Raw genomic sequence first — 72089 nt, 5'->3', positions numbered from 1 at the left:
ATGTTGGGCTAGTGCTACTGAAATATTGATGAACTGTCGGTCCACTTCCCATTTCCCACTTAAACATGCAGTAACCCTCTCACCTAAAGGCTCATGTTGAGTTGTGCCCTTGACTAAGAATGATACTCCATCAATAGATATGAACTCATGATCTCTTTCCAATCTAATGCATAGACATCAGTGTAAGGAACAAGTTCACTATGATGATGTTGGTCCACGCTCAACACATGTTGCTCTGTCTCATCAATCGACACTGTCCACCGAGAAAACCCTGCCTCTTTCCCTACTGTCTAGGTACTCCTGGAGAGGGCTTCTCTGAAACTCCCAAGTGTACTCCTCTTGCTACGTCACTAGGACCCTCAGTCGTCCCTCAACATTAGACAGCTTGCCTACTGACTTGGCACACACCCTTATAAGATCCTCAATTTTACTGCTCTGTTGCAAGATGGTGCCTCAGACTATTTGGATCTTCTGCTTCAACGCCATAAGATTTGTCCTGAAATGCTCAATCTTCTCTTGGCGACTACTAACTGAAAGTGTAGAAATTATGTTGGTTTCTTGTGCATATGTATGCTCCTCATAAATGGATGGTCCAAAAGATGGTTGCTTATCCTCCTCTATCATGGGCTTAACATGAAACTCCAATTCGCTTTTCACAAAAGGCTCATCATGCATATTATGTATAACATCCTCCTCAGTTGACCCATGCTTCTCTATGTTCTCTCCATGTTGAATCATCACTGATGATTCATCACCCTAATTGTCTCCCATAGGATCAACTGACATCTCATCATACACATTAGAATATAAATTTTGTATGTTGTCAACAACACCACATGATTGCTCATGCTCCCCATAGGCATCCTCTTATGACCCCATGGCCCCATCCAAAGAAGAATCCTCATCCTAAAAGTCGGAAGGAATCTCCTCCTACTCTACCCAAGTCATCTCCTCGATGTCACTCAAGCATGAGTGGTCAGGTCCCCAAGGTTCCTTGCAAATGAAGCAAAGACCCTTCCTCCTCATCTCATTATTGCTATATGGTTAGTCACCACCAATGCTCTACAACTCTTTCTAGGTCAATCGTCTCCTAAATAAATCAATGTTTTGCTTAACCAACCTTTCGACTAGTTCATAAGCATCAGATGAGACCAATTGTTCTATCCTCCAAATGGCCAAAAATATAGACTGTAACTTCTTGCAAATGACATCATGGCCTGCCATACATGAGGACAAAATGGATTGCATGTGTGTTATGACCGTGTCAGGATAATGTTTCCTAATGCTGAAGAAGAATTGGAACATTTGCAAGATCAAATCGTCACACTCCAACTCAAACATGAGGTCATAAGATCTAACCAAGCCCATGACTCCTAGAATCTCTAGCCTCTTCCCAAAGGTAGGGACCTCACTATTATCCAAATTTTGAAAGGTCTCCACTATCGGTCTGAAGACTCGCCTCATAATGCCATCATTGTAAGGAGGTATATGTGTGGTTAGCATCACGATACTACTCAGATAAGAGGCAATTGGAAGTTTGACGCCTACACAAGGATGCTCCAAAAGTTTGTTTTGTATGAGAGCAAGCATGGCTGGTTTTAGAGCCCAAATCAAGCTCTTCCCATTTGATTGATGCACTTTAGAGAGGAGTGAAGAAAGTTATTTTAGTTTTAGAAGGAATTTTGTTGTAACCCCCATGAATCTCAAATATGTCCCAAGTGCAATAATTTTGGGCCCCAACTCATGTTCATCCTATGGTTGTTCTTGTTGTAGCATATAAAGTATTCCCTTGGACAAAGTTCTATTGATTGTTGTTGCTAATTTATAGAGTGAATTTATGAAGTTTTGATCCATGTTTTAGCTAAATAATGACAAGTACATCAAGAAGTATGCAATAGTGACAAGCTGACTCAATAGATAGACCTCTCACATAAAGACATACTCATCCCTCACAAGTCACTCAACAATTACATAGAGGTACAAATATTATATGAACACTTCATGTAGACTCACACTACTCTCTCACTAACTCAACAAATATTGAAAATTTTCATTAAGAAAATTTAACAAATAGTTAGTAGACAATACTTTTGTCAAACACTTCATAGATAAATTGGAAACACTTGCAACATAAATAAGCATGAGAGGCAAATGCTTGAAAGAATTAGAATGCTCAAATGAATTTGATACCACACTGCATGCATGCAAAAACCAGGTGAAATGAAGTAAACCCAAGTGTTGGAAATGACCAAAATAGGTAGCATGTGCTGCCCAGAAAATGCTACAGTTGCTGCTGAAGAATAACTGAATTTTCTCCCCTCAAGACTACTCAGAAAATTTTAGAAATTTAACCCAGAGCTCCTCACACCAAACCCATAAAAACCCAGAAATGGTTTGGCTTAAATCCAAGCCAAGATCAAGCTCACCAAGTGGTGTGAATTACCCAGTTTACTAATAAAATGCACTACTGAAGGAATGTTTATTTCCAGCTCGAATATTGCTTCAAAAATTTCGAAATTTTAACCACGAACTCCTCTCACAAAACCTAGAAAAATCTTAGGCATATTCCAGCTAATCTAGAAAGCCCCAATTTAGTGTGGGTTTCCCAGTCTGCCTAGCGCTACACATTGCTCCAAATAAGATAAATGTGTACATCCAGAAAGCCCCAATTTAGTGTGGGTTTCCCAATCTGCCTAATGCTACACATTGCTCCAAATAAGACAAATTTGTACCACAATGCTTCAACTCTTCAATCCTACAAATCCACTGCAAAGCCACCCACTCAAATGAGAGAAATCTCTTGCAAAATCTCTGGTAAATAAACTGGATACGATAGATAAATTGGGCCTAAAAAATAAACTTAGCCCCAATAGATAACTCTGGCTCTGGTAAATAAACTATGCTCGGGAAAATAAATTGGGATCCAGTAAATAAACTCAGCCCAACAAATAATTTTGATCCATCAAGAGAAATTACCCACACTATAATAAGTTTGGCCATGCAAGATAAATTTGGCCCAGCAAAATAATCTTAGTCCAGAAATATAAATTCGGTCTAACATAATAACTTCAACCCTGCGATTCAATTTCTTTTTTCGACACGCTTGCAACAATTATCCTCCGGAAAATAGATTAAAAGTTTTAATCCACAAACTTGGCTCCCTTATTTTTCAGGAACAATATGACAATACAACAACTTTGATTTTACCCCACAGCGAGCCAAAACCATGCTTTGATACCACTGTAACATCCCTTTCAAAATATTTGGCTAAACTAATGGTGATTTCGTTAAATCAAAATTGTCCCAGAAGGTACATGAGGAAAACACCATAAATTTACAATAATTTTTGCCAGCAATATTTTTAATCGATGATAAGTGTAAAAAAATTCCTCTTTAACAGAGAGTTGTTGCACGCGCGCCAGCTGACCTGAGCGTCCCTGATCGACCTTCTCCTTGCACCGCGGCGGCCTAGGCCTTGGCCCTCGCCATGGCCCTCCCTGATTCTCCTCGGGAGAACCCCGATCCTCAGAAAGCATTTGCAGATCTTGTGAAATATCTTCCTCCTCAGCGCCCCTAACCCGCGATTACGAAATTTGTAAAGAAGTTAGACGTTTTTTAGGAAGTTCAGCTACCCCCAACCTTGCCTCGCATGGCAGCACTATCTCTTGCTGAAAAAGGTCTCATAGGACAATTCACATGCCTTTGGCCATCTCCAAGAACAGTCCAAAGATGGGTTGAACGAAACTGGTTAGATAAAATCCAATGGAAAATATCAATTAGGTTTTGCGGAAAAGGATACTATACATTCCATTTCGAATCCAAAGAGGACAAGGAACTGATCTTCAGGAAAGGGCTGTACTTCATGGACTCCAGAGGCCTTTACCTCAATAAATGGACCCCAGATTTTGACCCAGAACTGGACATCCCCAGTGTTGTTCCGGTCTGGGTCCGTCTTCCTCACCTCCCTCTCCATTGCTGGGGGGATGAGTCTGTTCGGGCCATAGGGAATGCTGTTGGCAAATATATCGACCGTAGCGAGCCGAAGGACAACATGCAAGCCTGCGCAAGGATCTGTGTCGAAGTGGATCTAGGCAGAGGATTGCCCGAAGCAATAAAGCTGAAAGTGGACGATTGGAGCCATGTCCAGCAACTGGACTACGAGTAGATACCATTTAAATGTAAGGTATATCATGAATACGGACACTTTGCTAATAGATGTACTAAACTTGTTAATGCAGAGAGCGACGAGCAGGAAGGTCACTGGGAAACAGTGAAACAGAAGAAATCAGCTCCTCCTTCCAAGCCTCCCCTAGAGTCTGATAACCCTGGAACTTCAACTCTTCGCCCTCTCTCTTCCTCCCCCTCTCCTTCTGTTCCTCTTCCGCCTGATCCGCCTCTTCCCTCCTCCTCCAACCCCTTTCTTGTCCTCTCCTCACTTGAATCCCCCCTTGAAGATCCTCCTTCTGAGCCATCTGACCCCCATCCATCCTAGATCACCTCATCTCAGCCCCCCATCGATCCTCCTCACTCAAGGATTACTAGAAGCTCTTCGAAAGAACATGGAGCAACCAGCGACACTTATAAAAAACAGGGACCGGGCAGAAAATCAGCTAAACAACACAGGGATGAGAATGCCCAGAAAGACATAGCCATGGGCACTCAAACCCCAACTGAATCCTTCATTCTGGGGCATCAAGAGAAAGAGATAAGCCACAAAGATCAAGAGAGGCGAGCACCTCTTCGCATGCCCAATATATAATGATGAAAATCCTATCTTGGAATAGCAGGGGCTTAGGGCACCCCTCTAAAGTTACTGCCCTCAGAGACCTAATTCACAGTGAAAAACCAGAAATTATGTTGATCCAGGAGACAAAACAAGATCAGCAGGAAATGAAAAAAAAAATTAGAACAGCAGAAACAGTATTTAGGAAGCATTAGTGACTCAAGAGGAGCCTCCCGAGGAATTGTCACCCTCTGGGACAACAATAAATGGAACTGCACCTCAACTAATCTCCACCAGAATTGGATCAGAACCGCTCTTGACAGCAAAACAGGCAGCCATCCAGTAATCATATACAATGTTTATGTCCCCAACCATTACAGCGATAAGGAAGTTTGCTAGAACGATCTGAAGACAAGCATCGGTGAGGAGACAAATACAAACATAATAGTAGCAGGTGACTTCAACCTGGTCTTGCACGCCAATGAGAAAAGGGGAGGATCCTTCACTCCAGATCCCTTCACAGGCCGTCTGGAGGCCATCGCTCAGGAACATGAGCTAGTTGATGTCATGCCCAAAAATCACAGGTATACATGGAGTAACCGAAGGGTTGGCACCGGTAACATAATGGAAAGGCTTGATAGATTATTAGTCAACATTGAGTACCTCTCATCCTTCACTGTAGGATACGCCAACATCCTTAATACCTCAGCTTCTGATCATTATCCCATTACTCTCACTCTAGAAACCCACTGCCCCCTTGGGCCAATCCCTTTTAAATACAGTCCCCTTTGGAATTGGATTCCAGCAGTTAGAGACATCGTCCAAAAAACTTGGAACCATCATGTAGAAGGCTCGCCAGGCTTCATCTGGGAAACCAAACTAAAAAGAGTCAAACAGGTTATAAAGGAATGGGTTAAGGAAAATTACCAAGAGCCAAAGAAGGTCAAAAATAAAATCAAGAGTGACTTAGAGAGTGTGCAAGTAAGGATCAAAAAACATGGCCTATCGCAGCAAACCAAGGAGCAAGAACATGTATTATACACACAGCTGAGTCACATTAATAGAGAGGAAGAAATCAAGTGGCGCTTAAAATCCAGACAATTATGGCTCCAAGAAGGAGACAAGAATACAGCCTACTTTCACAAACAAGCCACTGCTCGAAAGCTCAGGAATAATGTCAGCACAATCTTGGATAATGAAGGAAATCTGCACAGCACCCAAGAAACCATAAGGAAAGCTGCCTCCAAGCATTATAGAGACCTCTTAACTGAAACCAAAGGGGAAGAAGACTACTCTGATTTTCTCCAGCATTTACCCAAAGGAATCACAAAGGAAATGAATGACAATCTCAACAAGGAAATTGAAGAAGAGGAAATCAAAAGAGCAATTTGGAATCTGCATCCTGATAAGGCGCCAGGACCTGACGAATTCCCCATTTGCTTCTATAGGATGTTCTGGAATCTTATAAAAAAAGACCTGGTCAAGATGATTTGATGGGCTCAAAGAAAAGGGAAAGTTGGAGGGTACACCAACGCCACCTTCCTTGCCCTCATCCCCAAAGAAAACCGACCCTCTTCTCTCTCCAGATTCAGACCCATCTCCCTCTGCAACTCCTCCTACAAAATTATGTCCAAGATTCTAGCCACTAGACTTAAACCCCTCCTTCCCTCCTTGATCTCTGAAAATCAAGGAGGCTTCTTGCCTAACAGGCAAATCACTGACTCCGTCCTCCTTGTGCAAGAAGCCATTCATTCGAGCCTCTCCAGGAAGGAAAAACGATTGTCCTCAAGCTTGACCTGGAAAATGCCTTCGACAGAGTTACGCACTCTTTCCTTATTGTTGTCTTAAAAAAGATGGGATTTGAGATACCCTTCATTAACATTATCGTTGCTTGCATCTCTGGACCCTGGATTTCCCCCCTGATCAACGACAGACCTGGTGAAGCATTCCAGTCTTCCCGGGGTCTGAGACAGGGTTGTCCCCTCTCCCCCTATCTTTTCATTCTCATGGCAGAATCTTTCAGTCTAGCTCTAGACCACAATCGGAGAGTGGGCCTTATAACTGGTATCAAATTCGGGAGTGGAGCCAAGAACATCAATCATTCACAATTTGCTGATGATACCCTGTTAATTGGAGGCGCCTCCACCACAATAGCAAGGAAATTCAAGAAACTTCTGGATCAATTTATGGGGTACTCTGGAGGATTGGTCAACCAACTCAAAAGCTGTATATATAGATGGAACTCTTCAAATTAGGTTATCCACAGCATTGCAAATATATTTGGTGTCACATGCAATCTGGATTAGACCCACTTCTCCTATCCGGGTATGCCAGTGAGTCTAGGTCCTTTGAAGGCTGGAACCTGGAATGAAATCATTGACAAGGTAAAGAGGAAGGTGCAGCAATGGGGTTCACTGTGGCTCAACCCAGTAGGCCGCCTTATTCTCCTCAAGTCAGGTATCACCTCTCTACCCCTATATCGTTTCTCCCTTTATCATGCTCCTGCCATTTTCCATCACAAATTGGAAGTTGTTTTACGCCACTTCCTTTGGCAAGGAGGGAAAAACGACAAAAGCAAGTTTAATTTAGTCAGCTGGAAACATGTCATCCAAACTCAAGAAAGAGGAGACCTAGGTATTAGATCGCCAAAGTTCTTGAATCTAGCCTTTGGTGCGAAAATTGTATGGAGATTTGTAACAGGACCTTCATCGTGGTGGAAAAGGGTGCTGGAGACTAAATACCTCAACTTCCCCAGGCAGCAACTCTTCGAATCCAATATACCTAACAGGGACTCCTCTAAAATCTGGCGGTTATGCAAAAAATCCCTCCCGCTTATGATCCAAAATATTTCTAAAGTTTCAGGGGGGGAGATAGCATCAACATTGGAACAGATAGAATCCTGGGACAACAGCCCATAAACATGCATAAGGAAGCCAATCCCATCATTAAGTTCCTTAACAACAGGGGTATCCATCACCTGGCTCAAATTTCCAGCTGGGATCCCTTCTCCCATATTTTGACAGGATGGACCTTCCCGGAAATTCCTAGCGAATTAAAGCCCAATCTAAGCTATCTTCAGACCCTCCTGCACAATAAAGCTCCCATCAAGAAAAATGAGAGGGATGGATTCCGTTGGGACTCAACTGGAACAAGCTACACAGTCAAAGCAGGCCACCAATTTTTATGCAACAGCACCTTCCCCATGAATTTATGGAACCACTGGAAAATAGTCTGGAGATCAGAAGCGCTTCCAAAAATAAAAAAAATTATATGGCTTCTGCTAAAAGGCAAAATCTTAACAACGGAGAACCTTAAAAAAAGAGGCATCAACGGCCCTTCCAGATGCCCCAACTGCTGCAACGCCGAAGAAACTATGCACCACCTATTCATAGAATGTCCCTTTGCAATTGATTGCTGGAAAAGGCTGTCTACCACAAGTAATTTACCTTGGAACCCTCAGCAATCCATAGCTGAGGCAATCTACAATTGGAGAAAATGCTGCCCCTGGAAAGAAAAAAGGAGTAATCTGGTGAGGAGAGTATGGAACACTCTCCCTTACACCTTGCTATGGCGAATCTGGCTAGCAAGGAATCAAAAAAAATTCAAGACAAGAGCTCAGCAACAAGAATTATCTGCAACAAGGCTAAAAGTCTCGCCCTGGAAACTATCTCAATCAAGACTACAAGGAATATAGATGCAACAAAGTACAATGTGGAAGAACGAGATTTCATAAGTTACATACTGGGGAAAAACTACAAAGCGCAAAAAGGCAACATGAAGGAGGCACAGAGTAGGGTAGAAATCAGCTCATGGAAAATCAGATTAAAAGAGGAGGAGTTCGCTAACTGGATCCAAAATTGCAACTGCTTTTATCTTTTTTTCGATGGGGCATCCAAGTCAAATCCCGGCATAGATGGAGCAAGGGGACTGATCATCAACGCCAATGGGGAACACATCCTCCATTATGAGTGGGGTCTAGGGAAGGCTTCGAACAATAGAGTTGAAGCGTTAGCCCTATATCAGGGGCTAACTCAGTTAAACAAAATGGGGATAAGATCGGCAAAGATCTTTGGGGATTCTTCCGTTGTCATCTGCCTCATGGTCCACCAGAAGGATTCGCCCAATATTCTTCTTCAGCAGATCAACAAGCACAATCAATTGTTGCATCAGACAATGGAGGATATACAATACTACCATATCCTCCGGAATCTCAACAAGCAGGCCGACGGCTATGCAAACAGAGCATGTGAAAGGTCACCTGGCAACTTGCGCTGCAACATCGAGGAAACCCACCAGCCCTTGCCATGAACCAGATTATTCAACTCAGTACCAAATTGGTCAGCACTGTCAGACAGGATCGGAATCAGGTCTCTCAGGTTTTCCACAAAATCACAATCTTCAGAAGGATGTGGCAAAGATTTGGTCTGCCTTGTAATCTTGTCACTCTGATCAGTCCCACTGGCACCTATCCTCTCAGTCCTGCCCCACGGGCTTCCCAAGATTGGTCTCTGATCTCCTCGTGCCTCCCTCAAGATTTTCTCATTTCATCCGTGACTGGCTTTCCCTCCCTCTGCTTTCGCTCTCTTCAGCCTTCCTTTATATGTCCCCTCCCCCCTCCTTTCTTCATCGCCTCATTCTGTTTTTTTCTTCATCGTTCATATCCGTGCCTTTGTTGTCAAGAGGATCCGAGCCCTTTGGAATTTTTCTGGGCATTCTCCTCCTCGTTCCACTGTCGCCCTCTCCCGGGTTGGCCTCTGTTGATAGTATTTCTGAGCAGCTATCCTTCTATCGCTCTCGCCCCTGTCAGAGCATCACTCTGTCTCTACCCTCATCGCTCCTTCCCTCGACTCTGTCTCCCTGTGGGCTCTGGCCTCTCAGAATATCTCTGTGTGTTGTCGCTCTCCGACTCTCTTCAGTTGCTTTTGGCTCCGAAAAACTCAGTATCTCGCGTTGTGAACTCCTCATCTGGACGGCCATTATCTATACGCCTCTGTCTTCTATTCTCTCCCGCTACAGCAAAAGTTATGGCGCGCAACGAAGACTGCTTACATTGTGCGGACCTTCAAGTCGAATTGGAAGAAGTTAGGGCTCAGCAGCGTGTTCTAGAGAACCAGCAGAGGATTCTGGAAAATAGAATCGAAGATCAGAATCGCATTCTCAATGACAAATATCGTGCAGAAATAGACCTCTTCCTGCACAGATTTGCTTCACTCCATGAACAGTTTAGCCATTTATCAAATAGATGCAACCACGCGGAAGAGTCAATCTCAATCTTGAAATATATGATGGACAAACGCAACAATGCAGCCCCAAGCACATCAAGTGCCAAGCAGGTAGCAGGGGAGGAAAAGCCGAAGGAATCTACTGCAAGGCAAATCATTCATATAGAAATAGATTAAAATGTTTTGCAAATGTCTAATTTTTTTGTTCCAATATGTAAGAATCTACAGTAGTCTAGATAGCTTTAGAAACAGAACAAGAAGGAGCAGGATCAAGGAGAGATATATGTTTTGTAACTCCATTGATCCAGGCTGCCTTCAGCACCTAATGTATCTCAGGAGCTCTGACTCCCATCTTTTTTTCAGCCACTAATACAAGCAACCGACTTTGTTAAAAATATATATATTTTTAATCGATGATATAGCCCAGAAAATACACAATACTAATACGACAGCAAATTTATGAACATTATACAACATGGTAAATAACCAAAAATGCCGCAAGAAAAAACAAACACAGGAAAATGCAGCAAGTCTCAACTTTATTATATTAACCAAAAATAGGAGTACATGGAAATATGAAATAGCTGGAAATAGCTGAGAATCTTGAACAATTGTTGCAAACTAGATTCAGCCTCAAAATGTGTCTACTGCAGCACTAGACATGGCCTCTAAAAATGAAAGTGCAACCAATAAGAGCTCCCATCAATTCTGAATGAATTCACCAATGGGAGAGAAGGGTTCTCGCGCACTCTCACTACATCACCCGAGGGTTTCCATCTTGGGGCTACAACTAAAGCTGGGAACTCTTGGTTCTCCAAACTTTTCCACAAGAAACAAATACTCAACTCCAAGATGTCTCCAAATGGTTTCCTCCTCCTCTTTTATAGATCTCCATAAATAGATCCCCAAGCCTCTAGTAACATCTCATTTTATTATTTTATTATTATTCTAGAAGCTCCTCCATTGACTTTATCTTAAGTGACCTTTTAATTTTATTTTACTCCACTTAAGTCACTTTTGGCCATTTTCCTCCAATCAATTATTTTTCCTTAATTAAATGACTAATTAAAACCATTTTTAATCAAGGAAAATAGTAAATCTCCCACCATACTCTCTATAACCATTGGAAGTCACTTCTCATCACCACATCTTGTAGATCTTCTCATTTTGGTTCCAACAAGCTATTACACTAAGGTATTCCATCAAATATTTCTCCCGAAATGCCACCTCAAGCTAAATTAATTAAGTTAGACCCAATAATAACCCTGTTTTCTGAAAGTTGTCGGAAAACAACGGAACGAAAGGCAAGTTGTACGGATGATATAATATGTCAAGCGAATGCCATTAGACCCCATAAAAACTCCTCAAAACTCCCCTGAAACCTATGATGACATAAACCTGCTCCCATGACCTGGTCATCCCATGCCCTGGAAATCCACTATGGTTGTACTATAGAGGAAAATAAAAATGGGGACATGACACATGCATTATTTCAACAAGTATGGTGTTTGTCATCAATGGGATCCCGACTAATTTCTTTAATATCACCAAGGGTCTTTGGTAGGGTTGTGCATTATCACCGCTACTATTCATATTAGTGATTAAGGGATTGATTAGAGGAATTTGAGATGCTAAATCTCAGGGGTCGATCACTAGTTTTTGGGTCACGAGAAATATCTACATCTTGCACCTCATGTTTGTTGACAACCTACTCTTTGTCGGGAAAATAAATTGTAATGAGTGGCATATATTTCACTACATCCTATCTAGATTTGGGGTTGCGTCCGGGCTCATTGTAAATGCGGATAAATCCAAATTAATTAACAACAATTTGGACACAAAGGCTATTAGGGAGATTGCCAGTTTTTTTTAGATAAAAGTAGCTTCACTAGCTGGAGGTTTTAGGCACCTAGGATTTATATTGAAGCCAAGTAAGTATGAATGCTAGGATTTGGAGTGGCTTATAAAGAAGTTTGAGAAAAAACTAAACGTCTGGGCTCACAGGTGGCTGACTATGGGGGGAAGACTGGTTATGATTAAAGCAATCATGTAGGGCATTATTGTTTAATGGATGCAGCTTTTCAAAATTCCTAAAGCAATGATCAAAATAATAGATTCAATGTTATGTAACCAACGCACAAATAGATAGATCAATGACTTAAAAATAATCATCTTCGAGGGCAAAACCTCCTTTACATTACATAAGTAAATAATTCTTGGATGATTCAAATAAAAAAACCTCCTTTCTAAATGTAGGAGTCTAAGGGGTCATAATATAAATAGAGCTGACATAACTATAATAATGTAAGGGCACAACAATAACAATAGTGAGCTTCTATGGGGCACAATAATAATATGGGGACTAAATGGGCACAACAATAACAATAAGGGGGCTACACTCACAATAACTGTGAGGGAATACACTAGTATTATAGGAACCTAACATGCCCCTCTCTTTCAAATAAGTGTTGTCCTCAACGCTTGCGTAGTTCTGGATGCTTATGTATAAAATTCTCATCCCCTCATTTGGAATATTAAGCGGGTAAGTCCTTCCACATAATGAGATACTCTGAAATTGATCGATTTCGTAGCTGTCAAGTTCTTGTTTCTGTGACTGCTTCAGGATCCAATATGATTTTTCCTTCCTCTTCAAGTTCTGGCAATATTGTTTGAACTCAGAGTTTGCCACTTATAGCCTTCTTTAAGTATGAAACATGGAAAACGAGGTGCACTCAGGAAGATGTAGGAAGCTCCGATTTGTATGCCATAGTACCAATCTTTTACAACACCTTGTAAGGACCATAATACTTTGGTGATAATTTATTATCCTTCTTAGCTTGCTTGAGGGACATTTGTTTGTATGGTTGTAGCCGTAAAAATACTCAGTCACCTACATCAAAACTTCTTTCGTTACGATGTTGATCTGCTTGTTGTTTCATTCTATTTTGCGCCAAAGTGAGGTTATCCTTTGAGAGTTGGATAACTTGTTGTTGATGCTCGATGTGATATTCCACTACTTGAACCTTAGAATGATTGTCCAAGTCTTTTTGGAGATCTGGAGAAATAGATGATTTCGATGTTTGAACCTCTAGTGAACATAATTGTGCAATTACGCCCTATTGTTCTTTCTTTAGAAGCTTTTTCATGTCATTAGAGCTGATTATGTTTCCTGGTTTCCCTACGATACCCCTTAATTCAACTTCCTTTCCTTCCCAAAAAAATTCAAGAAAAGTTCTTGAAAATTAAAATCTATCATACCCAAATATTGTAACCATTGGACTCCTAGTACAACATCAACAACACCCATTGGAATGGAAAGCATTGGACTATTCAATACATATTCTCCCATGGATATCTTGATATTGGCACTTTCCAGAGCAATTTTTGGTTCCTCCATTTGCAACCATCACTTGAAACTCTTGTGCTGGATATAAGAAGCAATTCAATTCCTTTGCTATCTTATAATGAATAAATTATGGTTCCTCCCTGAATCAACCAACACTATTACCTTTTTCTTCTTGATATATCCTTCTATCATGAGAGTTTGAAGAGTGGTAATTCCTATCAATGCATTATAAGATATGGTTAGATTCATTTCTTCTTTCTCTGGGGTTGTTTCCTGGTGTATATCCTCTTCTTTTGACATGTCTTGTTCATTTTCTTCCTCCTCTTCCCAATCTATGTAAATTAATTTCTTCTTAGCACACTTATGACCTTTAGTGTATTTTCTATCACAACTATAACACAACCCTTTCACTCTTTTTTCTTCCAATTATTGTGGTGTCAACCTTATAAGTTGTGGAAGGCTAGGAGCAACAACACTTCCATATTTATAGTTGTGATTGGTAGGCTTCCTTGTTGCCATAATTTTTCTTTCAATTTTTCTTTCCAACTTGAATGCCTTCTCTAATGAATCAGGTTCCCAAAGGAGAACCTCATGTTGGATGTTATCCTTTAAATTCCCTATGAATACATCAATCCTATGCTCCTCTGGAATACCATCTACCCTCATATTCAATTTTTGGAAGTCCTCAATGTTCTCTACCATTGAACCCTTTTGTTTGATATTTATCAATTGGCTAAACAAGGTGTTGCTCTTTGTATCCTCATAATGTGCTATCATTCCTTCGTAAAAATTGACCAAGTGACAAGTGGTTTACGAGAACAAAGCCATCGATACCATACAAATTGATTGGGTTCTAAATATAAAATTGCAATGTGCACCTTTTGTGTGGGTTTCACGTTATGAAGATCAAAATATTGTTCCATTTGTAGCATCCATGTTACCAGATCCTTGCCATCAAAATTTCTCATATCAATCTTTGGAATATGGTGGGTCTTAAATCCAATGTTAGAGTTTATGAAATCATGATTAACATTTATTTTGTTCTCGTCAAGAGTTTCATCTAATACATTTTCTCCATTAGGAGGCATTTCTCATAGCAACTTTGTTAAACCTTCCTTCAAACCTTCCATGTCTGCTTTTAAATCATTCTTCAAATCTTCCATGTTGCCTTTCATTTTTGCTTCTATACCATCCATATTAGCTTTCATGCCATCCATATTAGCTTTCATGCCATCCTTCAAACCTTCCATGTATGATTTTAAGCTATTATTCAAACCATCCATCTTAGATTCCATTTCATTTTTGGTTACTCTTTGTGAGAGCGAAATTTGTTGCACTTGGTCTTGCAATTTTGATATATCATGTTCCATTTCTTCTTCTTCTTCATGCGTCATAGTAGAGATTTCTAGTTGCTTACTAGGTGTTTCCATTTTCTTGCTTCGAGGAATTTTGAAATCAAACAATGATATCTATGCTTCACCATGCCCTTTGAATCACTTCAAACTGATTTTTCAAACAAAAGTTATGCAATTAAAAAAAAAAAAAAAACAAACATTTTTTTTCTTGCTTTTAGGAGTTCGATCTTGAAACGATTGTAACTCTATAATTGCGGATCTCCAAGTTCTGAAATTTCTTCCTGTGGTATCTCTCTGAGTCCTCTTTCCAACCCCGCAAATCTAATCGAGATTGGATTCTTCAAGAACGTGTTTTTTCCAAATATCCCACGATGACCTAATTATGGACTAGTTCTGTAGTGCAAAGTTGTAAGGGATGCCACGTGTCACAATTTCAACCTTCATCCCTAAAATTTCTACATGAAAAACTACAGTATGTGCACTTTTAGCCCTTTTTTACAGAATTCAAATCTGATGCCTGAAACGAAAGTTATGATCATTGTCCATCGGTCACCTATTTGAGACAGAATTCTAGAGCTCGCAAAAACCCTAACTTCCTCAAAGCATGTCTCTGAAAATATAACGAACTAAGATCTAAAAATTTTACATGAAATTTTGTACGATTTCAACTCCACGTGGTAAAAAAATTACTTTCTGAAGCCTCATAGAAACAATGTTATGACGATTTTCCCTAGATCACCTGTTTGAGACAGAATTCTAGAGTCTGAAAAAACCCTAACTTCCTTAGAGCATATCTCCGAAAATATAGCAAACCAAGATCTGAAATTTGTACAAAAAGTTATCTGAGATTTCGGCTCCACGTGATAAAACTTTCAGCGTCTGAAGCCTCGTAGAAAAGAAATTATATCGAAAATGCCAAGATGACATGTTAAAGAAGTGAAACCCTAGAATCCAAAGTTCTTATACCAAATGTTATGCAACTAGCTCACAAATAGATAGATCAACGGCTTAAAAATAATCCTCTTCGAGGGGGAAACCTCCTTTAAATTACATAAATGAACAATTCTTGGATGATTCAAATGACAAAACCTCCTTTCTATATATAGGAGTCTAACGGGTCACAATATAATCAAAGCTGACATAACAATACTAATCAAGTTCCACAAAGTTGTAACCCTTTGGTTATCCAATTTGCTTATTTTGGATAATCTTAACAAAAACAACAACCTGCTCCAGATAGAATCAATTAATTTCAGCATTAGAAAAATTAGTCTATTAACGAATTAATGGAATTTTCAACTTGACCAATTTGCAGTTTTTCAAAGACCCACGACTTAAGAATTTTGTTAAGAACCTTTGTCACATCATGTCCAAGAATAAGATAGTATACAACAAAGCTACGAACACCTGCATGCTCCCATATCCATGGTTTATGGCAAAAATATTGTGAAACAATAATGAAAATACAAGAAACATTCATTCATCTTCATGTCATATAATGAAAATACAAGAAACATGAATTCATCTTCATGACATATAGTAGTAGATATACTAGTTTGAAATTATATATAGTTTCCAATCTATGGAGATAAAATGGATACCAGAATTCTTGATCAAAACATGCATTCATCTTTGTGTCATATATTAGTAGATACTAGCTTGAAATTATAGAGTTTCAAATCTATGGAAATAATAGTGATATCAAGATTCATGATCTCTGGAACCATTACATCTTGAAAGTTGACATGGTAAATTCATTCAACTAGCTCTCGAAATATTTACTCAGCTATAAAGGTCAATGGTTGGGAATAACTTCATATATAGTCAATTAATGCATAGATCATATGTGCCTCCTCACATAAGATCTTTATGATTAGAGCATGAAGCTTGGTTGGACACCATTTTTAAGGGAACAAACCAATATCTTATCTTGGCAAGTTTTTAATTGAAACACTATAATATGAAACTAACAACTTGTGCAAGTTGTGCTCTAAATAGGGACGAAGTGTTTAGCTACACTCATTCAACTATTAAGGGTTGTTGAGACCCATTAACAATTTCCCTCGGTGCTAGGGTAGTTTTGGTGTGTGGTGTTGTGGCCTTGGGGGTATTTTTTTTATTCCAAAGACATCAAATTGGTTGTTGTTGTGCCAACAACCAATTTTTAAATATTCTTTTTCTACTAAATTTTTTTTAATTTCAAATAAGGATTACACATAATCCAAAAAATTATATTAAAAATAAAAATAAAAATAAAAATAAATAAATAAATAAATTATTATATATATAAAAAATAAAAAATGATGCAAAATATGTATGATACTGGAAGCGATGGAAGCTGCAGGAATGAGTGTGAATATGCAGAAAGTTTAAATCTAAAACATATCAATTGAAAGAAAGATCTAACTAGAAGAAAAAGATAGATAGGTTAATTTTGACTAATATAAATTGTGTCCTAAGATTACGTCCATAGACGTCATGTTTATAAAACCTATAGCATGGTGTCCAAATTGATTCCATCCATGGTTGAGAGAGCTTCCTGTAGGCAATCTATTGATCCAAAAACCGAACTCTATCCAATACAGGTTTGGAAAAGCAAATAGAAGGAAAATATGTGAGTAGATGTAAAGCTTCAACAAGTACAAATCCGTGAAATGTTGGAAAAAATTTACACGACAAGAGAACAACCAAAGAAACTTGACTTGGGGTTTTCCAGAAACCCTATTCTGCAATCTTCACAATAGTGTTTTTTTTAAAACTAGGAAGCATTGTGCAAAGGAATGAAACTGTCTTTGAGAATGAACAATCAAGGCCTCCATGTTTATACGATGTGTTTGCTTGCATTCTGTTTTTTTCTTGGATTATCAAATAAGGGTTTCGCCTTCCTACCTCACCGTTACTAGTAAAACAAGAAAGCAAGTAATTTTCGTCCATCCAGTATTGTAAATCACCGACCCAATGCATCTTAATCTCATCGCCTGAATGCTATTGACCATGGAATGGTTGTTGATGCATCTACATGGGTTCTTGTTGTTGTTGTTGCATCGCCATCCATTGTTGTTGATGTTTTTGTTGTGTAGGTTTTGTGTGTTGCATCCCCATCCTTTTTTGTTGGTGCTATTGTTGTGTAGGTTCATGTAGAAATATCATTTTGTTTAGATAATTTAGATGCCAGAAGAGTTTCTCTGCAAAGCGAAGAAACAACAAAACCTGGCTTTAATTAGAAAAATCGTTTCAAAATTCAAAATTTAAAAGCATGTTATTATCAAAAACTATTTCATTTTCACAAATCACTAATGTCAACAAACCAAAATGCTATGGAAACTAAGATATTTGACTGGTAAAATGCTAAAATCGTAATTAAGATAAGAATAATAATAAATAAAATGATACGCACATGGACCTCATGCAAGGGCCTCTCTTGCATGAGGCCCATCTGGCATCTTCACTGAATGCTCATACCTAACGAACTGGTTATATTCCAACCGTTCGTGTTCTTCACCAATTAAGCAATATCCAAAATGAATCTTGTCAATACCAGTATGCTCTTTATTTTGTTCATCACATGTACCACTCCATTCAACATGCCCAACCGTCAAAGCAGAGTAGTATGGTATTAATATCGTGCCCGTATTCTATGGTTCTACTAACTCCCAAGATGAGAATGGAAATGCCAAGCATGCACTCTCCAAAGTCTTGGTTTCAGGAAGGTTAAGACGATCAAGTGACTTGTAAAACAAGAGAAATGGCAGGTTAGAGGTCGTCTGCAATGACGAAGTGGTCGGAGAAGGGAACCTCTTTCTTGAAGCTTCCACAAATTTAACCATCAATGAATTCCACTGCGTCCAGAAGCCTTCCAAGACTTGGAAGAAGTTGTTGTATAAGGTTGATGTCAATAATTTATTAGGCATTCGATTGTTGATAGTTTAGGTAACTTTGTCCCCTATTCAAGAAGCATCGGGCGTACCGATGTATGTGAATGATCTGCAACATTCGTTTGTCAGTGTAGGTTACCTAGCTAAGATGTGGAGGATTTGTTTTCTGTGTGGGATTTAGCGACCGCTTGTGTGATGTGCTGAAAAGTTCGCAGTTTTTGCATGCATAGGCGGAGATGGCTAGAGGGGGAACCATGGTTTCAATTCGTCCAACCAGTGGCAGAGGAAAAGTGAGTAGCAGATGTTATTTGGGGAATTGCGAGAAGAAGGAACTGACTCCTTGGCCCTTTTGCACGCTGCATAGACAAAACTCTCGATGTGAGACACTGCAAGGTGCAAGCCATGATGATTTGGAGCACGAGAACCCTAAACGTGACACATTGCAAGCTATCAGTCATGGTGAACTGGAGCATAAGAAAGCTTTGCATGACATCATCCAAATCTCTACAATGAGGACGATTTTCTCTACAATGAGGACGAAAAATCTCTAAAATGTCACTAAGAAAAACCCCACAATAAAGTGCTTATCGGCACAATTATACCTAAAAGGCCTCCAACAATAATCCATGAACAATAACATGTTCAAGATACAGGACAAAGATTTTCCTATGAAATTTTGGGTTAGGAGGGTTATGAGATTAAAATATTTACTCTACGTGACGTTTAGATTTGCTTCAAACTTTTTATTTAATTAAATCTACCATTAAATTAATTTTAAATAATAAACAAAAAGAAACCTAAAGCAATTACAACACTGTGCAGGGAATAAAATGAAATCTAAATAATGAGCTACAACACTATTCCTAGTAGAGTGATCAAGAGAATGCTCTCTTCCATTTAGCAGGCAACCCCTAGGGAAACTTTTGATATCTGCACAGTAATCGTAAATCATTAAAATCATCAAGCCGAAGAGAATGCTCTCTTCCATTTAGCAGGCAACCCCTATGGAAACTTTTGATATCTGCACAGTAATCGTAAATCATTAAGCCGAAGGCTTTTTTATGTTGAGTTTTTACCTCACATCACTCTTCAGATTCGTCAGGCACCGACAGAATCTGAAATGTCATTTCATAAATCCCCAGAAGGAAGGAAGGACTTTCCAGCGCCCTCCGTCTAAATAGTGGAAGCCAGTTATATTATCTTTATTAAGAGGTTCCAAGATCGATCATCATCCATCGTTGTTGATGAATGAATCCAAGGAAACCGTGACGAAGCGCCCTCTGGAATCATCATTACCTTGGATTAGAAATAGAGAGGAGGCAGAGGTCGAGGCTGATTACCTCAATCTGTAAGATTTTTGAGATACACAGATCTAGATCTGCAAAACAATAAACAAGCTTGCAAGAGAAGGAAGGAAGCGAGCAAGAATTGAGAAAAGAATGAAAATTGATTCTACAACATTAGTTTTAGAATAAATACATAAAAGCAACTAAGTTAAGCTTAGTTGTACATGCAATAACTAAAGCTAAGTGTGCTTTATCTTATGTTAATGTGTACATGTGCTACATGCAAGCAATAAGTTAACTGGAACTAATCTAGGTGCATGTACACCAACACAGCTAGTCTAAGTGCATGTACACCAACACCCCCCCTTAAGCATATCTTAGGTGAGTGTGATGCAAAATGAATGAGTCCCGGCAACACGGCCATTTTAGGTACCCATATACAATGCATAAAAAGGAGGAAAGAGGGAAAACCCAGTGGAAAGAAAACCCCCCCTCAAAATATAATGCAAAAGTAGAGAAAAGACAACTGCTAGGCAGTCGTGTCCTTCAAAACGCCTTCGTACACAGATCCGAATCCACCCGTCCCGAGCTTTCTGCTGAAGTTATCAGTGGCCTCCTTCAGCTCGTGATACGTGAACCTTGGCGGGAGCCCCGGGAGCGTCTTCAAGAAGGCTTCCTCCTCCATTTCCTCAGGATCTATCTCTTCTTCATCTGTCACCGACTCTCTTATTCGGCTCCTTCGCACGAATAAGATCGTTATCAAGCAGAGGAACAGAGCAGCGGCCGCCGAACTCAACGTGATCCCGGCAACGCTGCCAATGCTCAGGGAATTTCTAGACGCTAAGGTCACGTTACGAGGCAACTTATTGAGGACCTTAATATACGCTTTGTATGTCTGGTTCGCGGCCAATTTCAGGCTCGACAGCGGGCCATATGCAAGGTAACAGGACGAGGAACTGCTGCGGAAGAAGGCGGCTGTGCAGGAGCAACTGGAATTGCACAGGTTCCTGCATTTTTCGACGGTGGAGACGTTTGCTTCAGGCTTCAGGTAGTCGTTCGCATAGTAATCCACGCCGTCAAGGCTCATGAAATGTTGAGCTGCAGATGGCTGGCTGCACGTCGGCTCGCCCTGGCTGCTATAACATCCCTGCGTCACATCTAAGTTCTGGATTTGATTGAATTCGTCAACTGTTCCGGAGCCCGGGCAGCTGCACTGGCCATTGTCACAGATGTCGTAAGGTCCGCAGGCTGTAGGCAGTATGCAATTCTTATTAGATGGGTCCAGTTCGAAGTCGGTGCTCCAGTCTTTGACATCATCCTGTCCAGGCTTCCGAGAGAGCCGGTAGACGCGAAGGCTGCCATCGCGATCAAGTCTCAGAAACCTGTACTCGTTTTCATCATGGAAACTAGGAGCCATTGACAGCGATTGATTCCCATTAACGCAGGAAGAAGTAGACGACGATTTGCCGATAGGTCCACTGAGCGAAACCGTCAAATTCTGGCCCGTATAGACAGCTTCGGAGGTAAGAGACGAGGAATTATAAAAGCAGGGCTTGAGAATACCTTGGTAGTCCATCCCTTGCAGCCCCATAGACCAATAAGGCTCCTCGATTGAGCTTGTGTAGGACAAAACCAACCCTCCCGGTTCCATAACCAGCTTATAAGATCCAGCACTTGTATTCGTAGCAGATGAATTCGAAACAAGCTTCTGTCCCCTTTTCAGCGCCTGCCCGGGCAGCAGAGTGTGCGTGGGATGATCCCAGTCAACACCATCTGAAAATTCAATGGTTGGCAATCCTTTGACCATCCCTTGCTTACTAAGTTGTTGCATATATCTGAAATTCAAGTGCCCAAATCTCTTGTGCCAAATCCTACTTTCTTCATTTGCATGCGTAAGTAGCAAAATAGAATCTGATTGAGGAACAAAATCAGAAAATGTATACAGACGAGATTGATCATTTACCTTGCCAGATGCAATATTCAAATTGGTTTGCATGTCATAAATGCTCACGGAATCTGGGGTAAATTCCACTTTCCTTCCGCTGCCTGTGTGTGTCATCTGATACACTGAGAGAAGATTCACAGAAAGCCTTGGAATATGCAAGACATTTTCAAAACTTCCATCTTCGAATTGCACTCTTCCTTGTCTAGTTGCTGCAACTGCAGAATTATCCCCCATGAGAATGGGAGGACCTGAGTATGCATGTAGAGAAGAAAAGGATTCCTTTGAAGAAGCCATATGATGTGAAGCTCCTAAATCGATGATCCATTCTAGTGGTGCAGAATGAAGAGCAATCAAAGCATGCCCGTTACCTCTTGGATCTGATGCTTTTTCTCCAGACTTCTTCTTAGCATTCTCAGGAATGTGGTCTCCAAGATTGTGTTGCTGGAGTGTCTGCGCCATAAGATTATAGTCTTCTTCATGCATGCGGATTCAGGATGAAAACCACGGTGGCAATAATTGCACATTGATTGCCCTTTTGTTCCTTTCCTTTCCTTTGAGCCAGATGATCCATCAGGGGGTTTGGGATGTCCTCCCTTTCTTGGATCAGGATCCTTCTTCCCTTTTCCTTTCTGATGGTCTTTGGAATTTGCCTTTCCTTTTGCATGCACAGTAAGTGCATGCGCTTTGGAATTTTTAAGTGTGCCCATTTTGATGAGCTTATCTTGCTCATGCATCAAACACTAAATAAAAGAATCCAGTGAGGGCATCTTCCAATCTGCACCAGTTGCAGATCTCACTGTGTGGAATGTAGAGACGAATACTGCATACTCTGGACCAAGTTTTGATAAAATGGAAAGAATCAACTGCTTTTCTTGCTTGGATTTGTCGATCCCGCATCCTTTCAGCTGAACCAACAAGGCTTTATACCTTGTGAAAAAATCTTGAATGTTCTCAAAGTTTCTCAGATCTAATGAGTTTAACTCATTTTCGAGAATGTGACCTTGCATTTCATCCTGTTTTCCAAACAATTCTTCCAAAATTTTTCATACTTCATTTGGATTTGAACATGATTCAACATGAAATAGCAATGCCGGAGAAATAGATAAACATAGGATGCCGAAGGCCTCGTCCATGCGATTGAAATATCTTGTTTTCTCCATTGCCGATATTGGTTCAACTTCCGTTCCCATGGTTATTCGAAATAAGCCTCTACTTCTGAGATGAAGTTGAATCTTTGGCTTCCATTCGAAATAATTATATGGAGTGAGAATTGCCGATTGTGGAAACTCCAATTTAGACTCCATTCTTTGTTGTTGCTTCAATCTTCTGAACCTGCAAATAAAATTGCTTGTGCACTGATTAGAAATCCCTGTGCTCTGATACCATGTAAGATTTTTGAGATACATAGATCTAGATCTGCAAAACAATAAACAAGCTTGCAAGAGAAGGAAGGAAGCGAGCAAGAATTGAGAAAAGAATGAAAATTGATTCTACAATATTAGTTTTAGAATAAATACATAAAAGCAACTAAGTTAAGCTTAGTTGTACATGCAATAACTAAAGCTAACTAAAGTTAAGCGTGCTTTATTTTATGTTTATGTGTACATGTGCCACATGCAAGCAATAAGTTAACTGGAGCTAATCTAGGTGCATGTATACCAACACAGCTAGTCTAAGTGCATGTACACCAACACAATCCCATTATGAAGCGGTCGTGCAGAGACCGCGACAGCTTCGAAGAATTTTTCGCTTCGCTGCAACGTATCGAGCAATCACACAGGTATTGCTCCAAGACACGGAACCACCTCAACCACCAAGAATCCAAGGTGTCATGGCACCCGTCCTTCGAGTGGGAGGATTTCTCAAGCCCCAGGAATGGAACGTGTGACGTCAAGTCCCGCTTGTCCAACTTGAGGGTCAGCAATAGGCGTGTCGGGGAGAAATAAGTTGTTCCCCACGCGAGTAACAATCCGGAATCGGGGGCCAATCCGAATCCGTCCCTGGAAGGCTTGGATCTCAACAGTTTACCTGCGGGGGTGCCCCAGTTCCAGTAGGCATTAAGTTTTTGGATAAAGTAACAAGGCAGCATTACAGGCCGAACTATTACCAATATGGCCAAATGTCCTAAACGTCCACATGCAGATTTAGCATAAGTATGTCTATAATCTCTAATGTTATTTTACATCTAAATCATATCATAAACCATATGTTTTGCATCTAAATTATATCGTAGACCATAAGTATCGTTTATAAATGCCCTGACATTTTTGGAATGAAGTGTTGGTTTATTGCCTTGAATTTTGCGTTATGTATTTTCATCGGGTTCATATATGAAAAGTTCTTATTGGTTTCGAATAGTAATGTAAATGCAAAATCATGATAATTTATGTTAATAAAAAATTATTATAGATTCATTTTAAATGTAAATCTAACATATTTAGAGAGATCTAATTTTTTCTAATTTTTTCATGTGTAAATTTTTTTACGAGTCAATATTATTTAGATGTTTTGTAATGTTTATTTTGGTCAACATGAACAAAACTTCAATTCAATCTTGATGATGGACAAAACGTTACACATGATACTATGTTGTATAATAAACATCTAATATATAATTGCTATTTGTGAAATTTTGTCCAAAACAATTAAAAAAATATTCGACATTTCTCACCGTGTGTTATGAAAGTGATATGTTTTTAGTGATTTATATTAATGTAATAATATTTTTATGTAGATAGTAGATTCCATGTATTTAATCCGTATGAAATAAAGTTATTTATCATTATTTATGGTGATTGCATTAATGTGAATAGATTTGTTGGCGTCATTGTAAATTTCAGTTTTTTGGAAATCGAAAATTGGTCTGCAATAGGAATAAATTTATATAATATAAACCAGATAACCTTTTAACAAAAAAATATTGTAATAAGGATAACTAAGTATTAACGTTAAGTGAGACAAATCACCAAATATTTTTTTTTTATTTAAAACTCAAAATCCTCGAAACTAATCTACCACAAACAAAATTTCCAACATCAAAATGTCAAACGCTTCTTCAAATTCCGAAACAGTTATTAACATTACGACCATTTCTTTTTCGTTTGCATCTAACAGTATTGACTTTACAACTTTTATAATTTTTTAAGATAAATCTAGAAGTCCCTGCGTTTGTTTCAGAATGTTTTGCTAAGACCATGTATTCTAGCTATCGAGAGAATTAGTAAAGTTTTGCTGAGATTTGCATTTTGTTTACTGGATTTGTAAGCATGTTTATGAGTTGTAAGCCGGGAAAGTAAACGAATCAATTTTTTTTAAATACCGTCCCTGCCCATCTATTTAAGCCGTCTGCTTTTCTTTGCACTGTAATGTGCAAATACTAGTATACTCCTTTGGCACCCACTAAAGTCTGTGCTCTGGGTGGAGTCCAAAACTTTCCTCTTCTACAGAGTTAGAAGAAGTAGCAGCATTGATGTTGCCGAAGGATGCAAACAAGGGGGTTTCACTTCAGTCGGTCTTGAAGAGCTGACCTCTGGTTGCCCAATCATTTGTGTTCCAAAGGCTAGAATAGATCCTTAAAAACAAATACAACACAAAGACACACAGCTTCATATGGTAAATGTTCACACTTCATAACAGGAAGACCTTCAACCATTGATTTCCTTTGTAACAACGATAAATCATTGTAATTTAGGTGCCCATACCTGTGATGCCATAATTCGGCTGTCGATGTCTCTTGGGATGTCAATGCAACATGGCGCTTGACTGTCACATCCAATCTGTATAATCCTCCAACCCTGGTACCTGTAGAAACAACCTTGTAGTGGTCCTGAACATCTTTCACTATACACCCCAATTTACCAAATTCTACTTTTAAATGATTATCAGTGATAATGGAAACAGATAGCAAATTCTTTTTAAGAGCAGGTACATACAGCACATTATGAATCTGGCGCATTTGTCCATTAGGTAAGTACACATTTATTATGCCATAGCCTTGAACTTTAAGTGACCTATCATCTCCTAGGTAAATGTGTGTACCATCAGATTTCTCATAATATTTATCATACCATTCTTTATTACAAGTCATGTGTGCCGATGCACCAGAATCTATAAACCAAGCATTCTCATCATCAGTTTCAGCAGACAATGCAGCATCAGAAAGAAATAACTTGAGATTTTTAAATTCATCATTCACTGAGGTGTCTTTGTTTGTGTAATTTCCATTATGCCTGCTATGTCTTTGATTTGATTCATTATTCTTTCTCCTATAGCAATCTTTTGCCAGATGTCCAGGTTTTCCACAATAATGACATTCAATGTTCCTTTTAACATAAGAATTAGGAGGTGCCATACCTTTCTGCTTTGCTTGAAAACGGCCTCTGTTTCTGTCCCATGGTCTCCCTCGGAATGGTTTTTGGCCTCTTGCAGTCAAAGCCAAATCAGAACCATTTGACTCCAGTTCAAAAGTTTTCATGCGCTCTTCTTCTTGAAGAAGAATTCCAGCCAATTCTTCAAATGTAGGGGGTGTCGGTCTAGCTGAGAGAGCTGAAATAAAGACTTTATAGTCTGGGACTAACCCCTTTAACGTAACAGTTACCAAGTCTGTACTAGAAACCTTTTCACCAATATCACCAAGCTTATCACTAAAGTCTTTAATTCGGGAAACAAAGTTGCTAATGCTTTCATTGGTATCCATTTTGATAGATAGCAGCTTTGTTTTTAAAAATAAAATACGGTTTGCATTAGAAGTCTCATACAAACCTTTGAGAGTGTCCCATGTCGCCTTCGAAGTTTCACAGTCCCGAATGTGAGGAATAATATTGTCCTTCACTGACATGCGTAGCAGCACCCTTGCTTTCACTTCACGCTTCTCCCAATCTTGAGTGTTAGTAGGAGGTTGAGGCTTGGTCTCGTCACCCTTGACAATCGGCCAGAGATTGTATGCCTCCAGTACTGTGATGATCTTAAATTTCCAATTTACATAGTTTTCTCCATCAAGTTTTGAAGACTCATTTAAATATGAATCTGCAAGAGGATTAGCCATTTCTCCACCAATGACCAAATTCAAAAAAAAACGCAAGCTTCTTAAGGCACAGGAAAGCTGGTTAATAAATAAAACTTCTGCAAATTACAAGAATACCGCAGTTTTGGTTTGTTTTTTTCCGACAGATCGTAAAACTTTATCCTTTCTCAGGTTTCAATACCATGGGTGTCACCAAATTAATAACCACTTTCACAGGCCGGATGCAAACCTCACCAAACTGTTCTAAACTTCTACCTACAATATTTTCTTGAAGTAAGCATCAATGAATAGACACGCAGGTCACCAATACTACAGACCTCACTTCTGATTAATAAATAAAACAATACCGCAGGTTTTCGAAGGGTGGTCATACGCACAACGGTGCCCGTTCTCGACAGCACGACAGCACTCCTCACTGTCTCGCGTCCACCAGCAAGCGGTTCCGAGTTCTGGCAGACAAGGCTTCTCAACGGTCTTCGACAGCACCGGGTTCTGGACAGGGCCTGGACAGGGCCAACCTCGACGCACTCCACACAGCACTCCACGCAGCCTTTCTTGCGGTCAACAGTTTAAAAACCTCCACGCAGCCGTCTTGAGGTCTCTTCACGCACACTCTAATGGCAGAGTCACTCCCTGCCCACGAAGAGAAGAGAGGCGCAAACAAAAGAGCTCTATGCTCTGATACCAAATTAAAAACAAATACAACACAAAGACACACAACTTCATTAATTCAATTGCTTAATTACATCACACTTATATAGGAAAACTTATGCAACCAATTCCTAACCACTCATAACTAATTCTGTTCAACTGCTTCATAACTAAATCTATTTCTGCATTATTTTCACACAGTCGGTCTTGAAGAGCTGACCTCTGGTTGCCCAATCATTTGTGTTCCAAAGGCTAGAATAGATCCTAATTGATATCTGTCATCCACTTTAACCAACTCGTTCTCCCTGTTGTTTTGGGTTATGAAATTTCTGTTGTTTTGCTATCAGTTTTCAAGGATAAACAATTGCTCAAAGTACCAAATTTAGTTTCCGTTGTAATCCGTTTTCAAAGTTAAGACAATTGTTGAGGTATCTCATTTTAACTACAGGAGGAGACAAGAGATCAATTTCCACCTTACCAAATGTATCAAAAACTATAGCGGAAAGGAAATGGATATTATATACCAACTTGGCCTAAGTGTTGGTTCTTCCTGATTTGATTGGTTTATGAGAATAGGTGAATCAATTTTCAAATACAAATCATCCAGAACAAAGGTGTTCTTAGCTATTTAAAAAAAAAAAAAAAAAAAAAAAAATGAAAATTAATATATAAAGGACATTGATATTATATAAAAAACAAAATAATTAGTCTCTTTCCACTATTACAATTATGCATACATTCATATATGTATTTGGAAAACAATGAAATAATGGAGCCCATACAGCGGATTTTGTATACAATAATGTATGTACTTGAAAAATAATGAAAGAATGGAGCTCATAGAGCAGTAAAGAAGGAATAAAAGAATGGTTGGAAGGGCAGGGTATCGAAAATTCATCAATCAGACAATGGAGTTGAGTTGAATTGAGCACTCATTTACATTTTGCGGGTAGCCCCTGGCGGAACCTCTTGGTCTCAGCACAGTTATCATAGATCATATAGTTATTTCGCACCCACTAGAGCTTCTGCTCTTGGTTCGAGTCCAAAGCCTCCTCTACTGCGAAGTTAGAAGAAGCAACAACATTGAAGTTGCGGAAGGATGCAACAAAAGGGGCTTTGCTCCAGTCTGTCTTAATGAGTCCACCTCTAGTCGCCCAATCATCTGCATTCCAAAGGCTTGAATAGACCCTCATTTCTTGGCTCTTAGGATAGTGATAATTGCTATCCACTTTACCCAACTCCGTCTCCCTGTCCTTAAACACTTGAATAGGAGTCTCGTCTACAGAAAATCTGAATAACAAACATACATTTATAATTTCGTTAGATTTAGAAATTGTATTGTACTCTATTGAATAGATGAATGAGTGAAGAAGTAATTAGAATACAAACATGATTTGGTTTGATGTCCATAGCACAGAGTAAGTGTGGAAATCCAAGGTTGGGTCGAACCACAAGTAAAATTGTTGCTCACGATTTGTTGAGGATAATGCTTCAAATAAAGCTATGTAATTGCTGACAAATTAGCCAACAAATTTTGTGTTCTGAGTTATCAGAATTAGGGCAGCAAATTTATAGATGTAGTCACTGATCATTTAGCAAATTATTAGGGACAATAGATTAGTCAGATAATGGATAATGAAATTAGAAATATGTGAGCTATATAATAATGTCTTCATTGCTCCTATAGAGATATGAGATTTTTTTTCGCTCATGGATTGAGAATCAAACTTCTCTTATTTTTGTTTCTTAGTTTTGTTTATGTTTTCATATGTATGCTCTTGATAGATTTAACTTGGTATCGGAGCTATAGCTTAAGAGAGTTGATGTATATGTAAAGTGTGTGTTGTTGGCAGGAGGTTTCAAAAGTTTGTGAAAGTCATTCGCAAGAGTTTTCATAATTTTGTGAAGCCTGTGCAGATTGAAGTTATTGGTGGGAGTGCTCAACAGTTAGTAGCAATGGCCAACAAAATGAATATTTATTAGCCACAAATACCAATGTTTAAAGGTGAGAACTTTGGTTTTTGGAGCATTAAGATGAAAACATTGTTTCTCTCACAAGATTTGTGGGATTTTGTAGAGAATGGATATATAGAACTAGATGCTCACACACTTGCTCGCTAGACTCAAGACCAAAGAAACCAGCTAAAGGAAAATTGTAAGAAAGATTCAAAGGCTCTCTTCCTAATCCAGCAAGCAGTGCATGATTCTATTTTTCCAAGACTAGTTGGAGTAACAAAATCAAAGGAGGCATGGGATGCTTTGCAGCAAGCATATCAAGGAAGTGATAAGGTAAAAATTGTTAAGTTGCAATCATTAAGAAGAGAATTTGAAACCTTGTGCATGCAAAACTCTGAATTTATTCAAGATTTTCTCACTAAATTTATGGGTATAGTGAATGAAATTAGGTCTTATGGAGAAGATTTAAAAGATCAAAAAATTGTTGAGAAGATTTTAAGAAGTTTGCCTACAAAATTTGATGGGGTTGTTGTTGCTATTGAGGAGTCTAAGGATCTAACTCAGTTGTCTATGAATGAGCTAATGGGGTCTCTTCAATCTCATGAGCAAAGAATCAATAGATCTTCTGAAAAATCTATTGAGCAAGCTTTTCAAGCAAGAGGAAATATTTTCAAAGACAAAAGTGGTTCCTCTCATGAGGAAAGCCAGAACACTTTTGGAAGAGGAAGAGGAAGAGGACAAACATACAAAGGAGGCAGAGGTCGAGGAAGATTTTTTTTTCATACAACAAAGGAAGAGGTAATGATGACAGTGATGGAGGTAAAAGATTTAATAAATCCCAAGTTCAATGTTTTTATTGTAAAAGATTTGGCCATTATGAAAGAAATTGTTGGAAAAAACAAACACAACAAGCTAATTTTTCTGAAGAAAAAGAAGAGGTTGGCACTTTATTCTTGGCTTCTGATTCAACTAATAATGTTTCCAAAGAGGTGTGGCTTATGGATAGTGGTTGCAGCAATCACATGACAGGAAACAAAGATGGCTTTGTAGAGATAGATGAATCTACAAAATCTGATGTACTATTGGGAGATGACAAGCCAGTTGAAGCTAAAGGTAAGGGAACAATTGTTGTGAAGACAAAACAAGGAAAACCAAAGCACATTAATGATGTTTTATATGTTCCTGGTCTAGCACATAATTTTTTGAGTGTGGGGCAGCTCCTTGAAAAGGGATATTTAATTGTTTTCAAGGACAAGCAATGCATAATCTATGATAAAAATGATCACAGTAAAATTATTGCTAAGACTAATATGCTGCAAAACAGAATTTTTGCTTTCAATCTCCCTTGTGAAGCAAGTACAACATTAAATGTTGCTTATGATGATAGTTCCTGGCTATGGCATAAGGTATGGACATTTGAATATGAATGGCTTATTGTTATATAACAAGCAAATGGTCAAAGGGTTACCACTTATTGGATCTATTGATAAAGTCTGTGAAGGGTGTATTCTTGGTAAGCAACATAGAGATTCATTTCCAATAGGAAAATCATGGAGAGCAAGTAAACCATTGGAACTAGTGCATGCAGATATATGTGGTCCTATGCAAACCTTGTCTCTCAACAAAAATAAGTATTTCATTATTTTTGTGGATGATTTTAGTAGAAGAACATGGGTATATTTCATTAAAGAAAAATCTGATGCATTTGTCATATTTCAACAATTTAAAGCTCTTGTGGAAAAGCAAAGTGATTATTGTCTAAAAACATTACGCACAGATAAAGGGGGAGAATTCACTTCTAATAAGTTTGATTCTTATTGTAAAATAGATGGCATTCAAAGGCAATTGACAGCTAGTTATACTCCACAAAAAAATGGCATTGTTGAACGTAAGAATAGAACAATTGTTGAGATGGCTAGGAGCATGATGAAAGGTAAAAACCTTCCAAATATTTTTTGGGTTGAAGCTATAGCTACATCTATTTATTTACTTAATAGATTCCCAACAAGAAGTGTGCAAAATATTACCCCTTATGAAGCATGGTGTGGAAGAAAACCCAATATTTCTCATTTAAGAGTCTTTGGTTGCATTTCCTATGCTCATGTTCCTACTGAAAAGAGAAGAAAGCTTGATGATAAAAGTGTGAAATGCATTTTTATTGGATATTGTGAGGAAACCAAAGGTTATAGATTGTATAATCCAAAAACTGAAAAATTAATGATTAGTCGTGATGTGTTATTTGATGAGAAAGAAGAATGGCAGTGGAATCATGATGTGCAACAACACACTCCAAGTATTGTTGTATAAGAAGATGAATCTTTTGTTTCTGCAAATCCATCCAGTAATCAAAATACTTCAGAGGCCACATCCACTCCATCATCTTCTACTACTTCAAGTCTTGTTTCAAGTCCAAGTCCTCCTCCAAAAAGGTAAAAATCTTTAAATGAAATTTATGGTTATACTAATTTTGCTTTGATGTCTCAGATTGAAGCAGAACCAAGATGTTTTGAAGATGCAGTAAAAGAGTTAGTTTGGTGCAAAGCAATGGATGAAGAGATGGTTGCGATTAAAAAGAATGCAACATGGGAGCTTGTGGATCCTCCTACTGAAAAAGAAGTCATTGGGGTGAAATGATTGTATAAAACCAAGTATGCAGTTAATGGATCAATACAAAGGCAAAAAGCAAGGTTAGTAGCAAAGGGATATGCTCAGCAAGTAGGTATTGACTACAATGAAACATATGCTCCTATTGCAAGATTTGATACAATCAAAATTGTTTTGGCATTGGCAACACAATATAAATGGTTAGTTTATCAATTTGATGTTAAATCGGCCTTTCTAAATGGTGAGTTGAAAGAAGATGTATATGTTCACCAGCCCCAAGGATATGAAGAAGCAGGAAATGGTCACAAAGTCTACAAACTGAAAAAGGCTCTTTATGGGCTTAAACAAGCTCCAAGAGCATGGTACAATAGAATTGACACTTATTTTTTGAAAAAGGGGTTTAATAAAAGTGAAAATGAACACACATTATATATCAATTCAAATGGTAATGATATAATAATTGTGTGCTTATATGTAGATGACTTGATATACACATCTTCAAGTAATTTGTTAGTGGAAGAGTTCAGGGAGGCTATGATGACTGAATTTGAAATGACTGATTTGGGTTTGCTCCATTATTTTCTTGGCATAGAAGTGACACAGATGAATGATGGAATTTTTATTTCACAAGAAAAATATGTTTCAAATCTTCTTAAAAAATGGAAAATGGGAAATTGTAAACCCATGAGCACACCCATGAATACAAATGAAAAATTTTCTGTAGAAGATGGAGTTGAAAAGGTAGATGCTCAATCCTATAGGAGTCTAGTAGGAAGCCTTTTGTATCTTACTACCACTAGGCCTGATATTATGCATGTAGTAGGTTTGATTTCCATATTCATGCAAAGTCCAAGTAAGATTCATTTTGGAGCAAAAAAAAGAATTTTGAGGTATGTCTGTGGAACAAGAAATTATGGAATTTGGTATACTTCATCAAATAATTTTGGGTTAATTGGTTATACAGATAATGACTGGGCTAGATCTTTTGATGATATAAAAAGCACTTCAGGTTATGTATTCAGCCTTGGATTAGGTGCAGTATTATGGTGTTCAAATAAGCAACCAACTATTTCATTGTCTTCTACAGAGGCAGAGTATATTGCTGCAGCAACAGCAATATGTGAAGCAATTTGGTTGAAGAAAGTATTGTTAGATCTAAAACAAGAACCAAAATATGCCACAACTATTTACTGTGATAACTTTTCTACCATTGCCATAACTAAAAATCTAGTGTTTCATAATCACACCAAACACATTGATATCAAATATCATTTCATAAGAGACTATGTGGCAAAAGGAGAAATTCAAATAAAGTTTTGTACAACAAATGAACAGCTTGCAGATATATTTACCAAAGCACTACCTAAAGGGAAGTTTGAATACTTAAGGGATATGCTTGGAATCACCTCATTAAGCATTAAGGGGGAGTGTTGAGGATAATGCTTAAAATAAAGCTATGTAATTGCTGACAAATTAGCCAGCAAATTTTGTGTTCTGAGTTATCAGAATTAGGGCAGCAAATTTATAGATGTAGTCAGTGATCATTCAACAAATTATTAGGGACAGTAGATTAGTCAGATAATGGATAATGAAATTAGAAATATGTGGGCTATATAATAATATATTCATTGCTCCTATAGAGATATGAGATTTCAATGAGAGTTCAGCTCATGGATTAAGAATCAGACTTCTCTTATTTTTGTTTATTAGTTTTGTTTATGTTTTCATATGTATGCTCTTGATATCTTTAACACGATTGCCTAGGCCTTGAGCGAAGACATTAGTGTGCATAATATAAGGATCGCCAGACAGGTTACCAAGAAATTCAAAGTCTATTTCATCATGTTTGGGGGCCTTGAGACGATAGCTGTAAGGGGGCATATACCAGCAACATGTTAGCATAGCATAGGACAAGATATTGCCATCTAGAGTATTAATAGGGTGAAGTTGGGTAGAGTAACAATAAAACATACATAATAGGCAGTGACTGTGCCTACAGAGTTCCCAGGTACCAACTTGATTTGCATATCACTCTTCGCAAACAGATGTTCCTCTTTGGATTGAAACCCACAACCTGTCATCAAAAACGGAAGGATTAGAATGTCATAGGTAGTATAATAAGTGTATATGAAAATGAAATAGTTACAGAGCATGTTGGCATGAAAATTATATTTACCTGAAGTTCAATCTCGAGTCAACTGTAATTGTTGGCCATTGTCAAGGATTTTAGCACGATCATTGCCCCATGTAATGTCGACATCTTTGTAGAAATTTGCAGAGACGGTTAGGAGAAGTATCGATGAGATTAACAATAAAAGGAAGAGGAGGGGCATGTCCATGTCCAAGGATAGAGTAATGGAAGGAAGGGAAGAGAATAGCCCGAGATGCCTGCGTAAAGAAAGAATATTGGATTGAATGAGTGAAAAAAAAAAGCAATAGGCTGAAAATGTTGTGGGAAATGTATGCGTTTGGAGTGATGACTGATTGGGCCCGTTATATATAACATGAATGGCAGTGGGCATATGTCGTCTCACTGCGTGGCTGAGGAAAGATGAAGGAAACAATAGCGAGAGGTATGCACGACATAATGAATGATTGAAGGTCATTGTGGCAGCCACAATTGTTAGAGTGTGTCCCAACTTTATTGGATTGCTTTCACTTTTGCGTGGGGTATATTCAAAAGGAGTGAAGTCATTAGATGGATTTAAATGCAGAGAAGAAAGTGGTGGCTCCAACTTTTGATACGATTTCTACACAGCAACACACAACTTCCTTCCTAGTACCTACTACATGCGCTTTGCTTTCCAGTAATCGCCTTTAATAATCAGTGATGTATAGGGAAGGGACGCCATTACCTGTGCGCCCTCCCCTCCACCTTAGCATTGGGCACGTGGATGCCATTACTCGGTGTCAGACACCTGCCCAACGTCTCCTACCACGTGTTGTGGTGGGTGGCAGCACTTAAAAATCATCGTTTAACGCATTTACATGTTTTCTTCAGCCTGTTTGTTGCGATGTGTGTTCTGCTCTGTGTAGTTTTGTTTGGGTCTCGTGTGTGGGTGAAGCACTCCACCGATGATGGCGCGGGATGGCTCTATTACCTGTGCGCCTTGTTCGCCATTGTTGACCTGCTAACCCGGCCACGCGCTCGTTAACAGAACAGGGTTTCTGTTCTTCTTGTTTCATTCCACTTGTCAGTGTTGTTCAGGGTTTAGGGTTTTGTTGTGTCACCTGTTTCGAGGGGGGTTTAACTCTGTTGTTGTTGTTAAATGCTCTGCGGGGTCGGGGGTTTACATATGCAGTTGTTGTTGTTCGTTCTGGACCACCGAGGGTTTACAGATACCTTGGTGGTTGTTTCATTCGCATTGCATGTTGTTTGGGAAGGAGCCAGTACCAATTTCTAGCCAGTTCGAGGTCGAAGGTAAATTTACAGGTTTTTATGGTTTTTGTTTCGAATTGTCTTTGTATATTTATGCCATTGGCTAATTTGCTACTTTTTTCATGTTTTCCAAGTTTGGTTGCAGGTCTGGCGAGCTCTGGAGAAGGTCTGGCGAGGTCTGGAGAATGTTTGGACATGGAGGATGCTTGGACATGGCTTCTGCGTCTATCCGGTAGGATTTTCCTACCAGCCACTGCCACTGTGTTTTTCAACACCTGAACTTGCTGTTGGGATTTTTGTTATTTTTTCTCTTGGAGTTTCAGTCGCTTTGCGTTCGGTCAGTCTCCCGTTGCATTTCAAAGGGTTTTGCAGGTTTAGGGTTTTGCGGGTTTAGAGTTTTGAGGGTTTTGCAGGTTTTGCAGGTTTAGGGTTTTGTGTTTGTTTGAATTTAGGGGAAGGTATTCAGGTAATGGCTCTTCTATTTCTGTAACTGTCATGAAATTCATTTTATTTGACCTGTGTGGTCTTCATTTTATCATCTATTAGGAAGGATGGATTCTGCTTAGCTCTAGGGATTGGTAGTTGCTCTGATGCTTAGTCTTCAAAAGGCTCTAACAAAGGCTCCTTGGGTCTGGCCTCTGGAGGACACCTTCAAGTTTGAAATATTTCTTAGGTCTAGTGGGTGTCTACCTTGAGTTGGTTAGCTGGATTAGGGCTGGTTAGCTGGTAGGTAGGTTCAATGTCTTTAGGTGTTAATGGGATTAGGGCATTAGGTAAGGCTTTCCTCTGCCTTTACTGTCAGATGATACTTGAGCATTGAATATATGGGAGTGTTATGCCAAATTATCCTATAGTTCGCTTCTACCACCTTATACCATTGGTGAATCGATCCTGTAGTTCACTCCCGCTCGATGAGAAGGAGGTGACGATTCTCCTCGGCGTCTACAAGTATTTCTGGTGTTTTCTTATTCCATTTTTTGAAAGTTTGTTAATATGTATTGTTATGAACCTGCTTAGAATTATATGGTATAACTAAATTTGCTTCTCCAAAGAGTAAAACACCACCGAGGAGAGAGTCTCAACAGAAACTAGGTGTTGAATACTCTATTACACTATTGTACATGTAATCACTTCTTGAAATAAATATTGAGTTGATAAATATATGGGTGGATGCTTTGATCTGTAACGTACTTTGCATTGTGTGCGCCTGCTGTTTGGCATAGCTAAAAACATGTTTAATGGGGCAACCAGATTTTAGTGATAAGTGAAATCGCATTTGTATTTTTTGGAGTGTGATGCCAAATTATCTAGGGTTTGTATGAGCTCTCTATGATAGTGTATACTACTGCAAGGTTTGATGCTATAACTAAATTGTTATTTTCCAAGTAGAGAATGGTATTGACCCGGTTGTTTCATTAGTACATTCGGTCAGTCTCCCGTTGCATTGGAGGGTTTTGCAGGTTTTGCAGGTTTTGCAGGTTTAGGGTTTTGTGTTTGTTTGAGTTTAGGGGAAAATTGTCTTTTCGTTCAATGAAATTATGGTTTTTACTTCACAATACTTTGTTTTGGATTGTGTGTAATTCTATGTTTCTCACTGTCATGAAATTCATTTTATTTGACCTGTGTGGTCTTCATTTTATCCTCTGCCTTTACTGTCAGATGATACTTGAACATTGAATATATGGGAGTGTGATGCCAAATTATCTAGGGTTTGTATGAGCTCTCTATGATAGAGTTTATACTACTGCAAGGTTTGATGCTATAACTAAATTGTTATTTTCCAAGTAGAGAATGGTATTGACCTGGTTGTTTCATTAGTACATTTGCCAGAATATGTTGCTAGATTTTTGCATATTGTAGAGAACTTATTGATGCCATGAGCCTCATATTGTAGCATTGCTTCTACATTGATGATGCTAGGGATTATTAGTGGATTGGATATGTTGATCTGAGTTATTTATGCTACCAAGGTTTGAGAAGAGAAAGAATTTTGCTAGTATGAGAATGTATGTTGCTATGATTGGAAAGTGTTGATGACCTAGGGTTTGTGATTGGAGAGTGTTGTTGATGCCGCTATTAAGTTTATGACCTAGAGTCTACATCAATTGGAGGTTGGTGCATTGAGGACAGAATGCACACCTTTGTCTAATTGATTTTATTTTTGTTGTAGTAAATGAATGCCAATTTATGTTTGTCTTCATACGTAGAATTATTGGCAAGATCTTGATACAAGTCTGGGTTATGAGTCTTGAAGCAAGTGTGCAGATCGAATGAAGTAATGTTCCTGTGATATACCATTGTTGTAGGGCTAACAATATGTTTATGCATGGCCTTCCAATGTTACTTTGATATCAATGTATTGTGGTGAACATGAAGTGAGCAGTGATCAGTGATTTTTCAGGAAAAAGGATTAATATTTTTTATTGTAGCCATGTGTCTCTTTTATCGTAAAGTAATCTGCATTTGTAACTTAGTTAATCAATCAATAGATTTCTCAGAGGTTGGTTGGGTGCATTAGTTGTAGAACTTTGATATTCATTTGCTTCCATCTGCATTTGTAACTTAGTTAATCAATCAATAGATTTCTCAGAGGTTGGTTGGTAATCAATCAATAGATTTCTCAGAGGTTGGTTGGTAATCAATCAATAGATTTCTCAGAGGTTGGCTGGGTGCATTACTTGTAGAACTCTGATATTCATTTGCTTCCATCTGCATTTGTAACTTAGTTAGCAGTGATCAAACCTTTGTTTTGGTTTGTAAATATATTTATGCTCTCATGAAAATATAATCAAAGTATATCCTAGTGCGCACTCATTTTGAAATTTTATTTATGGTTTTTACTTCACAATACTTTGTTTTGGATTGTGCGTAATTCTATGTTTCTCACTGTCATGAAATTCATTTTATTTGACCTGTGTGGTCTTCATTTTATCCTCTGCCTTTACTGTCAGATGATACTTGAACATTGAATATATGGGAGTGTGATGCCAAATTATCTAGGGTTTGTATGAGCTCTCTATGATAAAGTGTATATTACTGCAAGGTTTGATGCTATAACTAAATTGTTATTTTCCAAGTAGAGAATGGTATTGACCCAGTTGTTTCATTAGCACATTTGCGAGAATATGTTGCTAGATTTTTGCATATTGTAGAGAAGTTATTGATGTCATGAGCCTCATATTGTAGCATTGCTTCTACATTGATGATGCTAGCGATTATTAGTGGATTGGATATGTTGATCTAGTTATTTATGTTACCAAGGTTTGAGAAGAGAAAGAATTTTGCTAGTATAAGAATGTATGTTGCTATGATTGGAAAGTGTTGATGACCTAGGGTTTGTGGTTGGAGAGTGTTTTTGATGCCACTATTAAGTTTATGACCTAGAGTCTACATCAATTGGAGGTTGGTGCATTGAGGAAAAAATGCACACCTTTGTCTAATTGATTTTGTTTTTGTTGTAGTAAATGAATGCCAATTTATGTTTGTCTTCATACATAGAATTATTGGCAAGATCTTGATACAAGTCTGGGTTATGAGTCTTGAAGCAAGTGTGCAGATCGAATGAAGTAATGTTCCTGTGATATACCATTGTTGTAGGGCTAACAATATGTTTATGCATGGCCTTCCAATGTTACTTTGATACCAATGTATTGTGGTGAACATGAAGTGAGCAGTGATCAGTGATTTTTCAGGAAAAAGGATTAATATTTTTTATTGTAGCCATGTGTCTCTTTTATCGTAAAGTAATCTGCATTTGTAACTTAGTTAGTCAATCAATAGAGTTCTCAGAGGTTGGTTGGGTGCATTAGTTGTATTGCCAATTTGTATTATGTTTTAACTATAGTTAGTATGTGCATTATGTGTTGTTTCATCATAAAGTATTGCTACAATCTCATGAAATGTAAACTAAAAATGTTGTCATTGTTTCACTTGTGTAAATCATTTGGTGTGTAGATGCATAACAGAAAATCCCATTTGCATTCTCAAGTAAGATTTCTACATTATAATAGACTATAGATGTTCCTTCTAAAATGGATTTTGGTTACAATGCCGCACACAGTATGAAATAAAACAACCTAGGTTGTAAGCCAAAATGTTTCTGTGACAAGAAAAAGATACAATCCATCCAAAATCCACATCATAATGTGGTTACAACCAAAAACATATGACACCCCTATTCTTTATGGCCCTGAGAATCTTGAGTGCCAAAACTCCCCAAGTTACCTTCTTGAGCCAGGTAGGTTGGCCTACCTAAAAAGGGTTGATTAGGAAATGGTTGATTGTTGCCATATGATTGAGTCCAATTTGCACCTTCCAACCATGGAGGAATTGAGTACCCATACCTCACATTTGCACTACTAACCCCTACATTAAGTGGAGGTGTGTAATGAGCATACATAGAATTGACACCTCCTCTGGTAGGAATAAGGCAAGTGGGTAAACCCTCAGTTTGATAGTGAGGCACTTGAATGTTTATGAGATCTTGGAATAATGGTGTATTATCTGCAATATGGTCCAATGAGTTTGAAATAATCTTGGTTTCATCAGCTATGCTTGCATCATTGTCAACCATATTGATCATCCCTTGTTCCTTTTCAAGCATTTGTTGTGTCTTTCTTGATTCCTTTTCCTGTCTTGCCATTTGTTTTTGTTGGTCCTTAACTTGCCTTACTTTATCTCTTTCAAGCCTTTCATCTGCTCGACGTTGCGCTGCAACAATCCTTGTTTTCTTCTTCTCTTTGACTAGATCCTTCCTTTTCTATTTTAATTCCTACATTTCAAATTTCTTTTTTTCAGACTCAACTAACAGGTTTATATAGTCCTCTGAGGTGAGTAACTGTGAGCTTCAGCCCAAACGAAGACTACCCGGTGTACCTTGCTTTTTTTCATTGATACTCTCTCTACTGGTAGCTTTAGGAACCGACCAAGTATCTTCTCCACCCCTCCCACCTGCATTTCATTGCTTGGTACTTCCATTTCAGTATCTGAGACAACTGATTGAACTATATCATTATCTTCATTTGATGCCCCATTATGTGCTTCATCTTCTTCCATTGATCTGTTGTCCACAAAAAAATGAATAATTTCACTATTCAATTCTGCTGGTTGTGAGGGCATGTTCATGCTTTGTTCATTGGTTGTTGAGACACTATGTTCATTCATATTAATCATTGCTTATGCCAGCCATGACAGTGGGGTTACTTGGCTTGGCAATGTCAATTGGTCATTGTCAACTGCATGTTCAACAATGTCATTAACAATATCAACAGCAGGAGTTTCATGTTCTTGAGTTGGTGGAACGATCTCCATGTTACTGCAAATTTGTTCATGATTATACTGTGTTTCACATACAGTTTCATCATCTTCATCATATAAGTGTCATTGAGAGAGGGAAATCATATTACCAACTGCAACCACATCATCTTGGTCATCTACTTCTTGCACTTCAACACCTGTTTGGGCATTCCCTTCTTCCTGGCCATCCACATGAAACGCCTGGCTACAAATAATATCATGCATAAGAGCCTCATAATTCAGTGTCCATATTCCTGTCCTCCTAAAGCCAACCTTGATATTTGATGATGTCAAAGCCCTTTTAAAATCTTTAGTTGCAAGCTCTGCTAGCTCGAACCTTTTCACCTCAACCCCTGGATTCTTTGCCATCCATGCATCACGCTTCGACCTAAAATAGTTCTTGAAAGGGCCAAACGCACTAACATTAAGGGGTTGCAGTCTATGAGTGGTATGAGCGGGCAATGTCAACAAGTCGATGCCTAAATTGTTTTATTTCCTCAATTGTTTGTACAGCCATGTGGCTCCCATGGCCATCTAATATTAATAGGTGTATGTTATTAGGTGAGACACCACCTAGTACTGATGTAGCAAAGTGAAAAAGCCAACTTAAAAACAGATCTTTAGTCATCCATGCATGGGGATGTGTAGCCATGCATGCACCTAGTTCACAGTTCTGTATATAGTTTTTTAGTTGATTTTTACCTTTGAATATATAAAATCCTAGGATTGAAGTACCAATTGCATTGACACAACATAAAATAGTTATCCACTCCCTACTCTTAGGCAAAATCTTTGGCACATATCGGCTCCCTCTCTTGGAAATTACCCGCATGCCACAATTCCTCCCTACCTGTAAACATGTTTCATCACGGTTCCATATATGGTCTGCTCCATAAGAATGTCTATCATAAGCACTAGAAAGTGTGTCATAGAACTTCTGCACAACTGCAGGGCGCAAATTTAATGCTCTGTCTCTGTCAAGGCCCTCAGCAGTATGCAATACAAATTCAGGATACCTTTTTTTAAACCCAAACCACCATGATTTCCCAAGAAACACATCTTTGAATGGGTTTGGCCTCCCTTGACAGATTTGAGCAACTGGGGATTTGAGTTGTATCAACTCTAGCCCATGTCCCAATTGGGCCATCTCTTTACACCACTCAACCACCTCGGCCTCCTCCTCCTTAGTCATAACTGTAAGAGGCCCTCTACGTTTTGTATGAGTCTGTCCATTTATCCAATAATGTATTGATGAGGGAGGAATACCATGTTTTTTTGCAGATGCCCGAACTGAGTATACATTAAACTCTATGTCGTCAATTGCAGCTAACATTTCTTCTTTTTTTCATCCTCTTATAGTGCTGATATTTTTAGTTGAACTTACCCCTTGGACTGTTGTTGACGATGGTTCTGTGGGTGATGTTGTGATAACATCAGCTTCAGTTGCATGGTCATCCTCAACAACGTTCCTTGGGGCATTGTTGACATTGACATCACCTATCCTATCCTCATCTGACGATGGGCATCGCAGCCGTGCACTCCTTGTCACTCTCCTGCCACTTCTCCTTGTACGAGCAACATAACTAAATCTTGCCATAGATGCAACAACCTATAGAATTATTGCATGCATTTAGATAAGAATATTTGTAAATTATGCTTTCATACAAGGAAAAAATACTTCTGCTTTATTACAGGAAACTATCAGCATGTATGTTAGTATCATTGAAAAATCAAATATATAAAATCATTTTGTTGTATGTCTTCAAAATTATCAGTGGTTGTTGTTTTGATAACTTGTCTTTACACTTAAATTACCATGATTGTATTGATCGGTTTTGTTATGCATTTCCCAAGAGTGCCTCTTGTTTGGTTTGACTACTTCAAATATCATTTTGTTGCTTTGATAACTTGTCTTTACACTTAAGATACCATGAGAAGATCTCGTAGTTACTGTTGTTTGAATTAATTTGTTTAGACTCCTATATGTTATCGCAATTGATACCATGAGAAGATCTCGTAGTTACTGTTGTTTGAATTAATTTGTTTAGACTCCTATTCGATCTTCAAGAAGACTCTTTGCGGGTTCACAAAATACACAGAGAGACTCTTTGCTGTTACTAACTCCTTGATTAGGATTTCGGCTTTCATGCCCAACATTTGATTTAATGTCTTAAGGAGCTTGGTCCTGGGAATGCTTATGATTTTTGAAGAAATGAAGCCAAAGCAGGACTTCTCCTTGATTAGGATTTCGGCTTTCATGCCCAGCATTTGATTTAATGTCTCAAGGAGCTTGGTCCTGGGAATGCTTATGATTTTTTATTTATGATTTTTTGATGTGTTATGCTTATGATTTTTTATTTATGATTTTTTGATGTGTTACACTGCTCTAGTATTGATCTGATATTTCAAACATATATATTGCATTCATAGCAACTTTAATCTCTTTGTCAATTGCAGAATAATTGTTTTATGCATCTTCCCATGTTCTTGAAATAAACTAGGTGATTTCTTATTTAGGTTTAGCATTTTTATTTCTCACATGTTTTAGTACTACTCCCCATCCAATATTGCTTGCATATATTTCCACAAGTTTGGGTAAACCATCATCTACAACATGTAAAATTGGAAGTGTTTTTACCTTTGTTTTGATGTTTTACACCACTCTGGTATGTACTAGAGTCCATGGAGGAGGATCCTTTTTGAGCCTATCATTTAAAAAATTTCTATCATTATCATAGTCCTTGTAGAAGTGGCCCACATAGTTCAGACTACCTAGAAATTTTTGGATTTGTGTTTTGTCTGTGATCTTGTTAGGGAAATTGTCAGTAAATTCTCCAACATGTTGTAGTATCAATTGACCATTTAAGATTGTATGACCAAGAAACCTGATCGAGGTTTTAAATTATTCCATCTTCTTTTTTGAGACAACCAATCCATCAACCTAAAATCTTGAATTTATTCCATTATTAATTTAATGTCTCATAGATAGTTCACACGGGGTGGACTATTGTTGTATTGTCTTGACAATGAGACACTTCTTCCATTCTCTTGTGTATTCAAGCCTCTAACAATGCTTCTAGTTAACATGTGGATTTTATACAATGCACTCAAATTTTCTTCATTAATTTCGATTGTTTGGACATGCATGCCACCAATAAGCAATGCTCACTGCATGCCTTACATTTATCACTAGCCTCAAATTTCCTCCCACTACAACCTATCCCTCTTAACATTCATTATCTAATTTTTTTTCTATAAGGATGCACTTCTCCATAAATGGATCTTTGGTCCTCAAGGAGTTATCATTGGCCAAAACAAGCATGGTATTTAATTTGACCAAGGCTCCAACTTGGGACCCCCTGAAGCACTCTTGATCACAAACTGAAACTGAAAGAACTGAAAATGAAACTGAAACTGTAAGAACTGTGAGAAATGAAAATAGAACTGTAAGAAAAATGTGTTGTAATTGAAATAACTAACCTAGATATGCTGGCAATTGTTCTGTGATGTTTTTTCTCCAAGATTGGTGAATAGTTTGAAAGCATAACATGAAACTTCAGCAGTGATTGAACTTCTTTTATAGTTTTTGGCACTTGAATTTAATTGGTGGTAAGGATGGACATGGATTGCAATGGCTTCATTTTGAATGTGTGATCTGGATTTAATTTGATGTGATCCAATGGTTGGGAATTTTTTATTTGTTGATCCATGTGCTTTGATCTGTTTTAATGAGAAATAGAATGGGTTGGGTGCCATTTATTGAAGTTATTGGGTTGGGTGTCGTTTATTAAACAAAGTGGGTTTAAATTTTATTGGGTTGGCTGTCATTTATTGAACATAAGGGGTTTAAATGTTGAACAAAACAACAATTATGGCTGTCATACATTCACTTTTATTATGTGCAGGTATGGATATTTATTTGGGATACATAGCTTCAGTTCTGATGAGTGGGGGCTAAAGTGACTGCAACTTTGTACTTCTTGAATGGACCATTTTGGAAGGATTGATGGTTTTATCTGTTTTCTAGTTGGGTCAATATGGTTTGCACTCTTAAGTAGTAAGATACTATTTATGGACAGTTGTGGGCCCAGTCAATGTTTTGGGAAATTTTGGACATAAATTAATACTTATTTGCACTTAATGTTATTTATTTTTGTTTAAACATTGGTTGCAAAGTCTCAATTTCTGGTGGTTTGGTGGGACCAGTACTATATTTGTTTTGGAGAATTTGGTATCTATGGATAAATACTAATTCCCTAGATAAGTAGCCATATCTAGAACAATAGTTTAAAGTGTTTTAGTCTTTTCCTATAAGCAATAGATAAGATGAGAAGATGAGAAGACCTACTTGTAGTTCCACTTTCCTCTTGTCTCCTTTGTATCAATCCTGTCACTCCTTCTCGTACTTAATACACTTGAGAAGTACCTGTAAACACAACGAAAAACAAAGAATTGATCAAAGCAAAAGATCTATTGAATATAAGTGAATGGAATCAGATACATTTCACACATATAAGCATTATAAACAATACAAACATATGGGAGAAAGGTTCAAACACTTTATTGAATAGAATAAGGAATTACAACCATTTGTGTCTGATTCAAAACCATTCCTACAGCTTGGATCCCAACCACATCACATCAAAAGCATGAAAAACTTGTAGCATTACAATACTTGCTTCAAAGCCAAATCTCATAGCAACATTATCTCCTTACAATTCAACATAATCTAGCCCCTGATCACTTAGATGAGTGGTCAATTTATAGGAAGATGAAGGAGGTTTTGTCATAAATGGTGGCATTGAATGGCCTTCCATACTTAGAATTAGTTCCATGGAGGAAGGGATGATAGGATAGGATGCATCTTAGCTCATTCCTCATCCATTTTCGAGCTCATAGGATTTGATAAGTGAGGGAACCTTCTAGATGACTCCAAAAGATAAGAATATTCCCCAAACCCTATGTGAATTTCACTCAATCTCGCCCAGTGCAGGTGAAATGAAGCCTAAGTGCTTTGCAGAGCACCCTGGCATGGACTTAACTGCTCTGCAGCGCACCCTTACATGGGCCTACCTGCGTTGGTCCCTCTAGAGGCTATTTCTGGATGTCTTCAAGTCATGAAACTATCTGGGAAGGAGGCATTCAAAGAGGTGACTTGTTTAGGGCATGTAGCAACTGAAATTAGGGTTTGATGAGCCCTAAAACACTGATCTGGATGATGGGATTGATGTGCCCAAATGTATCTGTAACAGCTACCCCCTAAAGCATGAAGTCGGAAAAATGCCAATGTCAAATGAAATGCTTTACGATGTGATGAGGAGGTATCGAAGTGGAAGGTGACCTGCATCAATTACAATACATATATCATGATATTTGATTTTACATGAATTTCTGAGGGAAGGCATACCCATGCTCAGCTTATAAACTTTCATTACATGTACATAAATAGTCATCTACAGATATAGACCCATGATCGAAATGACCATCAATGTAAAGCCATTGTACATATGATTTAGTACTCCTAAAATCACAGCCCGGATGGATGAAACTAGATCTGGGGTCTTCTATCTCGTTCAATCGTTCGCTCAAGTACGAGTCTAACCATGTGAATATGTGATTTGAAGTCGAACATGGGAAGACACCATCTGATTACCAGCCAATGATGTAAGTTGTTAACAGATGTGAGAGAAATCACCGATAATGATAATGATCCTCAAGGTACTATAGTACATTTTGTATGGTGTGAATGGATGATTTGATGTCGAACACCATACAAAGTCTTTCGATCAAAGGCCATTGATGTTAACCTATCATCGGAAGCGAGAAACTTGTGATTGATGCATGCAAGCCTCAAGGTACCTAAAGGGTGTTTCTAAGTCAACTTCTTGGATAATGTGCCGATGTCAACAAGAAGCGACTCATCGCATGAGGACCTTGATGTATCCCACATCAATGACACGAAACAAGTGTAGTGATTTTGGAGATGGAATTTGACTGATGACACAAGGTTCAGGAATGGCGGTCATGAAAATGAAGGTTTATGGTATTGCAAAGGATGAATTTTGACTAAATGACTTCTCTTGAACATGTCGGCGACACTAAAATGAATTGGTAGCATTGACCCAAAATAAAGTGATGGATTGTATGATAGACCAACGGTATGATAACCATCAAGCTAATAACCCAACCCAAATAGTCACGGTGATGGAGTGAAAGTGTCATGTTCAAGAGCGACCTGCTACCATAAATTGGTTTTCCCCTTTTTCCCATTTTCCCCAGTCATTATTGACCAGTACCTCTTTATTTTTATCAAGATTGAGGAGGATAACATATGCTTGTTGTATAATTCCACCATTCAGGTGAATCCATCGCTATTTGATGTTTTAACGAGTCTAGCGAAAGTGAAACTTGGTCTTGTCTAGATGGACAAGTTTGTCGCTAGTTGATGTTTTTAACGAGTTTAACGACAAAGATAACTCAGTCCTTTCATGTTTAGAGAGTTTAAAAAGGGACACAAAGAAAACTCCACAAGTTCTTTTTCGTAAATTAATCTCTCAAGCCCGAAAAAGCGTAAAATAATACAAGAGAGATATCGTTTCCAATCCATTAACGAGCTGGAAAGGACAAGTGCTCGAAGATATTTTCATGTTTAGAGAGTCTGAAAAGAGCTTAAAGAGGACTCCAAGGGGGTTATTTTTCGTTTTTAACAGAGCTCTAAAAAAGATAAAAGTGTGCTTTGTGGTCAAAGTTACAATTTACAATCGAGCACGTTGAATTCTGTAAGTCATTTGCAAAACCTACTCAAAATACCACCAAAAGGATTAAAACTACCTGTTTCATAGGCAAAAATAGGCAAATACTAATGTTTACTCGATTAATGAACATGAAATAAACATAAAACAAGTTTTTACCATGAAATTTTTACCATTTGGAACTTACCATTCAGTTTTGTGCTCTGGGCTAGTTTTTTACCTCGAACTTCATCAGCTGATTGCGAGAGATTCTGTGGACCATTTCTCGAGTCATTTGGACCAGGTAGGAGTTAAACCTCTCTTCTTTCTTTTTAGGTCATTCTTTTTTCATTTCATGCAAGTTTTAGGGTTTTTTGGGGCCCCTGGGGTTTCATTTTTTCGCCCTGGGATCAACGCAGGCTTTCACATTGAAAACTACGCTAAAGAGCACCCAGATAGAAGGTTGCATGCTCTGCAGTGCACTGTCTTTGTGCCTGGGCTGCGCTGGGTGAGTTTCCCAAGTTTGATTTAGCTGTTTGCTCCAAAATTTGTCCTGTTTTTTGCATGGAAAGGATCCTAACTAAGCTTATGATTGTGTTTCGGGCTTTCATCAGATTAGAATGTCAATTACATGCCAAGAAAGAGAGCACAAAGAACAAGACATGGCTGCCCTAAACTATCTGCGTATAGTTGAGGCCTTAAAAAACTATGGGTTACTCAAATACTTCAAGTTGTCTGGAATGAGGCAACAAATAGAACTACTGCAGTTCCTTGTTCATGCATGGGATCTGACAGATCAGAATTTTCACATTAGGGACAAGATGGTCCCTATTACCATTGATGATATTTACTTTCTTACCAGACTGTCAAGGTGAGGTGCCCCCATCTCACTTTCTAGATTTGCCCGTGGAGGTGAATTGGTGAGAGATTATATTAGACAGTTTTGTCAGCCAGGTACATAGCCTAACAAGGATGGGAAAATAAACATCAGGGATGTAGGTGATTTTCCTTTGAGAACGATCCTCTTCACAATCGCAAAATTGGCTGGCAATGTGACACTACATCTGGCGAACAGATCATATATGCAGTATGCATTGGAGTGTCTAGAGCCAAAATTTTTCAACTGGTGCGAGGTTGTGCTTTCTTCACTGAAAGAACAACTGACCAAGGTAAAAAGTGGTAAGACGAAGAATTTCTGCTATGGTTCGATCTTAATCACTTTTACCTTAGAGAGAATCCCATTGATGCAACCACAGCATGTATCACTGGGTGTAGCTGGTCCTAGAGATCCACGTATGCAAAGGTGGGTTGAATTGATGGCTCGACATGCGGGTCAGTCAACAATCATTTTTTCCACTGCATTCTTCAGTTGGCTCGAGCGACAACACCTTGTCATTGAGGAGCATCCATACTTAGGGATGGATTTCCATGGAGATCCAGATTTGATTCTACCAGTTGGAGCACAATGGGGTGCTATGGGTAAATTGTTTGACCAAAAGTGTTTTTTTTTTTTTTCAAGTTTCTACATGTTTTTTGTGTTTTTAATGTTTCCAAGACTAAACTAAAATCATTCTTATGCATGCATATGTGGGTACTATTCGACCTGTGGGGCACCAACAGGTTGCAGGTGGGCCAGCGTGGAGAAACATTGGGAGAGCAGTTCTCCAGGACTTATATTTGGCCAAGACCTTAGCAGAGTTGCAGGATCACATAGAGGGATTAACCCTTGGTATTCTGGATGTATGGACCGAGGAGTTATGTATGAGGCCGCAACGCCATACTATTGGTGTTCCTAGCTGCTGGACGAGGCTTTTGTGCATGATAGCACAGGTTGTGACCTGTTACCATGAGCACCACTAGATCTACTTAGGATGTTTTGCATGCATTTTGAGTTTTTTGGGTCAGATGACCAAACGTGTCTTAGACACAAATTTTGTAAAAAAATTTAAAACACCTATCTATTTTACTTTCAGAGTTTTCTATGATTATATGCAATCCTATTCAACTGATGATGTGAATTGAAAATATTACTTTTACATGTGTCGCAAATGTCTATTTAACACAGAATCCGCTAGAGAATCAGTTAATGTGTTAATATTTTTGGAAATATGTTGATATTGAATGTGTTCAAAATGCCTTTCCAAAATATGAACTCTCAAGAACATACGAAAATTGTTGGATTTCAGACAGTATAAATGTTGTTAGTTGTAGTACAATGAGTTGCGAGTCCATCCTAATGATGAATCGGCAAATGCCAAGTGAAATGGCATCAGAGAGAAGTTCAATCAATGCGCTATACTCAGCGATGTTGTTCGTCACAAATCCCTTGAAAACTCACTAACTCGCCACTTGGAGCGAAAATAGCCCATGCTGCAGAATTCAAGTTCTGTGTACTACGACTAGCACCATCGGCATAACCAACAAAAGGTTCTAAAGACTCTGACTTCTGCAACAAATGCAAAGCTGATTACTAACCAAATAAAAACTCTAAAAGATACACACACATATGCAATGAAAGCATATATACAGTGAGTTTTACTACACTCAATCAAGCATAGTAACGTTTGAGGTACAGCCCGTTTCGGGGCTGCGACAATGGAATCCCATCATAATCTACTAACTCGTAGGCACCTTTTGCCAGAACACGCTTGACAATATAAGGACCCATCCACATTAGTTCAAATTTCCCTGCTTCAAGTTTATCAACTTCCTTATCGTAAAGCAAGACTAGGTCTCCTTCTAAGAAGATACGAGGCTTGACATTTCTATCATATTACGCCTTGATTTGTTTCTTATGCACTTCGTTAGCCAATGAGGCATCATGCTGGGTTTCATCCAAATGGATTAATTCCAAGAAACTCGCTTCTTCTTCAGAAGTGTCGGGTAACAGGTCAATCGCGATTTTGAGAGATGAAATTTCGCATTGTATCAGTAAGATTGCTTCCAAACCATTAACCAACTGAAAGGGCGTGAATCCAGTTGCATTTCTTACCGAGGTTCGATATGCCCACAAGGCAGAGTAGAGGATTAAGTGCCAATTTCGCTTATGAACCCTTATCATTCTCTGCAACATCCGCTTCAAGACTTTGTTGATGGCCTCAACTTGTCCATTCGCTTGCGAGAAATAATGGGTAGAACTATCATGTGACAGTCCTAACTTAGCATTCAACTCAGCCATCATGTGATTGCGAAAATGCGACCCATGATATGTAACTATGGCTTGTGGTACACCAAACCGGGCAACCACATGGTTAAAAAAGAAAAGAGCAGTGGTTTCGCCACTATTGTTCAATGTTGGCATCGCCTCGGCCCATTTGGTAAAATATTCAATGGCAACTATAATATACCCATTCCCCCCAGCCAAGGTGGAGTTACATGTCATGAAGTAAATGCCCCATTTGGCGAATGGTCCAACAGCAACGACTAGATGCAATGGTGCAGGTGGCAATCTGGTTTTTTAGTCATATATCTGACATGCATAACAGCTTCTGACAGCAATAATACAATCTTTGAATATTGTTGGCGAGAAGTAACCAGCACGTAGAATTCTCTGTGCGGTTTCATATCCAGATAAGTGTCCACCGCAGGCACCTAAATGGCAATCATTCAATGCTTTCTCGACTTCCTCATGCGTGAGGCACCTCTATAAAATTGTATCGATACCACGATGGTAAAGAGTGTTGCCAATGATCAGATAATCTTTGGCTTGGTATCAAATACATCATTGTTGCGAGCGAGAGGTATCAAGTCGGAAAGTTTGGGTCTAGAGATAGATCAGTATATCTCCATACCATGCGTCAGATGACGATATGAGAAACAGAGACTCATCCAAAATCAATGGTTCAAATGTTGAATCAATGGAGTTCGAGGGAAGGTCGCAAAGTAACTCTGCAAAAACCAGATATTTCTTTGATTTGGACTTGATGAATTCCAAATCAAACTCCTACAAAATGACCATCCATTTTGATTATTTGTGATCTAGGATGTTTTTGCTTATAGATGTATAGAAAAGAATTACATGTAAAATTGCAGCTTAACACACCAATGTTCACATGATGAAGGAAGAAGCAAACACATACAAGGCACAAAAAGAAGACACCAAGGCTTGATAACGGAGTTCTTCCAATTCGGACTATGTCTCCAAGCCTAGCTCAACAATGGGGAGGCCTTTCTTATTAAATGGCATGAAAGAAACAAATTACATTCATCAAATTGTCCACAAAGAGGCTTATACCTCCAATTTGCAAGATGGCTATGAAATGAATGCCTGATGATGGAGAGTTAAGCAACACCAAAGTGTCTTGCAGCAAAGAAAAGGGCTGGAGTATGTAAACTGTCCAAAATAGGGCCTCCTGCGAAACAACGTGCTTCCACCAAAATTTCTGCCCCCGTGCTCTTTCCATCGACTGTGTTTTATAATGGGTTCTTTAGACAGAATCCCATTCAAATCGGGGTTGTCTGGTTAATAAGAGAGGTCGGTAAAGTGGAAGGATCGGCGAGTGCAACCGCCTCTCAAAATGGCCCTTTTATCGTTGCATTGATAAGGCTTCAAAATCTTGAAAACACTAAGAAATCTGCCTAAAAACCATATACCTGGACTTCATAATTCATTAAATCAAGCTTATAATATGTATCGAGTCCACGATGGGGTCGCAAATCAGCATATCGAGGTGTATCTGTCCTGGTTATCGGGAATGACCGATCGTTGATCGTCAATCGCCACTATCAACGTCGATCGATCGCATCGGCATCCCCCACATATGTCACCCTGGGTGACCAATAAGGGTTCCGTCGATCTGGTTAATTGTCGATCGCACTTCCCGCTCGCCGATATACATGTAAGTCCTCCAACTGCGATTGCCTCCGATCCGCCAATCTGATCTAATCGGAGATCAGCGATCGGGGGTTCCGTGTCCCAAAGCTTAAATCTGCCCATATGCAACCTCCGATTGCAATTTGGCCTTAAAGGCTTAAGACTCCTTTTCAAAGGAAATTCCTAATTTTCTTAAGGATTAAAGCATCCTTCTTCGAGTGATAACTTCATCATCCGGACTCGGATTGAAGTACCGTTTGCATCGTTGGAATCGAGAAGATGAGATCCCTGCTCTGGTCCTGGGTTGACTTCATTCTGCCCACTTGGATTTCTGAGTTTTTCCATGCCCTTGTATCTGAAGATCCACCTGGATCAATCCTCCCCATTGAGGAGCTTTTGGACCACCAAAAGCTTTTCATTAGTCAATTGGAAAGTGAGGGAATTGTTCCCTCACTTTCTCTTTCTCCTACCATCTGGCCTTACTGGGATGCATTCCCTTGAATCCAAGTCGAAGGTATTCTACATCTCCTCGCCGTGAAGTCCAAGTTCTTCTGTCGAGGATGATGTCTTCAGGCAATTCATCGTGATATTCTGGTGAAAAATCATCAATGGTAGGAACTGTGCCCACCTCATCATTGTCCATGATCAAAGGTGGTTCATACAGCTCCAGGTTCTCCACATTCACTACTGAGTACATCTGCATATATACAGGCAAGTCAAGACGAAAGGCATTGTTCCCAGTCTTCTCCAATATGGTGAATGGTCCATACTGGATTGGCCGCAACTTCTTTCCTTCTCCCTTCAATCCTGTCTTTGCTGATGTGGAACCATACCTTATCGCCCACTTGGAATTGATGGTCGACCCGGTGTTTATCATGTCGAGCCTTATAATGGGCTCAACTTTTTTCCAACTGCTCTTGCACTGCTTAGTTAATCAATTGGATTTGTTGAATAAACTGGTGAGCTTTGTCCTTATTATTAGGTCCACTAGAGCCATCCTCCCTTCCAAAGACCATATCAAAAGGGTCTTTTGGCAAGTAACCAAAGCATGTCTCAAATGGTGAACGCTGCGTCGATGAATGCACGGCTCGGTTATAGGAATGTTGTATATAGGGGAGATTTTCATCCCACAATTTGGGATGTTTCCCACAATAGCCTTGTAATAGGTGTATCACGGTACAGTTAACAACCTCTGTCTGTCCGCGGTCTGTGGGTGAAATGACGTGCTTCTTTTCAATTTTGTGTTTATCATCCACCACAAGTTGGTCTAGAACTCCCTAAGGAAGTGAGAGTCTCTATCTAACACAATTGATGTGGGTAATCCAAAGTGGACCCAAGCATGCTGAAAGAAAAGAGAAGCAGTCTGCTCTGCAGTAATCTGCGTTTTACAAGGCATAAGAATACACATTTTGCTAAAACGGTCAAAAACGACATACAAATAGTCATGACCCTTCCTAGACAAAGGTAAACCTCCTACAAAGTCCATTGACACATTTTCCCATGGACGACTCGGAATAGGGAGTGGTGTGTAGAGCCCAAGTTTTATATTAGAGGGCTTTGAAACAGAACACATCACACACCCCTTTACATAGCAAGTCACAATTTTTTTCATATGAGGCCAAAAACAAAATCTTTGTACATGACATAAAGCCTTCTCGACGCCAAAGTGTCCAGACATAAGAGAGGTGTGGGCCTGTCGAATTACATGCACTCTTTCTCCTGTGGGAATACACAATTTACTAAGGTGATACAATGATTTCCCCTGCAAGTGATAGTTGTCCACCTGTGAACCATGGGTTAGTTTTGCATAAACCTCCTCAAAGTCATCATTGTTAGCATATTGTTCAGCATAACTTTCAAAAGACAATGAAGCATTATGCAAAATAACCGAAGCAGAAATAGGAGGGCGAGATAGCATATCGGCCACTTTATTGCTAGTTCCCTTCTTATACTTTATTACCAGATGAAACTGTTCAAGAAAGCCCATCCACTTGAAATGACGAGTTTGCTGCAACTTGGTTTGTGAGTGAAGGTACTGCAAGGGCTGATGATCTGTATGGATGATGGTCTCCTTGCTGATCAAGTAGTGTTTCCACTTTTTCACACTCTGCACCAAGGCATAAAGCTCCTTGTCATAGGTGGGATAGTTTATCACAGCTTGAGAAAAATTCTTAGAATGGTAACAAATTGGCTTCTTTTGTTGCATCAGTACAACTCCCATGGCATAACCACTGGTATCGGTTTCAATCTCAATGGCTGTTGGAGATCGGGTAAGGCTAAGACTAGCGTGGTGCTAATTTTTTCCTTCAATGTTTCGAAAGATCTTCCTCCCCACTGGAAGACCTGTTTCACACTTGTCAATGTGTGCAAAGGTGCTACAATAACAGAGAAATTAGCAATAAATCTCCTCCAATATTGGACTGCACCTAGAAAGCTACGGACCTCATTTACGCTAGTAGGCTTAGGCCAATTTACAATTGCTTCAACTTTAGCGGGATCAATTTTTAACTGACCATGACCAACAATATGACCTAGGTAACCCAAATAGGATTTCCCAAACTCACACTTTGACAATTTTACGAAGAGTTTTTCCTTTTTCAGCACATCAAGCACTTTCATTACATGGATCATATGTTCAAACCAACTTTTGCTAAAAGCTAGTATATCATCTAAATATAAGAGAACAAACTCATCAATGAAAGGCTGAAATATATTATTCATAACCCCATAAAGGTGGTTGGAGCATTGCAAAGCCTGAATGGCATCACCATCCATTCGAACAGCCCCTACTTGGTTTTGAAAGCGGTTTTCCACATGTCTTGCTCCGTAATTCTAACCTGGTGATAGCCACTGCGCAAATCCAACTTTTGAAATATAATCATTTTTTAATTGATCCAATAAATCATCTATGCGTGAGAGGGGATAGCGATTTTTCACTGATATTTTGTTAAGTGCACGGTAGTCCACGCACATCCTCCAGCTGTCGTATTTCTTTGGCACTAGAACAATCAATGAACCGCATGGAGAAAAGCTCGACCTGATTACGCCTTGGTCCAGTAATTCCTGCACTTGCCACTTGATCTGCTCCATTTCAACTGCCGACATCTTGTACATGTCGATATTTGGCAGCGGGGCGTCATGCAATAGTTGGATTTCGTGTTGGATTTCCCTCTTTGGAGGTAGTCCCCGCGGCTCCTGAAACAATTCAGTATAATCAGAAATTAATTGCATTAATTCCTGTTTAAGCTCCCCATCGCAGCCATGGAACACGTCCGCGAATTTGGCCTCCTTCTCCCTTACAACCATAAGCATGTATGTCTTGCTAGAATTCACTAGCCGTTTCATCTGCCTAACGCTTACAAGGCTGGCATTAATCTTGTTTTGATGAGCCTGCACTATGTATTCTACCCCATCCTTCGTGATGTGATATTTATTCTCATGGGAAAAAAAGACAGGTTTTCTGTCATACAGGTAGGGGCTCCCCAATACCATGCCACAAATGTCCAGCGGTATAACATCCATCTCTACTTCATCTACCAGCTTAGACGCAATCACAAATTTTACGTTGCACTGATGGGTTACATTAAATTTAGCTCTATCATGTATCCATACCAGCGGGTAAGGCTTTGGGTGTGGTTTTGTTTCTAAGCCAAGCTTCTTTACCAAGGATTCTGCAATTAAGTTTGCTTGGGACCCCATATCAAGCAGAGTTTCTACTTTGGTATGATTTACTACAACTCTAATATGAAATAATTCAATTCTTTTTCTATCATTCGAAAGGGACTCATCTACAAAACTAGTGCTTCCCTATGATTTAGAATCAACAGGAGGTGTAAGGGTACCTTTTGTTCCTGCTACTGTAACCAGCGCTTCATCTCCCGAATCTGATCCAAGGTTTTGCTGTGTTGCTGCCATTTTTTTTTGCTTCCCTTTTCCTCCATAATTCTTTGGGCGTTTTTCTGGGTGCTGCTTCCAACAGTGATCATCATCGTGGCCTTCTTTCTTGCAATGATTACAATAAGGCCACTCTCCCTCTTTGGTGCTACTATTTTCTTCTCCCTTTCCATTTCGCTTTGGATTTTCCATTGGTAGGTCTAAATAATGGCTTGTTGGGTTGGTCCTCTCTTTCATTCTTGCCCCTGTTCTCAATATGAATTGCTTTCACACTAGCTGCATCAATAGTGGTTGGTTCAAACAACAATAATGAATTCCGAATGTAACTATGCAGTGGGCCAATATACTTAATTACAACTTCAGGTGTATCTAGTACAATACCCAAATTCAGTGCTTGCTTCCTAAATTCTTATGTAAAACTCTGAACATCCTACCCTTTGCGTTGCCTTAAATATTGCCAATTCATCAAATCTTTTTGTTTGTATCCTAAGGGATAAAATTGTTCCTTTAATGCAGAAGTAAAATCAGACCATGAGGAAAAGAGCTTACCCACATTTTTACTGCTCTGCAATTTACTCTCCCACCAAAAGAGAGCTGCGTTGCCTAGTCGTAGAGAGGCCAGCTGGATTTTCGCCTCATCCTCTACGATTTGTTGAATCCTACAATAAACCTCAATCTGCCTGATCCAATTGTTAAGCTTTTCTACGTTACTTTAACCATTAAACACAGGAAGGTCAAATTTAACATCTAATTTAAAAAAGGGTTTCTTAGATGCGTCCTTTGGATTTCTCTAATTATGGTGGTGAGGGGAAGAAGAACCTTCACCACCAGAAGGAGAAGGAGGGGGTTCTTCTCCATCATTCCCATATGACGAACCTTGTGCTTCTGGATTCCTCTCTTCAGCTTTTTCCAGTCTTATAACCAGCTGACTGATATTCTCTGCCATTGAATAGAAAGTCTTTCTGAAATTGCGCTCCGCTTCAATACGAGCTTCCTCTTCAGCCATGTCTCTTCTTCAAGGTGCACGCCTTGCATCTGGATCGAGAGTTTCTAGATTCCCTTCACCTCTTTGAATCCTTCCTCTTGTTAGCATGCAAACATGCAATTCACATCTAAAAAGCGCTACTCTGATACCACTTGATCCAGGATGTTTTCGCTTATAGATGTATAGAAAAAGAATTACATGTAAAATTGCAGCTTAACACACTAATGTGCACATGATGAAGGAAGAAGTAAACACATACAAGGCACAAAAAGAAGATACCAAGGCTTGATAACGGAGTTCGTCCAATTCAGACTACGTCTCCGGGCCTAGCTCAACAATGGGGAGGCCTTTCTTATTAAATGGCATGAAAGAAACGAATTACATTCATCAAACTGTCCACAAAGAGGCTTATACCTCCAATCTGCAAGATGGCTATGAAATGAATGCCTGATGATGGAGAGGTAAGCAACACCAAAGCATCCTGCAGCAAAGAAAAGGGCTGGAGTATGTAAACTGTCCAAAACAGACCAACATGTGCTCTCGGCCTCCTGCGAAACAGCGTGCTGCCACCAAAATTGCCTCCCCCGTGCTCTTTCCATTGACTATGTTTTATAATGGGTTCTTTGGATAGAATCTCATTCAAATCGAGGTTGTCTGGTTAATAAGAGAGGTTGGTAAAGCGGAAGGATCAGTGGGAAATGGCCCTTTTATCGTTGCATTGATAAGGCTTCAAAATCCTGAAAACACTAAGAAATCCGCCCAAAAACCATATACCCGGACTTCATAATTCATTAAATCAGGTTTATAATCCGTATCATGTCCTCGCTGGGGTCGCAAATCAGCATATCGAGGTATCTCTATCCTAGTTATCAGGAATGACCGATCGCCGATTGCCGATATCGACGTCAGCCGATCGCATCGGCATCCCCCACATATGTCACCTCGGGGGACCGATAAGGGTTTTGCCGATCCGGTTAATCACCGATCGCACTGCCCGCTCGCCGATATACATGTAAGTCCTCCAATTGTGATTGCCTCCGATCCGTCGATCCAATCTGATTGGAGATCGGCGATTGAGGGTTCCATGTCCCAAAGCTTAAATCCGCCCATATGCAACCTCTGATTATGATTTGGCCTTAAAGGCTTAAGACCCCTTTTCAAAGGAAATTCCTAATTTTCTTAAGGATTAAAGCATCCTTCTTCGGGCAATAACTTCATCATCCGGACTCGGATTGAAGTACCGTTTGCGTTGTTGGAATCAGAAGACGAGATCTCTGCTCTGTTCCTAGGTTGACTTCATTTTGCCCACTTGGATTTCTGAGTTTTTCCATGCCATTGTCTCTGAAGATCCACCTAGATCAATTTTCCCCCCAGCAATTGACGTGACAAAATGTATGTCATAGGGTTGCAATCTGAAATGACAGTAGTTTTCCAGAGCAGGATGTAATGGTGAAATCTTTGAACAGATTGCACAGCTGCCAAAGCTAGTTTCTCGACATAAGAGTATTTACTTTCTGTATCATTGAGATTATGGCTCAAATAATAAATTGGATGTTCAATCCCAATTTCCTCTTGGACTAAAACCATGCCAACGGTTGTATCTGCAGCAGCGAGATATAGGTAATAGTCGTTTTGATAATTTGGAAAATACATTAATGAAGCTCTAATCAAGGTATCTTTAAGAGCATCAAAGGAAGCTTGCGCAACCTGATCCCAATGGAAGGGTATCTTATTTTTCAAAAGACACGTAAAACCTTTAACCATCTTAACATAATTAGGAATGAACCTCCTCATAAAGTTAGCCTTCCCTTGGAGTCTATGTAACTGTAAAAGATTGGAAGGTGGAGGCAAATCAAGAATTGCTTGAACCTTTAATGGATCGAGTCAAATCCCCTCTCTAGACACTAAAAATCCAAGCAATCGACCAGAACCAACACAAAACACACATTTGTGTGGATTGAGTCGTATCTTGTAGTGTCAACACCGTAAAAATATTGCTCTCAAATGTTGTGGGTGATCAGTCTGCTTTCGTGAATGAGGAAGTAAATCATCAAGGTAAGGTTGAACAATGTGCTTGATTTCATGGAAGGCATAGTTCATTTCCCTCTGAAATGTTTCCCCTACATTCTTCAAACCGAATTGGAGTTTCATATATGTGAATGTGCCCCATGGACAAATAAAAGTTGTTTTAGATTGGTCCTGTGGGCAGATATTGATTTGATTGTAGCTGGAAAAACCATCCCTAAATGAGAATATTTGGCATCCGGCACATTTGTCAATAATCTGGTCGATAAAAGGAGTAGGATAATTGTCCTTTGGGCATGCCTGATTTACATCCCTATAATCGACACACACTCAAATTGTCCCTTGTTTCTTTATGATAAGAACAATGTTGGACACCCAGTAAGTACGAGGTACAAGGTAAATGAAACCAGCGCGCAAAAGTTTTTCAACTTCTGCTTTAATTGCAGCGGATTTCTTTGGATGAATAGGTCGAAGCCGCTGTCGTACTGGCTTGACATCAGGGTACATTTTGATTTCATGTTCAACAATACTAGAGTCAATGCCTAGCATATCCTCATAAGACCATGCAAATATATCTCTAAATTCACAAAAGAGAGTACGGTAACTATCGAGTTCTAATGGAGAACAAGATTTGTTGACATGAATGTTCTCTACAACATTAGGCTTGGTCGAAATATTAATAGAAATCATTTCTTCAATATTTGACAGGTTTCGCTCAGATTCTACTATGTCTATGAAAACTGAATTCGAAAGGAAATCAACAACTGAAGGGTGGTTTAGTTCATTTGAATAATCTTTGATGTCATCTGGAAGATGGGAACGATGATGATAATCTTCCCAAGGTTCTTCTCCTATCATCATTGATTGGACGATTCCTTCATCCGTAGAATGTATACGTGAGAAAGGATCTGAAGAAGTACCATATTCTAACGAACAGTCTACCCATACAATTGGTGAATGCGGATTTGGGTTTGCCGCACAAGCCCGAAAAATTGATTGCTATGCTAGCTCAATGGGGCTTAGCGGCATGACCTCAATATTAATATCAACTTCAGAATTGTTGGTAATCCTCCTTAAATCAGATGAGGTGGAGGAAATCATGTTGTAAGTCTCTACTCTTGCTACTTACGCCAAATCAGATGGCAACGATAGTGTAAAAGTACCCATTAGGGAAGGATCTTTAAAGAGACCTACTCCAACATTTTGAAGTGACAATGGGGGTCCGTGTACCAACGGAATGCTTCCTGTGGCCTGTGAACTATTGGCAAAGAAGGCAAGTTGATCGATCATTGTGATTCCACCCTTATGAGGGAATGCAATAGTACGAAAGTACGTGGAAACCACAGTAGCCATAGCATATACCCAAGGCCTTCCCAGTAAAATGTTGTAATCGAGGGGTCCATCAACTACCTCAACTTCAACAGTAATTGTTTTTCCCCCTAGTTCGATTTGCAGGTTACTCAAAATCCCACAAGGAGTATATGTTCGTTCGTCAAAAGCTTTTAATGTGGTTGGTGATCATGACAATGGCGGTGAACCAAGTGTTTTCCAGCATCTCATTGACATAATGCAAGTAGATTCCCCCTCATCAATAATAGTTCGGTGAACATTCTTATTGAGAGATTTTACTTGAATTAGGAAAGCTAATTGCACCGGTAACTGTGGTGTATATCCCGCATGGTTAAAAACCACAAGATTGGAATCCGTAGGGTCTATTCTGCCAATTGCTGACAATAAAGCTTGCTTCTGGGAGGGATAGTTTTGTAACACCTCGAGTGTCGACATAGCAGAAGGTGATTGAGCAAGATCTTCCACTATGTTATAGTTCTGAGCTGCTCGAGCTCGAGGGTTAAATGTTGATTTATGCACAACTCCCTTTGGTGGTTTTATTGTCAATTTTGGTGCAATAGGTGGTGGAATATTTTCAGATGAAGTCGAAGTCGAAGGATTAGGTTGATCAATGGCCTGATTATTCGATGATGACGGTGGATTTCTGTAATATTTATTTCTCATTGACACCAAAACTTCATTTTGTGGCTTTGTGATGGATAACATGAGTACTTGGGATGTGGAAGCATGGTCTGTCGCAACCAAATGTGTCTCCGGGTTTGGAAACGGATCAGTTAACACTGCAGATGTGTTAGAAGTCTTTAGAAGTTTAGAGACCTCTGAGCGATGTGGACAATCTCTTGTAAAATGCTCATCATTACAGATTAGACATGGATAACGAGGTTTCCTTGCCGAAGTAGAGGAATCAGATGATTTCTCTTGAGGGGAATTATCTTGTTTCTTCTTGTTTTCCCCTTCTTCTTGCCTCCTGGTTGCTTTTGATTTTTGCCTTTGTCAGATGACACGGCATTAACTTCAGAAGCAAGAGTGTTTTCTGATGCATTGGTAGTTTGATTGGTGATAGCAAGAGTTTTACTAGATGGTATTCCTATCATTTACGTGCTCGAAGAACTGATCACACCATTGTCGGCATGAGAGTCCTTACTCGATTGTGGAGGAGGAGGAACAGTGAAAGTTGGTCTAGGTGCATTGGGAATCTTGTCGTAGAGTGTGTCAGATTGTGTGTAAATCAAATCCAAGTATTGGGCACAAGCAATTACTTTCTCTTCTGTGACAATTCCACCTTTTGCCACATCCTCGGTGATTGATGGCAACAAGGGTTTTATGAACCACTCAGCCAAAAGTTGTTCAAGAACATATGTCATAACCATTCGACGACGACGCCGCCACTCATGAATATGATTTGATATATGGGTAGCAGTAGTCTGTTTAAAGTTGGTTAGGAGTTCCGTTCTAGTCTCATATATGATAGGTAACTAGAAGTGGGTCAGAAATGTGGTGGCTAAAGTCGTAAAGTTGTCGAAAGAAGCTCTTGGTAACTCAATGTACCATTTAGCAGCCATACTAGTAAGTGTTCTTTGGAAAATACGAAATCTAACTGAATCATCATTTAAGGAGTTTGATGAACACCACAAATGAAAGGTCATGACATGATTTGATGGGTCTTCTTCGGGATTTCCATTGAATTTCGAAATGTTAGAAGGTAACTTATGTGGAATCACCGGCCACCAAGGTGCATATAATATTGGATCATTAGTGAGCCGATTTAAATCTGGTAATTCTAAAGTTGCTACAAATGGAAACTATCAATTCAGGTCAGGTTGAGCATACCCAGGATATGATGGAATTGCCTGAGCAATAGGTCTTTGCATACCAACATAGGGCATCTGCATTTGGTAACCTTGGTAAGGTTGTTGTTGAACAAATCCGGCATAAGGTGGTTGTTGATAACCAGGTTGAATTTGTGGTTGTCCATAACCTGCAAAGCCTTGTTGACCAGGACCTTGGTAAGATTGATATTGTCCAAACCCAGGTTGAGCCTGTTGAGCAAGTCCAAATTGGGGTTGGAATTGAGGTTGTTCAAATTGGGGCTGCCACGATTGTTGAATCAATTGTTGTTGTTGTTGGTACAATTGTTGTTGATTTAACGGTTGTTGTTGCCAGCAATGAAAGGTTGGCCAAGTTGTGAATAAACTATACCTGTGTAAGCTTGGGTCAGTCCAGATAAAGGTATACTAACCTAAGGTTGTTGAACCCTGGACACAAGCAGTTGTTGTACAATAGCCTAAGAAACTTGAACTTCTTGACCCGAAATTTGTGGTTGCGTGATAGAAGGACTAGTTTGTACCGGTTGAGATACAACAGTTTGAACTTGTGACTGTGGTACAGTAGTAACAACAAGTGTAGTAGGAATAGATGACACAGCTTGCATTGGTTGTGTTGGATACACAAGCCTTGGTTGAATTGGCATTGTTGGTTGCCATTGACAAACTCGAATTCCAGGCTGACCTGAATACTGCAGGATATTACCATATGATGATCCTCCATAGGGAGGATAAGGTGAATAAGCATATTTCTCTCCATATAGAGGCAATACAGTATTTAATGAATACGTAGGTCTTTGTTGACTAGATTTCCTAGCTTGATATTGATATGCAGGATCAAACTGTTGAGTTCCCGTTAAATAAGAACCAGGTAGAATTCCGGTTGAGGACATGGGTGATGAGCATGGTGTAGAAGCAACCCCTGAGTGGGTTCCAGATAAAGATTGATAACCAACCGGGACGAATGATTCACCATACAGGTGCGACTCAGGTGTGGTAGAAAACATCGAAGAGATTGCAATAGAAGATTTTGTTGCATCTGCATCAAATGATACAAGCTGGGATGTTGACGGTTGTTCAACCATAGTTAACTAACCCAAAATTTGTCTTAAAGAATCGATGGGTACTTGAAAATGAGCAAGATCAAACGAAGCAGTAAAATGAGGAGTATGAGGGTAAAGATAAAGCCCAGTTCCAAAGCAGAATGGGGTTATAGGTGTAGAATCTTCTTCCAATTCTTCCTCGACGACAATTAAACTAGGTGGAAGAACTTCATTGTCTGGTCTGTAAAAGATTTCTGGTGTTGATAAAGTGGAAGTTTCAATAGTTACTAATGTATGAGGGGTAACCGGTTGATCGTCTTCTGGTAAAGTAACAACTTCTGAATGTTAAAATTCGAAGTCCAGATGTTCAGGTAAAAGAACAACAGTTTCAGAAAGAGGTTCCTGAACAACTTCAGGTTCAGATGTAACTTCTGTTTGAATTGTGATAGGTTCTGGATTAACTTCTGGTTGAACTGATTCAAGTTCAGAAGTAATTTCTTGTTGAGCAACTTCAAGTTGAGGATCAACTTGCTGTTGAACAACTTCGGTTACTGTTTCACTAGGATCCGTGCTAATGTCCTCAAGTAATTGTGAAACTTCTTCTTCAAAAACAGATATACCAAAAATAGTTGGAGTAACTGGAGTCTCAGTACTTACCGAAATAGATGATTCATGTAATTCAGATGAAGAACTAGGAGTTCTTGATGTACTTGACTTAGTTAAGCGAGACCGCTTTGACCGAATAGGTGTAGCTTCGGGCGGCAAAGGCAGTTTACTCGCTATTCTCCGTGAACGACGGGGTAAAGGTTGATGTTCCTCCACGATTGCTAATTAATTTTATTATCAAAAAAGAAATAAACAAAAAGGGGTAAGCTAGGCAAAAGGTTTACCAAGCAACTGTGAACTGCAAAATACCTCCTAGCTACCAAGAAGTACAGGCAGGCAATCTCCTCGAATGATGTGTTCGATGTATCACAGTGTACAAGGCAACTGACTCGGTTACCTAAGGATGGATAGCAACCTAGTGTTGTCCTCCCATATATACCCGAAGGTACGTGGAGGCCCAGTCCGTATAAGCATTGTCTAATGCAAAACCGCACAGTGAGATCATTCCCATATACTTTACGTACTGTAACACCGCCTTATATACCTGAAGGTATGTGGACGAGCTATGATATACTCACGTACATGGAATGAGGTATCACACTCGAGATGTATTGCAGACAAGTTAGAGACAGTTGCTTTGTTTTACGATGCCGGAACACGTCTCTAGCCTAGAACCACTAAATGTTTTCGTTAATGACAATGCTCCATTAGGTAAATTGATGTTAGTTTTAAGTTGATCTTGCTTAGGAATTTGCCTTTCAAGTTCACCACGTGATGTATTCTGAAATTCTTTGGAATGCAACTATCATGATAAGCATTCTTTCCATTCAATTTAACGATGAAAATCCTAGCTACTTAGGGATAGAGCAATCAGATTTCTTTCGATCAAAGAGCAAAGAGCACAATCTAATGCAATTTCCCTACACTATTCCTATGAACACACACAAACTTTTTCAATGCAACATGCATATATTTCTTTTCTATTTCCTTAATGTGAATATGAACAAAAAGAAATATGCACATACAATCAATCAATCTTTGATAAGAACGAAGACTTTTATGACAGTTATGTTTCGAAGAAAAAGAAGAGTTTACAACACTTTCTTTTGAACAAAGATTAATCAATTATATTCTAACTTTGACTATAGATTGATAATGACAAAGAAAACATTAATCAATAAACTCAAAGTAGGGCTAGACAAGGAGATAAAAACTTTTTCTCTAAGACATAACATTCATTGATCAATCAATAAACAAACAAACAGAAAAAAGTTGGCAAAAACACTTTCCAAAGGTGGGAAACTGATCCTAGGAGGATCAACGCAGCCCTGAATGGGAGACAGTGCGCTTCAGAGCACTGTCCCTAAGCCAGGGGTGCTCTGCAGTGCACTGTGTCCCTTACAAGCCTGCGCTGGTGACAAGGAGCCATTTTAAGAGGAACTTTGACACAATTTTGACCAAATTTTCAATGCAATGAGCTGAATTACAATCTATGAACACAAGTAAGGTCTACAAGGATATCCTAGGAGGTGGATAAGCTACTAGGAAAGAGGATATTCCCCAGTGGAGTCACCAATTTGTTTTGGAGAATTTGGTATCTACGGATAAATACTAATTCCCTAGATAAGTAGCCATATCAAGAACAATAGTTTAAAGTGTTTTAATATTTTCCTATAAGCAATAGATAAGATGAGAAGATGAGAATACCTACTTGTAGTTGCGCTTTCCTCTTGTCTCCTTTGTATCAATCTTGTCGCTCCTTCCCGTACTTAATACACTTGAGAAGTACCTGTAAACACAACAGAAAACAAAGAATCGATCAAAGCAAAAGATCTATTGAATATAAGTGAATGGAATCAGATACATTTCACACATATAAGCATTATACACAATAAAAACATATGGGAGAAAGGTTCAAACGCTTTATTGAATAGAAGAAGGAATTACAACATGTTAGGTCCCTATAATACTAGTGATTCCCCCATTACTAGCGTCGTTGTATCCCTTATTATTATTGTTGTGCCCCTATTGTCCCCATATTGTTATTATTGTGCCCCATAGAATCCCTATATTTTTATTTTTGTGCCTTTATATTATTATTTTTAGGTTGGATTGGTTATATCGTGACCCCTTAGACTCCTATATATAGAAAAGAGGTTTTGTCATTTGAATCATCCAATAATTGTTCATTTGTGTAATGTAAACGAGGTTGCCCCCTTTAAGAGGCTGAATTCTGAGGCGTTGATATATCTTTTCTATCTTTTTGTGAGCTAGTTTCATAACATTTGGTATCAGAGCTTTCGATTCTAGGGTTTCGTTGCACCAAACAGGTCATCGTGGAATTTTTGCTATAACTTTTTTTCTGCGACGTTTCAGAAGCTAAAAAGAAAACCCCATTTGTGACTAAATTGCGTTGAACCTTAGGTCCAAATTTCAGATTTTGTCGCCATATTTTCGGAGATATGATATGAGGAAGTTAGGGTTTTTGCAACCTCTAGAATTTCATCTAAAATAGGTCATCGTGGAATTTTCGCTATAACTCTTTCACTACGAAGTTTCAGAAGCTAAAAAAAAAACCATTTGAGAAGAAATTGGTCTGAACCTCGGCTCCAAATTTCAGATCCTGTCTCACTATATTTTCGGAGATATAATCTGAGGAAGTTAGGGTTTTTGCAGACCCCGAATTACATTCCAAACAAGTCACCTTGGGAAAATCGTCATAACTTTCGCTCTGAGCATCAGATTGAATTTTCGTAAGAAGTTACAGAAAGAGGACAGACTGTAGTTTTTTTGGGTATCATTTTCAGAACCTAAGGTTGAAACAATGACCCGCGGCACGTCGTACAAGTTCTCTCTACTGAACCAGTCTATACTCAGGTCATCGTGGGAGATTTGGCATAACTCTTCATTGGAGAATCCAATCTTGATCAGACTTGTGGGGTTAGAAAGATTACTTAGAGGGTTACTGCAGGAAGAAATTTCAGACCTGGGAGATCCAAAATTACAGAGATACATCAGATTCAATATCGAGCTCCTACAAAGTGAAAAAAGGTGTGTAGTTTTTTTAAATTTTTGCATAAGCTTGGTTTGAAAAATTAGTTTGAAGGAATTCAAAGGGCATAGTGAAGCATTATTATCGGTAATTGATGCCCTGAAGAAAGAAAATGGAAACACCTAGTAAGAAACCTGAAAGCTCTAGCATGACTCATGAAGAAGAGGAAGAAATGCAACATGATATATCAAAATTACGAGACCAAGTGCAACAAATTTCACTCGCACAAAAAGTAATAGAAAATAAGATGGATGGTTTAAAGAAAGATGTAGAAGCTAAGATGGATGGTTTAAAGAAAAGCGTGGAAGCTAAGATGGATGGTTTAAAGAAAGGTGTAGAAGTTAAGATGAATGACGTGGAAGCTAAGATGGACGGCGTGGAAGCTAAGATGGATGACGTGGAAGCTAAGATAGACGGCGTGGAAGCTAAGATGGATGATTTAAAGAAAGACATGGAAGATTTGAAGACAGATTTGACAAAGTTTCTACAAGAAATGCTTACTAATGGTGAAAGGGTAGTAAAGGAAACTCATGATGAGAATAAATTAAATGTTAATCATGATTTCATAGACTCTAATGTTGGATCGAAGAACCACCATGTTCCAAAGATAGATATGAAGAATTTTGATGGCAAGGATCCCGGAACATGGATACTGCAGATGGAGAAATTTTTCGATCTCCATAATGTGCAAAACACACAAAAGGTACACATTGCAACTTTATATTTGGAACCAACTCAGTTTCTATGGTATCCATGGCTTTGCTCTTATAAACAAATTGTCACTTGGGCTATTTTTACGGATGAAATGATAGCACATTATGAGGATACAAAAAGAAACACTTTTTTTAGCCAATTGATAAAACTCAAACAAAAGATTCTTAGGGAATTGCACACCTCTCCCTTAGGAGGGCACCCAGGATTTCTAAAAACCTACCACAGGGTTAAGAAGGATTTTTTTTGGGATGGCCTTAAATCAGATATTCAAAAGTTTGTGGCGGAATTTTTGGTTTGCCAACAAAATAAATTTGAAACAATTAAGACCCCGGGACTATTACAACCTTTATCCATTCCAAGCCAACGTTGGGAGGAGGTTTCAATGGATTTTATCACAAGTTTACCCAAGTCCGAAGGAAAGAGTGTTATCATTGTGGTAGTTGACAGACTTACCAAGTATGCACACTTTTGTGCATTATCTCATCCATTTAAAGCAAGTACAGTTTCTACTACATTTATGGAAACAATTCAAAAGCTACATGGAAACCCAAAGATTATTGTAAGTGACAGAGATCAAATGGGTCAAATGGTTGCCTCTGGCTGAATGGTGGTATAACACTTCCTTCCATACTACAACAAAAATTACTCCATTTATGGCACTTTATGGATATCATCCACCATCCATGACACCATATTCAAGAGAAAATTCTAAGGTTCAAGCAATGGAAGATCACATCGAGCATCAACAACAAGTTCTCCAACTCTTAAAGGATAACCACACCTTGGCGCATAATAGAATGAAACAGCAGGTAGATCAATATCGCAGCGAAAGAAGTTTTGATGTAGGTGATTGGGTATTTCTACGGCTACAACCATATAAACAAATGTTCCTCAAGCAAGTTAAGAAGGATAATAAATTATCCCCAAAGTATTATGGTCCATACAAGGTGTTGGAAAAGATAGGTACTATGGCATACAAATTGGAGCTTCTTGCAGCTTCCCGAGTGCACCCAGTTTTCCATGTTCCATGCTTAAAGAAGGTTATAGGTGACAAGCTTCCAGTTCAAACAATATTGCCAGAGCTTGATGAGGAAGGAAAAATCATATTGGAACCTAAAGCAGTCAAAGAAACAAGAACTCGACAACTATGAAATCGATCAATTTCAGAGTATCTCATCAAGTGGAAGAACTTACCCGTTGAAGATTCCACATGGGAGGATGAGAATTTTATACATAAGCATCTAGAACTACTCAAGCGTTGAGGACAACACTTTTTTGAAGGAGAGGGGCATGTTAGGTCCATATAATACTAGTGATTCCCCCATTACCAGTGTCGTTGTACCCCTTATTATTATTGTTGTGCCCCTATTGTCCCCATATTGTTATTATTGTGCCCCATAGAATCCCTCTATTGTTATTTTTGTGCCTTTATATTATTATTGTTAGGTCGGCTTGGTTATATTGTGACCTCTTATGCTCCTATATATAGAAAGGAGGTTTTTTCATTTGAATCATCCAAGAATTGTTCATTTGTGTAATGTAAAGGAGGTTGCCCCCTCGAAGAGGCTGAATTCTAAGGCGTTGATCTATCTTTTCTATCCTTTTTTGAGCCGGTTTTGTAACACAACCATTTGTGTCTGATTCAATGCCCCTCCAGCTTGGATCCCATACACATCACATCAAAATCATGACAAACTTGTAGCATTACAATACGTGCTTCAAAGCCAAATCTCATAGCAACATTATCTCCTTACAATTCAACATAATCCAACCCCTGATCACTTAGATGAGTGGTCAATCTATAGGAAGATGAAGGAGGTTTTGTCATAAATGGTGGTAGTGAATGGCCTTCCATACTTGAATTAGTTCCATGGAGGAAGGGATGAGAGGATAGGATGCATCTTAACTCATTCCTCATCCATTTTTGAGCTCATAGGAGTTGATAAGTGAGGGAACCTTCTAGATGACTCCAAAAGATAAGAATATTCCCCAAACCCTATGTGAATTTCGCTCAATCTCGCCCAGCGTAGGTGAAAGGAAGCCTAAGTGCTCTGCAGAGCACCCTGGCATGGACTTAACTGCTCTGCATCGCACCCTTACATGGGCCTACCTGTGTTGTTCCCTCTAGAGGTTATTTCTGGATGTCTTCAAGTCATGAAACTGTCTGGGAAGGAGGCATTCAAAGGGGTGACTTGTTTAGGGCATATAGCAACTGAAATTAGGGTTTGATGAGCCCTAAAACATTGATCTGGATGATGGGATTGGTGTGCCCAAATGGATCTGTAACAATATCAATTACTAGTCCCTGCACAACATTAGACATCTCTCCCCTAATCGATTCTACATTGCAAAAACATTGGATTTTAACATTTGTATAAAGATGTGTCTTTTTCAAACTTTAGCCACCACAAAACGCTTATGCTTATTTTGTACCAACTCCATAACATCTGATAACTACACATCGAATTTTTCATTAATATAATTAAAATTTTCTTCAATATATTTACAGTTTGTCGGTTCCAATTACTTTTCCATGTCGAGCCAGTGCACTAGCTTGGGTGAATCGAGTGTCTCGCCTTCATACGAGAACCAAATATTTTCCATTTTGGAGTGTATGTATATATATAAACAAGGTGGCATAGTTAGAGTTCGAAATTTGAAGTTAGCCAATTAAATGTTTTTTTAATGTATATTTTTTGTATTTTATAAATTGAATATTGTTTATGGTTTTCTGGGATCATAGATGATGAACACATGAATACTTTTAAATTTCCTTGTAATCTAATTTCCATTTAACCATATAAACTTGTAAACACACAAACAACAAATAACTTAAATGTCTTATAGGTAATTGTTTAGAATAATTAGATTAATTCGACAAAATAAAGTAAAGCATGCCACATTTCTAAGAAATGCTTATTGAAGAATTAGACAAGATTGTAGAATTGGTTTTGTAAAAAAAATGGTATTATTAAATTAGAAAGAATCATACTATCAACACTAAAATGACATTGCCCTTTATTGTAACATTTTCTTGTCAAAGGAAATGCTACAAAAATATTTCAAAATTTCCATTTTGTTTAGTGGCTAGTGTTCTAGGCATATGCAAAATTTTATTACTTTTGTAAAAAAATTGCATTTTTTTGGGTCTAAAAATTGGTCCATAATGCTCCTCATGTATACACACAGGGGGCATCTTAAATTTATAGAAGAAGAGTGGATTGAAATTAACTTATTAATTTTAAAACTTATTCCATTGTTTTATGCATTTCTCCCTTAGCATTAAATATCACAATCATTATTTATTTCTATGTGTCTCAGTTTCAAGAGAAGTTTGAATTCGTTAACAAACATTGTAGGGTTCGTTTTTGTTGATAACCTAAACACCATATGAGGAGAGTCTTTGGCTTAAACATAGTGCACACTTTAATAATTAGAACGAACTTTGAACATTTTGAAGCTTTTAAATATGCGAGCACAGTTTAATTCCAAATAAACTTTGACAACAATATAATTATAAACTCTTGAGTTATTTGGTTTTTTTTAATTTAATAATTACAAAGTTATATAAAATTGGAAAGATATAAATAAATTAAAAAGGTTCATGACGTGTTCATAATGAATAACATTTTTTTGATATTTTCTGATTGACCCAAATCCACATTAAATATTGTTGAACCATGTGAGAACTTTTACGATGTATTAGGTAGCAGTTCGAGGGTTGTTGGGCATCATATGAATAAGCTTTCATTAATTCCTGTGAAAATCGAGATATTTACATCCACAAATCACTAGAAATATCCATGTAAAACCAATGCATCTTCTTAAATGTTGACATCGATGAACATCGATCAAAACTTTTTTTGTAGTGATATAGGGATTTGTCTTATTTATTAAACTACAATATGTTGTACTAATCCATTCATTGGCAAGTTAATTGGAAATATTTCCAGACAGTGTGGATGATCTTTGGTACTTCTTACAGGCAAACCTACGTACGATCCGGCGGCGGTATCATCATTGCCAAATAAGAGTCGAGTGCTCTGCACCAATCATAATGTAAATAAATAAAATTATTTTTTTATAAAAAATAAATTATTTATGTTTTCTAATGTAAACTTTATATAGTATTAGTTTAATTTTTAGTCAACCCTACTTAATAGCAGGGTCAACGCATTACCAAATGTGTTGTACCCTGCTTCCGCATAGATAATAAGGTGGGTTGTGGGGCAACAAGTCCCTACCTTAAGTAGTTGACCACAACCCGTATGCTTATTTGTCACTACCACGACTCAATACATAGCTTGTTGGCCGAATGAAAGTAATTGATCCAATAGTAGCATAGTTCCCAGCAAAGGCAAATACAAGTATAACTAAGCAAATGTCAAGAGAG

At 38.7% G+C, this 72089-nt stretch overlaps 1 protein-coding gene and 1 pseudogene across 1 annotated transcript; both read right to left on the bottom strand.

Annotated features, from left to right (window-relative positions):
• Positions 1 to 20336: 20336 nt before the first annotated feature.
• LOC149250036 (G-type lectin S-receptor-like serine/threonine-protein kinase SD2-5) lies at positions 20337 to 21614 on the bottom strand. The gene has a single exon (XM_089453542.1). The coding sequence runs from the start codon at positions 21612 to 21614 to the stop codon at positions 20337 to 20339; it is 1278 nt and encodes a 425-aa protein (XP_089309668.1).
• Positions 21615 to 28358: 6744 nt separating this feature from the next.
• Positions 28359 to 55726, bottom strand: LOC149250035 (xyloglucan endotransglucosylase protein 1-like; annotated as a pseudogene).
• Positions 55727 to 72089: the final 16363 nt, after the last annotated feature.

Source organism: Pinus tabuliformis, chromosome 7, assembly GCF_031772625.1.
Source record: "Pinus tabuliformis cultivar Carrire ecotype Pingquan chromosome 7, CPIR1, whole genome shotgun sequence".
Taxonomy (NCBI): Eukaryota; Viridiplantae; Streptophyta; class Pinopsida; order Pinales; family Pinaceae; genus Pinus; species Pinus tabuliformis.
The sequence above is the reverse complement of the archived record's forward strand: the minus strand, read 5'-3'. Positions and strand labels throughout refer to the sequence as shown.

Bases quoted from the DNA above. Each gene is read 5' to 3' on its own strand.
- LOC149250036 (XM_089453542.1), bottom strand. From the start codon at position 21,614: ATGGTCAAAGGATTGCCAACCATTGAATTTTCAGATGGTGTTGACTGG.